The following is a 72,089-nucleotide window of genomic DNA, read 5'->3' on the forward strand; positions in this document are numbered from 1 at the left end:
TTTTTGTGATTTCTCATTGCTTTCACACACAATGCAAATGCAACATTTTAGGCAGCACCCCCCTCAAATAAATTTGTGGGACATCCAATACAGGCAAATTTTAAGTTAAAGTTAAACTACTGAATACAAGCTAGACCAACCTTTTTATCCTCCCGAGGCTAAGACAAAGAGAATGGTTTCCCTTATCAGATAAATTGGTAAAATCAAGTTTATTATAGCAGCTCATGAATTTCAGAGATGAAGAGTGGAAATGGTTTAAATATCAGTCTATTTTAAAGAGGACCAAGCAACTCCTCTACTCTCATACCGTCATCACGCATTCTCTCACAGCGCAGAGAAACAGGGGGAAATGTTTTAGCGCAGTCTGACATGAATAAGCGCGAGTCGGCTTTAATAATGGAACAGAATGATTACAGAATGAAATAATTTTCATGGGAGACAGCAGTAAGCATGTTGGGTTTCAGTGGGATTGAGACTGGATAGAAAAGTAGTCTACAGTTGTTATCATTAAGAACGTCCACATTTTCAGCAAGGGCAGCCTTTTCTCGTTCACACAATGTAATAATAATAATAATAATGATGCATTTATCCTGTATAGCATTTTTTGAGGTGTCATTTGAAGGGGGAGAGTGTGCTAGATAAATTGTTTGTTAATAGGAAACGACCAAGAAAAAGATTACCCTCCCCCATCAACCATACAGTATATCCTAAGATTAAATGTTCAACTCCTGGCTGGCTCGAGAACTTGTAGTTTCAACAATAAAACAATTACACAAACGCATCTGCTCCAATCACACTGGATTTTAGGAGTTGGATGTTTTTGGTAACGAATAGGACACTATTGAGAGCCCGTGTTTGTAAAAATGGCAACCATTATTGACAACTAATTGTGGCCAGGTCTCTCTTCAATGTCTTTTTTCCGTATAGCCAACTGGAATGGACATTTTACAATAACAGACATGTATTTCCCTTGGTTTCGCAAATTCCATATTGCCGCAAATGCAAGCAGCCTTTTGGACTTGCAATGACTACTGAATACCTGAGGCTCTCAATACGCAAATTAATACGAATGCGATTTACACAAATCATCAACATAGGCTACAGGGTCCATCCGACTGCAGCCATGTATTTTCTCTGAAATATGCAGAGGGGTAAGGAGACGCGCAGGGACCGTAGCACAATACATAAGGCCTCCCACTGTACAGTACATCAGCCGTTTGACTGAAGTCTGTGAATAGACGCGCCAAAAGTGAGATTTGTTGACAGGTGTTGTTTGCTACAGTTGTCATAGAGAACAACAATCTTGATTTTCGTTCAAACATGGAAGTCATACATCATCCGTAACTTTGAGTGAAGTCTGTGAATAGAGATGCGCCAAAAGTAGAGATGTGCCAAAATGTTTAGCTCAGATCTCTGTTGTAATTACATAGGTCTGTTTGCTACAGTTGCAAGCTGACGTAGACATTCGCAATCGCTTGCTTGATCGTGACTGTGTCACTCTCCCTCCCCCCTCCCCTTGTAACTATACCTCAACTGCTCTGCTTTGATTATTAATCTGAAATGATCAAGCAAGCGACTGCAAATGTCTACGTCAGCTACCTTATTATGATAAGTAGAACCTTAAAAAAAGTATTTTACACACATTACATGTGTCCAACACAATGAATCGGAAAACATGATTTTTCAGCAGTATTTGAAAACATACGGTTTTTATTCATCACCACACAAACCTGTCAGTAATCTTTTTATTGATACAAGTGGCGAGTGCCGGTGTGTTGGGCTGAGTAAATTCGTCAGATATCCAATACAGGCAAAATTGAAGATAAAGTTAAGCTATGCAAGTTAGACCAACCTTTTTTAGCCTACCGAGGCTATGGCTCAAAACGGAGCGCACAGTGCAGACACACACTGTATGGCGCAACAACCATTCTCTTTTCAAACATCCTTCACAACTCTTATCACCACCTTAAAGTTAAGCTACTGTATACAAGCTAGACCAACCTTTTTAGCCTCCTAGGCTAGGCTATGACATACTGCACAAAACGCAGCGCATTTGAAACAACTCATAAAGCAAGCTCCAGTACAGTACTCTTGCAATGTAAACATATCCTGCTCAACGATGCCTCCTGGTGGTTGTTTTGCCGAGGTGAATGACCTGAAATAAAACACGGAACTCCTGCGACTTTAAAACAGTCAAGACTTTCTAAACTTCTGCCTACTGTAAGCACATTTTTGCAAAACAGTAAACACAACTCTCTACAAAAGACGCAAAACTCAATTGAGTAAATCATGTCAAACAAAATTAAAACATTTGGTCACAGCTGATACAAATGACTCCCTTGAATGTGAACTTCGTGTCTTTGCACAATTTTTCGATCAGCAATCAGTAATTATTCATGCATAAAGGAGGTCACCTCTGAGTTGCCATTTACAAGAATGGACAGAGTAAGACGTAGAGGAGCCCATAGATACAAAGAGCTGAAACTCGTGCCACAATTATTGACCATGTTGTCAATCATGGCCTTTCCATGAGAGAGGCTCCAGCCCAATCTCAGTAGATCAACTGGAAAATAAAACCTTTTGTTTATAGATATTTATGCTCTTGAGTGACATTCTTTTTGCATTGGTCATCTTTGGTAAAATAATTTTAGGAAAAAAGAATACAGCCCATGCTGTGATAATATGTTTACTTGGTACATACTATAATTATAGTAGGCTATCAACAAATGGCACAGACATATAAAAGAGGGTTAACCATGTTAGGGTATATTGATAGTTGTAGTTAGTATTTATTGGGCCATTGTGTAATGATTGATTGAAATAACTTTTCATTAGCTAACAAGTTGTATGTTTTGATGCAGGTCGTTGATTTTGTGTCATGTATTTTATGTTTTGAGAGTCTTAGTGCATTTTGCCAACGTGTTTCAATTTTGGCCTGTGTGTTGAATTCTGTTTGGACAAATGCACTCAAGCGATAGAGAAAAACTGTCATATTTTAAACAATCATAGCTGAGTGAGTTAATCTAAAACAACAAATAAATGCTGAAATACTGAAAAAAGGAGAGAAGAGGTATCACACAAGCTGATATATCTATGTCTGCACATACATACATATTGGAAGAGGAGCCTTTTAAGTTCAGTTTAGAAAAATAAAAAAGTGCTTTTCAATATGCCATATCTTTACACTGAACAAAAAGACACAATCCAGAAAAATACAAAAACGGTGCATGTTTCCCTCATCAACAGCAACTCTATATACAGAAGAGGGGAACAGAAGGAAAAGCACAATGCTACATCTGTGTCTACACATATAAACTAACATGATGTTTGTACTGTATTTCGTCTTGCTCTCTGTTTGAATATGTGATTGTTTACTGAAAATTACTGCTACAATGGCACCATTACATAATTTAATGTTAAAATTCATCTTATGAAAAGAGCAACCTTGGCTGAGACAACAACATTTTACCACGTAAAGTCAGAGTGTTTACTACAATGTGAATTTGAGTGTCAACATAAAAATGCAAGTGAACATAGTTGATTGCAGGAAACAGGCTTGCACCAAAAATAACATTAAAAATAGTTTTGATAATGATCATAATAAATAATCACATCTTGGTTGTCCTAAATCAATTTGTATATAAAACAAGTTTAAAACATCTTTAAAATCGGTTCTGAGCACCATCTCTTTACAATAAAAACCAGACTGAAAATCATGTAATCAACACCAAAACAGTTAAAACCCAATAAACGATACTCTTCCCCATTACAGATATGAAGAAAAACAAATAAACAGACATTAGAAAAACACAGTGAAAAACACTATGTATAAAAACAAGATTAGAAGTACAGTCATGAGAAAAAATTAGGACACCCTATGAAAACCTTTGTCTTCTTCAACATATTCAAACATATGGACATTTGATATTCATTTGAACAATATTGAAAAATTGAGGTAATATAACTAAACAAATACAACTGAAACAAATTATTTAAAAAATGATTGGTAAAATGTAATTAATAGAAATGCAATCTTCTTGTGAGGAAAAAGTTAGGACACCCCCACATTTAGTTCCACTTAAAATGCCTAAAATTATAATAAAGAGCACCACATCAGGTGCAAATGATTAGAACAGCGTTACAGAGGATTTTGGAGGAGCCTGTCCTATTTAAACCTCAGATATTTAGTTTGGTTTGCTCTTGATTGTTGAAGTGAGTTGCATCACCATGGCAAGATCAAAAGAGCTCTCTGAGGCCTTCAGAAGAAAAATTGTAGATGCATATGAGTCTGGGAAGGGATATAAAAAGATCTCCAAACTATTCGAAATTGGCCATTCCACTGTCCGGAAAATAATTTACAAGTGGAGAACATTTAAAACCACCACCAACATGGCCAGGTCAGGCCGCCCAAGCAAGTTCAGCCTAAGAGCTGACCGAAAGATGCTTAAAGAAGTCTCCAACAATCCCAGAATGTCATCACGAGACCTACAGGTATCTCTTGCCACAATTGATGTCAAAGTACATGCATCCACCATAAGAAAGAGACTGAACAAGTTTGCATTACATGGGAGGTGTGCAAGGAGGAAACCCCTGCTGTCAAAAAAAAAACATCAGGGCAAGACTAAAGTTTGCCAGAGAACACCTAGAGAAAGACCAGAACTTCTAGAACAATGTGCTTTGGACAGATGAATCCAAAGTTGAACTATTTGGGCACAGTAAGAGTAGACATGTTTGGCGCAAAACCAAGACAGCATTTGAGAACAAGAACCTCATACCAACTGTGAAGCATGGGGGTGGAAATGTCATGGTTTGGGGCTGCTTTTCTGCAGCAGGGCCTGGTCAGCTCACCATCATAGAATCCACTATGAATTTTGTATTGTATCAGAGGGTGCTTGAGGAAAATGTGAGACCATCTGTTCGAAAGTTGAAGCTGAAGCAGATGTGGACCATGCAACATGACAATGACCCAAAACATTCCAGTAAATCTACCAAGGAATGGCTCAAGAAAAATAAATTGAGAGTTCTGGAATGGTCAAGTCAAAGCCCGGATCTTAATCTTATTGAGATGCTGTGGATTGATTTGAAACTGGCTGTGCATGCAAGACACCCCTCGAACATCACACAGCTGAAAGAATTCTGCAAGGAGGAGTGGGAAAAACTTTCTCCCAATTGATGTCAGAGACCTGTAGACAGTTATAAGAAACGTCTAATTGAGGTTATTTCAGCCAAGGGGGGCAATACTAGCTATTAGGGCATAGGGTGTCCTAACTTTTTCCTCAGTAGGAATTGGCATTATTGTTAATTTTTCGTTAAATAAATGATTACTGTGGGGGGACATGCAGCGTTCGGCCTGTAGAGGGAGCTACAGGACCGTGGCCGGGGTTGTGTCGGCGAGACTTTTGTTGCACACCTGCTGCGAATTAAGTCTCGCCGGCAAATGTTTAAGATGTGTGTGCTTCTGCCATTTCAGGAGGCGAGGTGAGCTGGGAACGGCGGAGCGAGAGAGAGAGAGAGAGAAAGAGACGACTGCGAAGTCGCAGTCGCCAAGTAATCATTGAGGAGGCTGGAAAGCCAAAAGAACAATTCTGACGAACTATATGAATAAACGGGAGAGATTCCCTTACCGTAACGCTGCGTCTGCCTCAATGTAACAAAGTCCGTTGTACACAGAGGCAGACGCAGCGTTACGGTAAGGGAATCTCTCCCGTTTATTCATATAGTTCGTCAGAATTGTTCTTTTGGCTTTCCAGCCTCCTCAATGATTACTTGGCGACTGCGACTTCGCAGTCGTCTCTTTCTCTCTCTCTCTCTCTCGCTCCGCCGTTCCCAGCTCACCTCGCCTCCTGAAATGGCAGAAGCACACACATCTTAAACATTTGCCGGCGAGACTTAATTCGCAGCAGGTGTGCAACAAAAGTCTCGCCGACACAACCCCGGCCACGGTCCTGTAGCTCCCTCTACAGGCCGAACGCTGCATGTCCCCCCACAATTACAAAGTTACATTTTCATAGTTTTTTGTTCAATTACATCCCCTTTATCTATAGACATTGTTAGAAAGAAGATAACATATTGATATGTCCATATTTTTAAGAGAATAACTTAATATTTTGGGGGGTGTCCTAACTTTTTCTCATGACTGTATAAAGTTGATTGAGGTAAGGCAGTAGCACAGGGTGGTGTGTGTGTGTGTGTGTTTGTATGCGTGTGAAGGGGAGTGTCAGCTCAGATCCAACGGTTGTAAGGGCCTGTGACTTAGGTGAGAGCATAAGGGGATGCGGTGATGAGCCCATCCCATGGAACGGTCACCGCCTGACGGGTAGGAACCTTCAGCATCTTCCTGTTCTCCTCCTGGATCTCCTCTTCTTCCTTTGGCTCCACAACCCCGGCCCCTTTACCCCTCTTCCCCTTCCCCTTGGCTGGACTACCCTCCAATCCTGCTTCAGCAGGCCCCAGCCCCATTGCCATACTCTCAGCCTCTTCCTCCCTCTCCCGGTCCCGCTTGGCCATCTTAGCCTCCCACATAGCCAGCCCATGGCCAGGCTCGTTCAGTGACTTGTGCTAGTAGAAGACCAGAGAGATGCGGGTGGGGTGGCTGCTCTTGGGTCTGAGGATGGGCGTGGTGGCGTGGAGCTCTCGCCGGGCACACTTGATCGGGATAGAGCCGTGAGATGGTGCCACTGCCACCCCGCCTATGTCATTGTCCAGGAAGTTATGCTCGCTGTCTGACCACACCTCCTTCTACTTGACCTCATCTGAAGTGTGGAGGCATGTTTGTGGGGGATGGGGGGGGCTGGGAGGCAGGACGTTGTGACCCCTGACCCCTACCACCTTCTCCGCTCCCCTGTTGAGTCCGTTGAGTCTGCTGTGGAGGCCCTCGGACGAAGGGTGGGGAGAGAAGGAGGTGGTGGTGGGAGTGCTTTCACTGGGGGAGGGTCTCCGCAGAGGGGAGCAGTGCAACTCGTTAGGCTCAGTTTTAAATGTCCGGGGATCACCACGGCCCGCCTGAGGGGGTATACATTCCAAAGGGTCGAGGGGGGAACCAGTACTCTGGGCCCCTGGTAACCCTCTATATGTGTACTGGGGGGCAGGCTGGCTGGGACGATGGAGGGAGAGGGCCTCCCTCCCTGGGGTGGGTGCTCGGCAGAAGTGCTTTTGAAACCTGTGGGAGAGACACAGAACAATTCTCTCAAGTATTTCCTTACAGAGTGAATGGAGACAGAATGTTATTTTGCCTTTTTGAGCCAGGGAGCTCAGTGAGAACAAATGATCTTTTAGAAATAATGACCTGGTTAAAATCTGTATGATTTTGAAAGGCCATGTACAGGAGCCCCGGACCAACCCTCTATTCAATAGGTATGGACCCCAGCCTGCAGGGTCTTACCCTATAAGCTACTAAAAGGTCCTGTGTAGGTTGGTGTCGATTAGATTCACTCCGCTGTTAACAGTCTAAACATCCCATAGTTCCTCCATTGACTTCCTTCACCCACTTCAGTTGTACTGAAAACTCACCCCTAAAACCGTACACAGAAGTGGGCAATCTCTATGGTTAACGACTGCTCTAATCTTACATGAGTGCAAGTTGGTGTGGTTGCGGATAAAATATTCATCGGTAAGTACAATTTACCCAAAGGAGGTAATAATGGGCTAGATTCTACCATTCAGATCCTATGGTAAAATATGCACAGTAATCTATAACATTTTATGTCACCAGGAGGAGGTAAAAGACTTATAATGGATGGAATAATAAAAATAAAAATAAAACATTAAATTCAGAAATCTGTTGCTTTAAATGCAGGATATGATCTTTAATAATGGTTCAAAGCATTGCAGCATAGCTAAGATATCATAAAAGTGGGTTACAGACAGTATTTCAAAATGTTAACATGATATAATATAAAACGTAGTAAAATCATAAAAATAATAAAAACCATACCTCTGACCCTACTCTGCCTGTTCTACTACCTATCAGTGAAATTTAGAGAAGTCCCAGTTCCGCTCCGTCGAGTGGAGCCGGTTCCTCTTTCCGCCGCAGCTGTGGTAGAGAGCTAGAGATCCCCCTACCCAGCTAAGGGACTCTGATTCTCTGAGAGGCTTTGCCCCTGACCTGTAGAACCTGTAAAATCTACTAAAATGTCTTCTTTGATGAAACCTGTGAAAACCTGTGAAATCAACAAAGATGTCCTCTTTGATGAAGCCTGTGAAATCCTGTAAAAATAGACCCCAGTCTTACTCACAACCACAGCCTCAAACAACTAAGGACGATGCCTAGTGCTGAGAGAGGAACAGCTGTGTTTTCAGAGTGTAGTCAAGCAAAAACCTGTATACATATGTCCAAGTGTCGTCTGAGAAACCTGTAAAAACCTATAATAATATGTCCAAGTGTCTTCTGAGAAACCTGTAAAAACCTATAATAATATGTCCAAGTGTAGTCAAGGGTGCTCCGTCCCCAACAGCAGTTCAGCGGCTGCAACCGTGAGTCAGGATTTGATCAGAGTATGAGCTCCGGACACGGTATCCAACACACTCCCTCCTGCTCCGATGCTTCAGGTTTTAACGCTCCTCAGCGGGGAATGACCAGCGAATTCCTCCGGGGAGCTCGTTGTGGGGGGACATGCAGCGTTCGGCCTGTAGAGGGAGCTACAGGACCGTGGCCAGGGTTGTGTCGGCGAGGCTTCGTTGCACACCTGTTGCAAATGAAGCCTCGTTGGCTAGTGCTTAAGATGTGTGTGCCTTTGTCATTTCAGTAGGTGAGCTGGGAACGGCGACACGGGAGAGAGAGAGTGGAGAGTGACTTTTGAGGAGGCTGAAAAGCCCACGAACATTATTACCAAGATAAACGGGAGGAATCCCTTACCGATATACTGCGTCTGCCCCTGTGTACGAACGGACATTGTTACATTGGCGCCCAACGTGGGGCACAGAATGGAGACGTTAGCAGCGGCAATCTCGAGGATATCGCTGATCCTCGAACAACAGACCATCCTGCAACAGACCCAGCAGGCTGCCGTGGGAGAGATGACAGCGGCGAGGGCTGAGGACCGTGCCCTCCTCCAGGACCTCACCAGGGCCGTCAGGCCGGCGCCGGGGACCGGGTCGGCACAAGGTCCCCCCAAGGTCCAGCTACAGAAGATGGGGGACCTGGACGACCCGGAGGCGTTCCTCGCGGTGTTCGAGGGGACGGCGAGGATCTCGGGGTGGCCGGACGGAGAGTGGGCCTACCATCTGCTGCCCCTCCTGTCAGGGGAGGCGCAGCTCGCGGCCCACAGTTTACCAGCGGCCGCCCAACGGGATTACCCGTCCCTGGCCCGGGCAATTCGGGACCGCCTGGGCCTCACACCGGAGGAGCACCGTCGCCGGTTTCGGGCCCTGACAATGGAGGAGGGGAGCCGGCCCTTCGCCTACGCCCAGCGGCTGCGGGACAGCGCGTGGCGGTGGCTGGACCCAGAGAACAACTCGGCGGAGGAGGTCGGGTACCGGGTAGTCCTGGAACAGTTCCTCACGGGGCTCCCGGCCCGAACCGCCGCCTGGGTCCAGTACCACCGCCCCCAGGACCTCAAGACCGCCGTGGGATTAGCGGAGGACCATCTCTCCCTCCCACCGCGGGGGCCGCAACGACCAACCCCGGCCAGGGGGCGGGGGGCCGGCGCCCAGGAGGAGCCGAGGGACCGGAAGGGGAAAGGCCGGCGCCCGCCCCGAGGACGAGATGGCAGGGGCGCACCCATCCAGAGCCAACCCTGGCCCCACAGGTAGCACCCCGAGCGACAGGGGGGGTGTGTTGGCGGTGCGGACGGCCGGGCCATGTGCAGGCCGAGTGCCCGGCGATGGAGGTGGGGCAGGTCGTCCGCATCGGCGACATACCGGGCCCTCCCCCCGGACCAGGAGCGGCGTATCGTGTTCCGGTAAGGATACAGCATGATACGCACCAGGCGTTCTTGGATTCGGGCTGCATGCAGTCCATGATCCAGGAGCGCCTGGTTCGGCCGGGGGCATTGTTGAAGGCGTCGAGGGTGTGGGTGAGGTGTGTGCATGGGGACGTTCACGAATATCCGGTGGTCGCTATCGAAATTCATTATGAGGGAAAAAAACATAGTGTACAGGCGGCGGTTAGCCCACGCCTCACGCATCCCCTGATTCTAGGTGTAGATTGGGAGGGGTTTCCTCAAGCGGTAAAGAGGGCTACCGGGATGCGTGCACGACAGCTAGGGAGGTGTGAGGCGTGTAATGTGCTCTGTGCTGTGGCGGCGCCTCGCGACACTGCCGGGGAGCCGGAGCCGGCGGGGGCGCCTCACCCCGAGATTTCCCCGCCGAACTATCCGCTGCTAGGCGACTTCCCCGTCGAGCAGTCTCGTGACGAGACCCTAAGATCAGCCTTTGACCAAGTGATAGCAATTGATGGTACTTTGATACGGCCAGACACAGTGCGCGCCCACCCCTATTTTGCGATTATCAGCGACAGGTTATATAGAGTAAGTTGTGACTCACATAGTCAGGAGGAAGTAACCCAGTTGTTGGTTCCCCGCAGCCGCCGCGAAATGGTCTTCCAGGCGGCTCATTTCAACCCCATGGTGGGCCATTTAGGGTATGATAAAACACTGAACCGTATAATGGCTCGATTTTATTGGCCGGGGATTCGGGCAGAGGTGCGTAGGTGGTGCGCTTCTTGTCGTGAATGTCAGTTGGTAAATCCCCCGGCCATTCCACGGGCCCCCTTGCGGCCCTTACCATTGGTCGAGAACCCATTCGACCGCATTGCGATGGATATTATCTGGCCATTTGACCGGAATACACAGGAATATCGATTTGTGTTGGTCTTGATAGATTACACCACCCGATACCCCGAGGCAATACCGCTGCGCAATATCTCTGCCAAGAGTGTAGCGCAGGCATTGTTTCAAGTAATCTCCCGCGTGGGAATCCCGAAAGAGATTCTCACCGATCAGGGCACTAATTTTATGTCACGCACCCTCAAGGAACTGTATGGCTTGTTGAACATCAAGGCGATTCGAACCAGTGTTTACCACCCGGCCACTGATGGCCTTTGTGAGCGGTTCAATCGGACCTTGAAGTCAATGATCCGGAAGTTTGTACACGAGGATAGTCGGAATTGGCATAAATGGCTAGATCCCCTGTTGTTTGCGGTACGGGAAGTCCCCCAAGCTTCCACCGGGTTTTCCCAGTTTGAATTACTCTACGGGCGTAAGCCCCGGGGTGTCCTAGACCTTCTTAAAGAAAATTGGGAGGAAGGGTCTAGCGACAGTAAAAGTGAGATTCAATACGTCCTGGACTTGCGCACAAAGCTCCACGCCCTAGGGGTTATCTCACGCGAGCATTTGCTGCAAGCCCAGGAGCGTCAGAAACGCCTATACGACAGGGGAACTACCCTACGAGAATTTACACCGGGAGTCAAGGTGCTGGTACTGTTACCCACCTCCAGCACGAAATTACTCGCGAAGTGGCAAGGGCCGTTTGTGGTCACACGTCGCATGGGGGACGTGGATTATGAGGTAGTACGCTCGGACCGGGGGGATAGCTTGCAGGTGTATCACGTCAATCTCCTTAAAAAATGGAACGACGTGGTCACTGTTGCTCTGGCTACAGTAATTCCAGAGAGAGAGGAGTTCGGTCCGGAAGTCCCAAAATCGAAAGTTAGCACTCCGGTCGGTATTGATAACCATCTCTCTGCTAGCCAGGCCACGGACGTTGCAGATTTGCAGGCTAAGTTCGCCGACGTGTTCTCTCCCCTGCCCGGCCGGACTACGCTCATCGACCACCATATAGAAACGTAGCCGGGTTTAACGGTGCGCACGCGTCCCTATAGGTTGCCGGTGCACAAACGAGACATTGTGTGCAGGGAGTTGGAAGCCATGCTGGAGCTGGGTGTGGTCGAGGAGTCCCGCAGTGATTGGTGTAGCCCCATCGTGCTTGTCAACAAGCCAGATGGGGCTATACGGTTCTGTGTGGATTATAGACGGGTTAATGCGGTCTCCAAGTTCGATGCTTATCCGATGCCCCGGGTTGACGAGCTCTTGGACCGGCTTGGTACGGCCAAGTACTTCACGACATTGGATTGCACGAAGGGATACTGGCAGATTCCACTCTCGCCGGTGTCCCGGGAGAAAACGGCATTCTCCACTCCGCTCGGGCTGTTCCAGTTCACAGTGCTCCCTTTCGGGTTGTTCGGAGCCCCAGCCACTTTTCAGCGCCTCATGGACCGTATTCTGCGGCCGCACTCTGCCTATGCTGCGGCCTACCTAGATGACATTGTCATTCACAGTGACACCTGGGCGCAGCATGTGCGGAGTGTGGCTGCTGTTCTGCGGTCCCTGAGGCAGGCGGGGCTGACGGCCAACCCGAAAAAGTGCGTGATCGGGCGGAGGGAGATCCGGTATCTGGGGTACCACTTGGGTCGGGGGGAGGTGCGGCCGCAGATTGAAAAGACTGCGGCCATCGCCGCCTCTCCTCGACCCAAGACGAAGAAGGAGGTGAGGGCCTTCCTGGGGCTGGCTGGCTATTACCGGCAGTTCGTGCCAGGGTTTTCAGAGCTGGCCAGTCCCTTGACGGACCTCACCCGGAAGGGTGCCCCGGATCCGGTCCAATGGTCGGGCCAGTGCCAGGGGTCGTTCGAGGCCCTTAAGGGAGCTCTTTGTGGAGAAACGGTCCTGTATGCGCCTGATTTTAACCTCCCTTTCTCCCTACAGATGGACGCGTCGGATAGAGGGCTGGGAGCAGTGCTGACCCAGTGCGTGGAGGGGGCTGACCGGCCGGTGCTGTACCTGAGCCGCAAGCTGTCGGAGAGGGAGGGCCGGTACAGCACCGTGGAGAAGGAGTGCCTGGCCATCAAGTGGGCGGTCGGCACCCTCCGCTACTACCTGCTGGGTCGCGCTTTCACCCTCTACTCTGACCATGCCCCCCTCCAGTGGCTCCACCGCATGAAGGATGTGAACGCGAGGATCACCCGGTGATATCTCGCGTTGCAGCCCTTCAACTTTTCGGTCGTGCACAGACCGGGGGCGCAGATGGTCGTGGCAGACTTCCTCTCCCGTGCAGGGGGGGGGGAGTAGGTCGTCGGCCGTCGTGTCGTCGGCCTGTGTCGGGCGGTGGGGGTATGTGGGGGGACATGCAGCGTTCGGCCTGTAGAGGGAGCTACAGGACCGTGGCCAGGGTTGTGTCGGCGATCTGTTGCAAATGAAGCCTCGTTGGCTAGTGCTTAAGATGTGTGTGCCTTTGTCATTTCAGTAGGTGAGCTGGGAACGGCGACACGGGAGAGAGAGAGTGGAGAGTGACTTTTGAGGAGGCTGAAAAGCCCACGAACATTATTACCAAGACCCTTTATGAATAAACGGGAGGAATCCCTTACCGATATACTGCGTCTGCCTCTGTGTACGAACGGACATTGTTACACTCGTTTTATACTCTTGCGAAAAGTCCTCTAAGGTAACTTGCTCTCTAGCTTGTGTGTGTTTGTGTTGGAGTGTTGGTAGAGAGAGAGAGTGTTAGACTGCAAAGTGTTTGCAGAGAGTGAGAAAAAGAGAGAGAGAAGTTGGTAACACAAAAAAATAGGTGCTTTTAGGGAAGTTTCTCTGTCCCTCAACAAGTATGGCTACCAGGCCTTATCACATCAATACATTCAAATCGTATAACAATATAGTAATCAAGCATCTTAAAGGATCCAGAACCACGTATTCTTCACACCGTTAGTCTTAAACATTCTTAGCATGTTCATACTTGATTATGGACACCGTGGTACTTCTCTGTTGGGGATTTCCACCACCTGACCTGCCTCACCCGGCAGGCCTTACACAATATCCCCTTTCTTGCAGTGATTAAACTTTGTACCTTCAACAACAACTTCAGTAATATAGTATCCTACTTCAGTGATCATCCCTGAGTAAGATTACACAATCAAACATGGGTATTCTCATATTCTTAGTACTTTCTTTTGATAGCGGGCCGTCATCACAATGTGGCCTAAGCAGATATGTTGACCCGGGGTCATACACTCACATTCTAGTTACTCTTATGCAGTTATGCAGTTACACATATTTGAATCAACTTATCATCTATAAGCAGTTATGCAGTTACACATGTTTGAATCAACTTATCATCTATAAATCCTGGAGTGTAGAGCTGACGAACGGCTCCATCCCCTCTTCCTCCGCAGGGGTTGGCATCTCCAGCTGTGGCAGGAACAACTCGTAGAGTAGATCAGAGAAGTCGATCTCGTAGGACATCTCTGGTGGAGAACTCGGCTGTAAGGTCTCCGTCTCTAGAGTGGGAGTTGGCAGTTGGTCATCCTCTGGTAGTATAATAACTATTTCGGGAATATCCTCAGTCGTGGCGTCCCACATCCGGTTGGGCAGGATCGGATCAGCCACTGGCTCCAGAATGATGTCTGTTGTTGTGAGAGGCGAATATGGGGAGATAGGCGAGTAGAGAGGGGTGGGCGCCTCGTCCAATATCACCCTGTCGGGAGGCAGCTGTATGTCCTCTCTATCAGTTGGCTCGTCCTCTTCTTCCCGGGGTATGGAGTTGTTGGTTGAAACCTCCTCCGATAGCTCCGAGGAGGAGATATCCTCCAGCTCCAACAGGACCTGTGATGTTGGCGGGGGCGGCGGTGTAACCACCTTCTTCTCATACGCCCCCTGGCCTCCTGTGGGTCTCCCTGTAGCATTGCACTTTGCCTTGTTCTCAGGGGCTCGTTCCGTGCTCTTAGGGGTCACCACACCCCTACGCCTGTTGAGCATAGGCTTTGGTTGATAGTAGGTAGTCTCAGACTCAGACTCGGACTCGGCCGACTCGGTTCCAGAACCAGTAGTATAGATTAGTCCACTGTGTCGTCGTGGCCTTAACTCACGCTTGATGGCTATCGTAGCGGTGTCCGTAGCCTTTGGCGCCATCTTCTGGGTACCAGAGGTCCTTTTCACCCTCTTTGTTGATGCCTTCCTTTTCTTAAACCTTTGTACCGGATTAATAGGCCCGGTCCGAGTGACCTCCATCTCCATCAGTGGCGGTATAGTTCCCATACTACTGCGGCGTCTCTTAGGGAGTGGTGATTCCCCAGGGGTGCCTTCTCTAGCAATGGAGTCCCCTGTAGTCTCAACTCCCTGCTCCTCCCCCGTATCAGGACCCAACCTAGACTTTGGGCCCAACCTGTTGTAACCTGGGTAACTCTGGGAGTGGTGCTCAGGCCGGGGAAAGGCCATACTAGACTCGCCCTCGGCGACACATGCTCCAACTACTTTGAACCACAGGAACCCCACTCAGAACGCATCTCAGACAGGACCTGTAGGGCTCCAGTCTGGATCTTATCCCACTGGCCCTCGGGCTGGCCAAACTCATCCCTCTGAGAAACCTTGTAGAGGGGAAGAACGTGGAGCTGCTCGTCCTCTGGCATGTTACGCACCAGCCGGTTGTCCTCCTTGGTTAAAGTGCGGAGAAGCAGGCATTTCATATGACATTTAATTAATGCCCTCTTTGTTTTAAGTGTAAACGCCCAAAAATGTCACTTTACAGACATTGCAAAAATAAAATGGCAATATTCAATCTGAGTTTCCGGGAGACTACAGAAGTTGGTCTTTAGAGGAAGTGGGTGGGCTGTTGAATGGTGTTGTCCATTCATGGTCATGCAAACTGATGCTTCTTACCACAGGTCTGTAGTTATTCATGTTGTGCGTGTCTTTGTGAGCGTGGGCACAGAAGTCCACACACGCCGTGACCACGGAGAACGGACGCCCCTCCCTGCAACCCAGCCTGCAGTCACTGCCCGCCTGCTCCTGGTCCACCTGGGGAGCAGGGTGGAGGGTGAGGATGTAATGAGAGGGAGAAGGACCATGATAAGCGGCTTAGTAAAAATATGCTTTACATAGATTAAACAGAGGACACAAGTAAGGGTACTAAATACAATAGTACAGCCTATCCAATCCATTTAGATCTATAAGTGTCCTGATGTAAAGAGCACCTGAGATGTCCCATCTGGTTTTGGAAAGCCTCAGGAGCCAGCTGTTTGTACACGAGTGCCAGATCTGTAGCCAGGTTCTGCAGGTTGCTATCCAGCTTCTCCTCTTGACCAATTACACACAGATCATAGGATCAAAGAGTGAGGAACAGCCCAAACACACAGATTAGGGGAACAAGGGATGAACAGCCTACAAAGGAGGAGAAGACAGAGAAAATGCCCACACACTGTTCAGATGCTGTTTACAGAATGTTATGATACAGCAACATTTCAACCACTGTGGTCCTTTGTCAGGCTGTGACTGTCATAACCCTCTGTGGCCACAGGGAGGCTATAAGCCATTTAAACATGCCAAGTATTGTGTCTCTAAACAATTGTCTGTGTACTGTATATTATAATAGCCCTAGAGTCTAGACCAGGGAATCAATCGCCCGTCTGGCGAGCACACCGCAATAGCTAGTGACCACTCGTGGTACCAGTGTAGTTCTCACTTGTAGTTCTGCCCAAGATGGAAGAGTCTGAGCCAACACACAGGGATTGTATTGTAGCACGAGTGAGGCACTGAGAGCGAGCATGGAAACCCATGCTAGACGTCGGCACATTGCATCCAGAAGTGCCGCAACAATGAAACACTAACACTACAGTACATAAAATCATATTCTGTGTGCAGTATAGGACAGTACATACATTATTCTTTCATATACTGTATTCTCAATAACAGTACCTAACCCAAACGAACCCTAACATGTAGCTATAGTGCACGATCATGAATGCAAGATGACAAAGGAGCCCAATAAAAATGTAATGATGATTAATTGATTTTAATGATGACTAAGATGCATAATAAATAAATCACAGACACTGACATTGAAATTTATGAGACTGTTATGATATGTGATATAAATTATGAATTTTCAAAGGGCATCATTTGATGGCAATCCATTACTTGAAGTTAAAGGACAATGAATATAATCGTGCCGAAATATCATTATTATTACTTTACTGCAATTGTTGTACCATTTGTTATTGGTCTACCACATGGTTTCACCCCCCAAAGAATTTGTACAAAGCTTTGAGATTCTTCAATCGTTTGAACTGATCAGTTGTGTGTCAAACTGCTGTCTTGTTGTGCTTATAATTAGTACTAATCGTACTGGTGAAGGGGGCCCAAAGTTACGTTTTTTCCATGTACAGTGCATTCGGAAAGTATTCAGACCTTCACTTTTTCCACATTTTGTTATGTTACAGCCTTATTCTAAAATGGATTCAATTCATTTTTCCCCTCATCCCTCGACACACAATACCCCATAATGACAAAGCCAAAACAAGTTTTTAGAAATGTTTGCTAATTTATTAAAAATAAAAAACGGAAATATCACATTTACATAAGTATTCAGACCTTTTGCTATGACACTCGAAATTGAGCTCAGGTGCATCCTGTTTCTATTGATTATCCTTGAGATGTCTCTACGACTTGATTGGAGTCCACCTGTGGTAAATTCAATTGATTGGACATGATTTGGAACGGCACACACCTGTCTATATAAGGTCCCACAGTTGACAGTGCATATCAGAGCAAAAAACATCTTTAAACCTCCATCATTCTTAAATGGAAGTTTGGAACCACCAAGACTCTTCCGAGAGCTGGCCGCCCGGCCAAACTGAGCAATACGGGGAGAAGGGCCATCGCCAGGGAGGTGACCAAGAACCCAATGGTCACTCTGACAGAGCTCCAGAGTTCCTCTGTGGAAATGGGACAAGCTTCCAGAAGGACAACCATCTCTGCAGCACTCCACCAATCAGGCCTTTATGGTAGAGTGGCCAGACAGACGCCACTCCTCAGTAAAAACCACATGACAGCCTGCTTGGAGTCTGCCCGAAAGGATTCTCAGACCATGAGAAACAAGATTCTCTGGTCTGATGAAACCAAGATTGAACTCTTTGGCCTGAATGCCAAGTGTCACGTCTGGAGGAAACAAGGCACCGTTCATCACCTGGCCAATACCATCCCTGCGGTGAAGCATGGTGGTGGCAGCATCATGCTGTGGGGATGTTTTTCAGCGGCAGGGACTGGGAGACTAGTCAGGATCGAGGGAAAGATGAACTGAGCAAAGTACATAGAGATCCTGAATGAAGTCCTGAGCACTCTGGAGCAGGTTCTCAGACTGGGGCGAAGGTTCACCTTCCAACAGGACAACCACCCTAAGCACACAGCCAAGATAACGCAGGAGTGGCTTCGGGACAAGTCTCTGAATGTCCTTGAGTGGCCCAGCCAGAGCCCGGACTTGAATCCGATGAAACATCTCTGGAGAGACCTGAAAATAGCTGTGCACCGACACTCCCCTTCCAACCTGACAGAGCTTGAGACGATCTGCAGAGAAGAATGGGAGAAACTCCCCAAATACAGGTGTGCCAAGCTTGTCGCGTCATACCCAAGAAGACTTGAGGCTGTAATCGCTGCCAAAGGTGCTTCAACAAAGTACTGAGTAAAGGGTCTGAACACTTATGTAAATGTCATCAGTTTTTTATTTTTAATAAATTATCAAACATTTGGCTTTGTCATTATGGGGTATTGTGTGTAGATTGATGAGGGGAAAAATGAATTGAATCCATTTTAGAATAAGGCTGTAACATAAGAAAATGTGGAAAAAGTGAACAGGTCTGAATATTTTCCAAATGCAAATTTAATCCAAAGTGTGACATTGGAATGCGTTTTTATGGGACAAACTAAGCCTCAGCGTTATTGGCAACGTGTGTCTTTGTTGTCTTGCATCTCAAATTGTAGGCATAGACATATTTACTGTACATTAGCCTTTACATCATTGAGTACATCGAAGTTAGCAGCATCGTTTCTCTCTAATGACTTGTGAGTTTGCCGGTCTCCAGGTTTGTTTTAGCCTATATTCTACGACAGGCTAATTCATATTTATTCGACATCCATTTGGTGTAAATACCTTTTTTAATTATGCAGTATGTCATGTCTTCAAATGAATCCATAGCATTTACATACAGTGCCCTCCATAAGTATTGGAAAGAGGAAGCATTTAGTCTTCTTTAGCTCTATACAGTGCCTATAGAAAGTCATCATACCCCTTTGAAATAGTTACGATATTTGTCGTACAGCCTGAAATCAAAACTTTTTCCAGCTTTATGTACAAATTTAGCCATACAACATCAAACTAATGAAAAAAAAGGCGGTTCTGAAAATGTATAAAAAATGAAAAACAAAAATAACAGGGTTGGAAAAGTCATCAGTCCCCTGATTTAATATTTTGTAGAGCCACCTTTTGCTGCAATTACAGCCATCAATCTGTTTGGATATGTCTCTACTAGCTTTGCACACCTAGATTGGAGAATATTTGCCCATTCTTCCTTGCAGAATTGTTCGAGTTCAGTCAAATTCCGTGGTGAGCGGCAATGGACTGCTCTCTTCAAGTCCATCTACAGATTTTCTATCGAATCAAGGACATTCACCTTTCTATCCTTAAGCCACTGCGTTGTTCTTTTGGCGGTATGTTTAGGATCGTTGTCGTGTTGGAAGGTGAATGACCTGCCCATCTTCAGCTGTCTAGCAGAGGGACGCAGGTTGTCCTCAAGAATTTGGGTGTACTTGGCAGCATCCATTTTCCCTTCAATCCTGACCAATTGCCCAGTCCTCGCTGAAGAGAAACATCCCCACAACATAATGTTGCCACCACCATGCTTCACAGTAGGTATGGTGTGTTTTGGGTGGTGTGCTGTGTTTGGTTTTCGCCAAACATAGCGCTTGGAGTTCAGTCCAAAAAGTTCAATCTTAGTCTCGTCTGACCATAAAACCTTTTTCCACATGGCAACAGAATCTTCCAGGTGTGTTTTTGCATAGCACAAACGAGACTGAGTGTGGCACTTTTTCAGAAAAGGCTTCTTTCTTGCTACCCTGCCATACAGGCCAGCTTTGTGTAAAGCTTGTGAGATTGTTGTCACATGCACAGACAGACAGCCATAAGTCCTTCAAAGTTGCCTTTGGCCTCTTGGTAACTTCTCTGATCAATGTCCTCCTGGCTCGGTCATCCAGTTTGGACGGACGGCCTGATCTAGGCAAGGTGTTGGTGGTGCCATATGCCTTCCACTTCTTCATGATGCTCTGAACGGTACTCAGAGGGATAGCTAAAGCCTTTGAAATCTTTTTGTAGCCTTCACCTAACTTGTGCCTTCCTACAACTTTATCCCGGAGGCCTTTTGAAAGTACTTTTCCAACCATGGTGAATTGTTTGCAACACCATGCACTTCTAGTAGTGGAATCCTCAAGAAACAGCTGGTTTTATTCTGAAGTAATCAAAACCACTACAATTGATGTCAGGTGGGGGGCAATTAGCCTGGTGTTTGATCTGGAAGTTGATTGGTTGCACCTGAGCAAGTTTATAATGGTATGCTCTAAGGGGCTGATCACTTAACCAAACCAGGTATTTCACTCATTAATTTTTAATAATTGTCCAGAATTTTTAAAAATTTTATTTTCACTTTGATGATGAGGGTTACAATGTGTACATACAGCTCAAAAATTATTTTAATTTCCAGGGTGTAATGTGACAAAAGGTAAAGATTTCACAGGGGTATGATGACTTTCTATAGGCACTGTACTTCACCAGTTTGGATTTGAAATCAAACAATACTATGGGGTCAAAGTAGAGATTCTCAGCTTTAATTCAATGTTGTTATTAAACTTCTAATGTAGTACTCAAAATTCTCACATTACCTAACTCCTATACTTTTATGATTAGGCTTTGTCGAGAATAAATCTTTGCACAGAATCTGAATAAATTACGACGGGTATTCTTCTTTTACAGTCATTGATCCTAATAGGGCAGAAATGATTAAACGTCAAAACAAAATAAATATGATCAATAATTTTACATTTAGCAGACGCCTTTATCCAAAGCGACTTACAACAAGTACATTTGTCTAAAGTAAGTGAATCATCTATACATCAGTCATCATAAGAAAAAAGAAATCTATACTCGGACCAGGGGCCATTGGCAGTCACAATGCTAAAAGAAGGAAGGATTACTTTTTTATTATTATTTACAGTAGAGGAACTGTACAGGGGGGTAGTGGGGGTGAAGAGGTCTTTTGGAGGAACAGTCAAGATGTAGCCTGATGAGATATTTAGTCTACGGCGGAAGATAGTAGTAGTGACTCTGCAGTCCTCACAGCAGTGGGAAGCTCGTTCCACCACCGGGGCGCCAAGACAGTGAAAAGCTGTGACCGAATAGGGCGACCGCTGCATCCTCGTAGGGGCGGCCAGCCGAGGTGGAAGAACCAAGTGATCGGGCAGGAGTTTGGGGGCTGACCATTGCTTGCAAGTAGGGAGGGGCTGTTCCCTTTGCTGCCCGGTAGGCGAGCACCAGGGTCTTGATTCTGATGCGAGCTGCTACCGGGAGCCAGTGAAGGGTGCGAAGGAGGGGGGTGACATGGGAGAATTTGGGGAGATTGAACACCAGACGGGCAGCAGCATTCTGGATGAGCTGCAGAGGTCTGATGGTGGAGGCGGGGAGCCCGGCCAAGAGTGCGTTGCAGTAGTCAAGGCAGGAGATCACAAATGCCTGGACCAACAGTTGTCCTGCTTCTCTTGTGAGGAATGGACGTATCTGTTACCGGTCCAACGACTGACCGACCCTCTGGCACCACCTCGAAGCTTCGGCGGTCATCACCAGAGCACACGCTTCCTGGTTCCAGCCGACAGCGCACCTGGATGAGATCCTCTATCAGCACACCTGCAGACCATCTCCCAATCACCGCACTATATGAGTCCTGCCAGAACTTCACTCCGGGGCCAGAACGTACTGTGACTTCCACATCTTGACTCCTGGATTCAGCCCCAACCCTTCCACGGACCAAGCCCCTCGTCTCCACGGACCTAGCCCCTCGTCTCCACAGCTCCTCTACCTCCCCGTATCCTGGACCTCCCTCCTATCGACCCTGGACCGGCCCTCGACCATTCTCTTACGGATTACCCTACCTTGGTTATTATTATTCATTACTATTCCTTTTGTTAAATACGCCCACTGTGCTAAACGTTCCTACGCCTCTTGTGCCGTCTTTGGTTCCACCAGTTGTTCATTGCATAACAGTATCCTTCTGATATTGTAGAGCAGCGGTTCCCAAACTTTTTCAGTCAGACCCCCCTTGTAATTGAAAATAATTCAGCCCCCCCCCCCACACGACATCCCCATCTTTCTTGGTAAAATGAATTGTATTTGTTGCATAATTGTACAAACCAGCATTTTCTCTCATAAATAACAATACAAAGATGCAATTATCGTTCAAACTTTTTTATAGTTAAAAAATTAGTTTGAAAATTAACATAAGTAATATAACAAATAACACCATATTCCTATCTGACACATTCCTATCCTTCTTGTTGAAATCATGGATTGAAAAAATAAATTTTCCGATGTTACACATTCCTATTCTCCTTGTGGAAATCAAAAATGGAAAAAAGCCTACACAGAACTTATTGATCTTCCCTGCACCATATTACTATTCTCCACATTCAGTGGCTTAGGTGTGTTTGTTTTCCTTTGCAAATCTTCTCAAAGTGGGCTTGTTGTTTTGAGATTGCCACTCACAGTGCATCCACTCAGCTCTCGGTGCGACGCGCTTGATCAGAGTGCGCAGCCCTCTTCTTCTCCCTGACATGACCTGAGCCCCGTCCATGCAAATCCCCACACAGTCCTCCCAATTTAAACCCGCTTCTCTTACGTAGCTGTCAATGATTTTGAACATCAGCTGTTGACCGTGTTGGAACATAGTTACAAAACAGCAAATCCTCTGTGAAATCATTTGCATCAATGTATCTCACGTAGGCTATTAAAAGGCAGTCCTTATTGCTAACAGTGGCCTCATCCACTTGAAGACCGAAACGTTTATCCTTGACCTTATCGATAAGCTGCTCTTTCATATCCTCGGATATATCGGTGATGCGTCTCGCTTTTGTGTTGTTGGACAGGGGGATAGATCTCAGCTTTTGGGCACTTGCCTCGTCTATCATGGCAGAAACCATATCGATAGCAGCAGGGAGTAGTAATTCCTCTGCTATAGTGTGCAGCTTCTTGCATTGGGAAACTCTGTAGGCCACTTTATAGGAGGCTAGCTGGGCATTGCTAGGTACAGATGCCGTTTTAAGAAAGTGACTCTGCTGACCTCGGTATTCATTGAGCTTTCTCTTGAAGAAGTCAAGGGGCTTGTCAGCATCATTTGGGTGTGGTGTCTCAAGGTGACGCCTCAGTTTACAGGGCTTCATGCTGTCAGCCGCAAGAGTTTTGAGAGACAGTACACACACTGGTCGCTCCTCCGCACCGACCTCAGTAGAAGTGAACCCGAAGGAGAGATATGCCTTGTCATATTTTCTGATCTTCGACTTTGTGGCTTTACCTGGAACACTTGGGGGGGCGTCTGCCTTTCTTTTAGACACTGACAAGAACTTGTCCATTAATACAAAATGGCATGAGAGGCGGCGGGTCATTTAAATTGTAACCTAGCAACAGTGACAGTGTTTGTTTACAGCTCTCATGTGCAACATATTTCAACATATTTCCGCCTGGGTGTTTTTGTACAATCAGCGTTTTGGGACTTTTTTCCCCACTACAGCACACTTAATTTCTCTCTCCCATCCCATCTCCCTGCGCACCCCCTTCAGTACTCCACACTTTGGAAAACACTGTTGTAGAGGAAGAATCTACAAGAGAGTGCTGTCGCTGTGATGTTCACCGCACAGGATAAGTGGTTGTCAAGGATCACCCCAAGGTTCTTGGCTGTCTGGGAGGAGTTCACAGTGGAGTTCTCGACTGTGATGGAGAAGTCTTGGAGAGGGCAAGCTTTCCCACGGAGGAAAAGCAGCTCAGTCTTGTTAAGGTTCTGTTTGAGGTGGTGGGCTGACATCCAAGCAGAAATGTCTGCAAGACACACAGAGACACGTGTCGCCACCTGAGAGTCAGAGGGGGGTAAAGAGAGAAAGAGTTGAGTGTCATCTGCATAGCAGTGGAAGGACAAACCAAATTACTGAGCCAAAATATTTGGTATAAAGGGAGAACAGTAAGGGCCCTAGGACGGAGCCCTGGGGGACCCCAGTGGTGAGGGCGCGTGAAGAGGACAGCGAGCTTCTCTATGTCACCTGGTAAGAGCAATCGGCCAGGTAGGATGCAAACCAGGAGAGTACAGAGCCAGAGATGCCCAGTTCTGAGAGGGTGGAGAGAAGGATCTGGTGGGTTTACTGTGTCGAATGCAGCGGACAGGTCCAGAAGAATGAGAACAGAGGAGAGGGAGGAAGCTTGAGCAGAGTGGAGGGCCTCCGTGACAGCAAGGAGAGCAGTCTCAGTAGAGTGCCCAGCCTTAAAGCCAGATTGGTGAGGGTCAAGGAGGTTGTTCTGAAGGAGGTAGTGAGACAGTTGGTTAGAGACAGCATGCTCAAGGGTTTTAGATAAGGAGAGAAGAGGACAGCAGACGGTCAAGAGTTGGTTTCTTGAGAAGAGGCTTGACTCTGGCTGTCTTAAAAGCAGCTGGGACAGATCCTGTGGATAGAGGAATTGATTATGGTGGAACAGAAGGAGGTCTTTGGAAATGGATTGGAGAAAGAGGTTTGGGAGGAATGGTAGCAGTGTCGGCGAGAGGTTGAGAGAAGGAGCTGCTAATGTCATCAACCTTCTTTTCAAAGTAGGTGACAAAGTCATCTGCAGACAGGGTGGAGGGGGAGGAGGTGGGTTGAGGAGTGAGGAAAATGTGGAGAACAGTTTCCTTGGGTCAGAGGTACAGGTTTGAATTTTGGAATGGTAGTAAGAAACTTTAGCAGCTGATGCAGAGGATGTGTAGTTGAGGAGGAGAGAGAGATACGGTTTTAGGTCATCAGGGAGGCCGGTTTTACTCTATTTCCTCTCAGCTGCCCGGAGCCCTATTCTACAAGCTTGCAGGGTTTCAGACAGCCAAGGAGCGCGTGGAGAGGATCGTGCTGGCCTTGAGGTCAGTGGACAGAGAAAGTCGAAGGATGAGGAAAGAGTGGACAGGAGGGTGGAGGAGGTTGCATCAGTGGATAGAAGGGAGAAGGATTCAACAGAGGGTAGGGAGGATAAGACAGAGGAAGAGAGGGCGGTGAGGGAGAGGGTACACAGGTTGCGACGAGTGGATACAGTGTGGGCAAAGTCTAACCGGGAGGGGGAGGTTTTGAGGGGAAGGGAGAAGGATACAACATTATGGTCAGAAACTGGAAAAGGGGTAACAGTAAGTTTGGAGGTATGGGAGGATCTGGTGAAGACAAGGTCGAGCTGATTGCCCGCCTTATGAGTCGGAGGAGAGTGGGACAGGGTAAGGTCGAAGGAGGAGAAAAGGTCAAGTACTCCAGACGAGTGAAACTTCTCTGACTGAATGTTGAAGTCACCCAGTAGTGTGAGCAGTGTGCCGTCCTCAGGGAAGAACTTGAGAAGACATCCATCTCTTGTAAGAAGTCGCCAAGCTGACCTGGGGGACGATAGATAACAACAATGTGAAGTTTGACAGGGGAGGTGACAGAAACAGCATGGAATTCGAAGGTGGATATGGACAGGTGTGACAGGGGAAGGACATTATGTGACCACTTAGGTGAGACGAGGAGCCCTGTGCCACCCCCTCGACCAGAGAGTCTTGGGGAATGAGAAAAGGAGTAGGCATCAGAGAGGGCTGCCGGAGTAGCTGTGTTTTCCGGTGTAATTAATGTCTCTGTGAGAGCCAGGAAGTGGAGGGACATGAAGCAGGCGTAAGCTGAGATAGCCTGTGCTTTTCGGACCGCTGACTGGCAGTTCCAAAGTCCTACGAGCGGGGCGACGCTGCCAGAGACTTTAAAAAAAAAAAAACGGAGATGCAACATCGAGAATAGAGCATGTTGCATGCTCTCTGCCATCTTATGTCGGGGGGCAGTGAAACGAATGAAGGCTCTCATTCGCTCTTGTTCACTACAATATCTTTGATGAAAGTTGCTCTGTTTTCACGGACGTGGCGTCATATCCCAGAGTCTACCTTTAAAGGGCTGTATTGGTATCATATAGAAGACTACATGAGAGGTGTGGGGTCTTAAAAAAAAGGAAGGAGAAGGAGGCCCAACCCCTGGCACGCACACGTACGACTGGAGAGAGGGGAAGGGGAAAGTAAGAGGAGGATGGAGAGGAAGAGGGAGAGGCAGACTGTGAAAAAGCAGGTCAAAACATTTGACTTGGGCCTGTATAAATGAAGTAAAAAACTAAGACTAGTGTTGACTCACTTCTTGTTATATGAAATGTATGCCTACTCTAAGCCTAGCAAGTCTGCATGAACAAGGTATTATACTCCTACCTCCTCAAGTCCCTGTTTCTAGATGTTGAGAATGAGATAGAGATGAGAGGCTGTTGTTCAGTCAGTGGAGATGTCTTTGCCGGTTACAGGAACTCACTCCTCGTTGAGGGCACAGCGGCGACTGGTGGGGGAGCCGTATTTGCAGAGGGTCTGTGTGAGCTCCTGATACAGGCCATCTGCCACGCTCTGGGGATGTCATCCCATGCCAGGATCAGAATCACCACCACTGCACTCTCACAGCGGTGCCCAGGTCGCTGCTGCACCAGACACAGCAACTTCTCCTCCTTACTGCCACGACGGATCACCTGAGAGAGAAAGAGGTGGAAAGAGAGAGAGAGAGAAAGAGGGGGGATAGAGAGAGAGATGGGTGAATACACACAATGAATATGTACACACAACGGAGGCACCACTTTGGCGATTGGACAGCCCTTGGAACTCTTCCCTTCTTTCCCAGTGTACACCACCACCTCCACTCTCACAGCCTTCCCTTTCTGCCCATACCTGACAACAGAAACAGCACACACAGCAATAACAAAGCTTACAATGTTTATCACACACTACTCACAAACATCACATCTCCCCATACCTTGGATCAATAGACACTAACACACACAGCAATAGCACATACACATAACATATTGTGGCGCCCGGCCCGTGCCTAAGCCCATGCGCGAGTGTGGGACGGTGGTAAATGGAGTATATATCTCGCCTCGCTTTGTCTCTGCTGTTTCTGCTGTCCCTCTCTTGCCCCGTGTTGTCTTTGGCAGGACCATGTATGGAGTTCCTGCGCCCCAAGGGGCCACAGCTGCAACCCGTGGAGATAATCACCGTATGCCCATACATGGAGTTCCTGCCCATCAAGGCACAGGTGAAGGGCATCAGCAGGAGCAGCAGAGACGGTACAAAAGTAGCACCCAGTGGGGAGGAGTTGCTACGGCGAACCAAGGAGCAGTTGATGAGAGAGAGAATAAAGCCAAGTCACCATTGTTCAGTGTATGACCCCTGACCATAGGAGAGCCCGCTACGTTGCCAACCTTCGCCTGTCTGACTACCCCGCTGCCGCCCCGACCAGGAACGTAAGAGGACCACCCACCGTGTACCGAACCCCCCTGCTATCTTCACGACACGACGCCTTCTCACCCCCACCCTCTCTCTATCATTTCCCTCTCCCCGCTAACCGAATAAATATCTTTGATTATAATTCTGGTGTGGACCTCTCTGCTTACACTGTGTTTGGGTCCGTGACGTGCCCGCACACCCCGGCGGCCGTCACATTTGGTGGAGAATGCGGGCATAGCGACCCGGGACCCAAAAGCAGTGAACCGCAGAGACACCAGGGGGCCAAGCACCGGGAAACCAGTCCAGACCCCGCCATGGCCACTGGTACGGATTTCCAGGCGCTGATAGCGCAGCTCGTGGACCTCAATGTCAAGCAGCAAGCCCGCCATGAGGAGCTCGTCGCCGGCCTGCTGGCCAAGGGCCAGCACAAGTCCGCCACTCCGGCCCAATTCCTGGTCAAACAAACGGGGGACGACGACGTGGAGGCGTACCTCCAGATGTTCGAGAGGGAAGGCTGGGCCCCCGATCAATGGACAGGCCTGGTGGCTCCATTTCTGTCAGGCATGGCCCAAAGTTGCTATCAGGACCTCTGCGCGGACGGGCTTGTGCCATACCCAACCTTGAAGACGGAGATCGTCAAGCGGCTCGGCCACACCCTTTTGACCCGGGCCCAACAGCTCCACGAGTGGACCTTCGACCCGGCCGCTTTCCCCCGGGCCCAGATGCACGAACTGACTCGGGTGGCCAACAAGTGGTTGGTATCTGACCCCCCTTCCCTGGGGCCGGTGGAGAGGGTGGTCATGGACCGATACATGAGGGCACTGCCCCACGAGGCACGGAGGTATGCGTGCCAGAACAACCCCCAGAGCGCCGAGCAGCTGGTATCCCTGGTGGAAGGCTACCAGGCCGCCCAGGGCGTGATGAGGGTGGCCCGGACACCGAAAAGAATCCCGCCCCTGTTACCGACGAGTCGCGACGGACGACCGGAGACGCTGTTTCTCCTGTGGTGAGGTGGGTCATCTGTCCTGGGCCCCCACGCCCAGGAGGCGTCCATGCCCTCGGCGAGCGACCCCGGACGTCCCTGCGGGCTCCTGACGGCCTGTTGGGCTCAGCCGACGGGAACACCCCCGATCACCCCGGTGCTAACCCTAACCCTAACCCTAACCCATCTCCGAGGGCGCCGGCAGCGCCGCCGCAGAACGGGCCTTCGCGGAGACCCAAGCCGTCGTCACGGACAGCGACTCACCCTCCCCTGACGATGGCGCCGACTTAATGGGGATGTTCCTGGAGGATTCCGACACTGCCCGCCCGCCTGAAGGGGAGGTTCGGGACAGCTCAGATGGAGGACCGCAACCTAGCCAGCGTGCTGCAGCAGGTGAGCGTGGTTGATGGGCAGCGGATGGACGGGGTAAGGGACTTGCCAAACCCACATTTTGCCATTAAGAACAGTCTAATGTATCGTATGAACATGACTAACGGGGCCAGACAGGAACAGCTAGTGGTGCCCAAAGCCTATATTCCCTCAGTTCTCCAGATGGCCCACACCCACCTCCTGGGAGCGCACCTGGGGGTAGCGAAAACCCTGGATCGGATTCAGGCACGGTTCTACTGGCCCGGAGTGAAGAAAGCGGTGGAGACTCACTGTCGGCAGTGCCCCGAGTGCCAAATGGTGGCGCCCCGTCCCCATGTACGAAGCCCCTTAATCCCCCTCCCTATTATCTCTGTTCCTTTCAGCCGCATTGCGATGGACCTGGTCGGGCCCCTCCCCAAGAGCAGCAGTGGGTACCAGTACATCTTGGTGATAGTGGACTACGCAACCCGGTACCCCGAGGCCATTCCCCTCCGCACCATGGCCACCAAGGGTATCGCCAAGGAGCTGGTGGTAATGTTCACGCGGGTCGGCATCCCCGACGAGATCTTAACTGACCAGGGCACCCCATTTATGTCCAAGATTATGAAGGATGTGTGTCGACTCCTGCGCATAACGCAAATTCGCACGTCAGTATACCACCCCCAAACAGACGGCTTAGTGGAAAGGTTTAATCAGACACTAAAACAGATGTTAAAAAAGGTGATGGAGTTGGATGGGAGGAATTGGGACCAGCTCCTCCCATTCCTGATGTTTTCCATACGGGAGGTGCCCCAGCCTTCCACGGGGTTCTCACCCTTCGAGCTGCTGTACGGGAGACGGCCCCGAGGAATGCTAGACCTGGCTAAGGAGGCCTGGGAGCGCCAGCCATCCCCCCACCGCACGATGGTCGAGCACGTGGAGGAGCTCCGGGAACGGATGGCCACCCTGTGGCCCCTGGTGAGGGAACACATGGAGGCGGCCCAGACCGCACAGGCCCGAACCTACAACAGGGGGACGCAGCCGAGGGAGTTTGTGACGGGAGACAAGGTCCTTGTCCTGGTACCTACCTCCGAGTGCAAGTTCCTGGCAAAGTGGAACGGGCCATACGAGATGATGGAGAAGGTAGGACCAGTCAACTACCGGGTAAGACAGCCGGGAAGGCGGCAGCCCACCAAGATTTATCATGTGAATTTATTAAAGAAATGGGTGGCCCCCGCCGCCATGCTGTCTGTGTCAAACCCCCTCTCCACACAGAAACCCAAGTCGGAGGACGTGCCATTCGGGGAGCAGCTGACCGAACGACAACGACACGACCTGACCGAGGTGGTCGCCAGGCACCGCGACGTCTTCTCCTCCACCGCCGGGCGCACCACCCTGATCACCCACCCCATCATAACAACCCCAGGGAAAACGGTAAAACTCAGGCCCTACCGTATCCCCGAGGCCCGAAGGACGGCCATAAACCAGGAGGTGCAGGCGATGCTGGAGGCTGGCATCATAGAGCGGTCGCGGAGCGCCTGGAGCAGCCCCATCATGCTGGTGCCCAAGCCCGACGGGAGCATTCGCTTCTGTAATGACTTTCGCCAGCTCAACGCGATCTCGCAATTTGATGCCTACCCAATGCCACGGGTCGACGAGCTGATCGAGAGGCTGGGCAGGGCCCGGTACATCACCACCCTGGACCTCACTAAAGGGTATTGGCAGGTGCCCCTCGCACCTGAGGCCAGAGAGAAAACTGCGTTCTCCACCCCGGACGGACTTTCAGTTCGTACAGCTCCCGTTCGGGCTTCACGGGGCGCCGGCCACGTTCCAGAGGCTTATGGATCACGTGCTCCGTCCCCACCGCGAATATGCGGCCGCCTACATTGACGACATCATCATCCACGGAGAGGAGTGGGGGGCCCACCTGAAACAGATGGAGGCTGTGCTGCAAGCCCTACGAGAGGCGGGGCTCACCGCAAACCCAGCCAAGTGTCGGCTCTGCCTCCAAGAAGCAAACTACCTGGGGTTCACGATCGGGAGAGGGTGTGTCAAGCCCCAGGTAGGGAAAGTCGAGGCGATCCGCGGGTGGCCCCGCCCCCAGACAAAGAAACAGGTACGGGTTTTCGTAGGGCTTGCCAGCTATTATCGGCGCTTTGTTCCCCACTTCTCTTCCCTGGCAGGACCCCTCACCGACCTCACCCGCGCGCGCATGCCGGATCGGGTCGAATGGACGCCGGAGGCGGAACAGGCGTTCGCAGGGCTGAAGGAGGCCCTCTGCACGGACCCAGTGTTGGTGACCCCGGACTTCCAACAGCCGCTAGTGGTACAGACGGACGCATCGGAGACCGGGGTGGGTGCCGTCCTTTCCCAGCTAAGAGAAGGCGAGGAACATCCCATCATGTATATCAGCCGTAAATTGTTCCCAAGAGAGAAAAATTACTCAACGATAGAGAAAGAATGCCTGGCCATTAAATGGGCACTGGAGTCCCTCCGGTATTACCTACTGGGGCGGCAGTTCACCCTGGTCACCGATCACGCACCACTGGTATGGATGGCGAGGAACAAAGACAGCAACGCCCGGGTCACCCGCTGGTTCCTCTCCCTTCAGCCCTACTCCTTCGACGTGGTCCACCGAGCCGGGGCCGCGCATGGGAACGCCGACGCTCTCTCACGGCGGGACGCACTAGGAGGCTGGGCCGCCCCTCCCGCGAGGTCGGAGCTCAGGAGGGGGATATGTGGCGCCCGGCCCGTGCCTAAGCCCATGCGCGAGTGTGGGACGGTGGTAAATGGAGTATATATCTCGCCTCGCTTTGTCTCTGCTGTTTCTGCTGTCCCTCTCTTGCCCCGTGTTGTCTTTGGCAGGACCATGTATGGAGTTCCTGCGCCCCAAGGGGCCACAGCTGCAACCCGTGGAGATAATCACCGTATGCCCATACATGGAGTTCCTGCCCATCAAGGCACAGGTGAAGGGCATCAGCAGGAACAGCAGAGACGGTACAAAAGTAGCCCACGGAGCACCCAGTGGGGGGGAGTTGCTACGGCGAACCAAGGAGCAGTTGATGGGAGAGAGAATAAGCCAAGTCACCATTGTCCAGTGTATGACCCCTGACCATAGGAGAGCCCGCTACGTTGCCAACCTTCGCCTGTCTGACTACCCCGCTGCCGCCCCGACCTGGAACGTAAGAGGACCACCCACCGTGTACCGAACCCCCCTGCTATCTTCACGACACGACGCCTTCTCACCCCCACCCTCTCTCTATCATTTCCCTCTCCCCGCTAACCGAATAAATATCTTTGATTATAATTCTGGTGTGGACCTCTCTGCTTACACTGTGTTTGGGTCCGTGACGCGCCCGCACACCCCGGCGGCCGTCACACCTTATAATTTCTCTTATTCTGTTTTGCCTTTGCACATATTTGAACTCATTTATCATTAACAAATTATATATATTTGACTCAACTTATCATTAATCAGTTACACTCTTTTGAATCAACTTATCAGTTACACACATTTGAATCAACTTATCATTAATCAGTTACACACATTCGAATCAACTTATCATTAATCAGTTATGCAGTTGCACCTTTTTGAAGGATAGATCAAAGATAAAATGTGTTTCAGGAACACCCGCAGCCGCGGTGTCCCTCGTCAGGTTGGGCCCCCAGCTGCTAAGCTTTTTCTCTTTCTAGCAGTGTCGTGGTGATTCACCAAGGTTGCTCTCAAACCTCGGGCCAATCCTGCTGTGCTTAACTGGGTAACGTTGGGAATGGTGTTTAGGCCGGGAAAAGGCCATACTAATCTCGCCCTCGGCGACACTTTCCAGCCCTCCTTTTCCAAAGCAGAGGCACACACATCTTAAACCCTTTCGTCAACGTGGCTTCATTCGCAACAGGTGCGCAACGAAGCCTCGTTTTCGTAAACCCCGGCCCTGTAGCTCCCTCTACAGGCCGAAGGCTGCATGTCCCCCCACAGTATACAAAAACCGACTGGCAGACAGGGTATTCACACACGGACAGGGAGAATCTTTGACAAAGACATGGGGAACACACAGGTTAGATATAGCAAACAGGGGACAGAACACACAGGTGAAACAAATCTGGGTAGATTGGGAGGCCACTGGCCCCGTACCGCCAGAGGAGGGCGCCAGAGTCACCAGACAGCAACCTCAGGCGTGACAAGACAGTACGTTCTGGCACTGGAGCGAAGACTGGGCAGGGTTCTTATAGGAGGGTGATTGGGAATGGGTCGCAGGTGTGCTGATTGGAGATAGGGAACAGGTGCGCTGTCGACTTGGAGGTGGACGCTTCAGCGATGATCGCCGGGGCCTCAAGCTGGTGCCAGAGGACTATACATTGTTATGGAAAATACATTCATAGAACTATTTTCAGGTTATACACTTTCATATGACTGATACAACTTGTTTTAGATTAGATTAGATTCAACTTTATTGTCATTGTGCAGAGTACAAGTACAGAGACAACGAAATGCAGTTAGCGTCTAACCAGAAGTGCAAAATAGCAGATGGCAATGAACAGTATTTACAGGTAGTGCAATATATGATCAGTAGTAGTGCAGTATAATATAAGCAGTGCAGTATAGCAGTGTATGAGTAGCATTATAGCAGAATAAATAGTTACAATATGAGCAGTGTAGCAGCATATGAGCTGTATGGGTAATGCAGTCTAGCAGTATATATGTATTAACAGTACATGAGGTAGATGCAGAATAAATATAAATATGGAATGCCGTATAAACAGGTATGTACAGTATGTGCAGTAGTATTAAAGAAAATATAGGATATGTGCATTATGTGCATTATGAAACAGTATGAACAGTATGGACAGGTATGTACAGAAGAGCAGTGGTATTGAGTAAGAGCAGGGGAGGGGAGTAATAGTGCAATATTGCAATTGTCCGGGTGGGGGGGGGGGGGGGGGGGTGGGGGTTGCAGGGGTAGTAGGTTGTCAGGTCGGTGCAGTGTTCAAGTTCAGTAGGGTGACAGCCGCAGGGAAGAAGCTGCCTCTGAACCTACTGGTTCGGGTGCGGAGAGACCTGTAGCGCCTCCCGGAGGGGAGTGGGGTGAAAAGTCTATGGTTGGGGTGAGAAATGTCCTTGACGATGCTGCGTGCCTTACGCAAGCATCGTTTGCCCTGGACAGCCTCGATGGAGGGGAGTGAGGAACCGGTGATGCGTTGGGCAGTTTTCACCACCCTCTGCAGTGCTTTCCGGTCCGATGCCGAGCAGTTGCCATACCATACTGTGACACAGTTGGTAAGGATACTCTCGATGGTGCAGCGGTAGAAGTTCACCAGGATCTGAGGAGACAGATGGACCTTCTTTAGTCTCCTCAGGAAGAAGAGACGCTGGTGAGCCTTCTTTATCAGGGTGGAGGTGTTGAGGGTCCAGGAGAGGTCCTCAGAGATGTGGACACCCAGAAACTTGAAGCTGGTGACTCGCTCCACCTCAGTCCCGTTGATGAGGATGGGGGTGTGTGCGCCAGCTTTAGACTTCCTGAAGTCCACAATGAGTTCTTTGGTCTTATTAATTTGTAACTACTGTGATTACATTTTCTCTTGCCACACCTCTAAAATTCTATAGCCATTGTTCTGAGAAGCACTGCATGATTTACCATATGAACAGCGGTGATTTCTGAGGGAGTGGAGAGAGAGAGCAATAATGGGGGGACAGGCGCATCCTGTCGATAGGTGTGAAATGTTGAATGGCGATTAATCAGTAAGAAAGCGCTGATTGATCAGTAAGACAGTCTCCCCATTGTTCATTCTCTCCCGCCCTTTCTCACGTAAGCACAAGCCCATCAGCCGATAGCCTTGGCGGCGCCTACTATTATGTTCAAAACTGTATGAAAGACAAACCTGATCATTGTCTCTTCAGACTTGCGCTGAACGGAACCCCGGATCTACGCTGGGCTGTTGTTACACTCTTGTCTCTTGTTTGCAAGCAATAAATACCGGACTCAGATATTGTGGCTACTCAGGACTTGTTTCTTGATTCTTACCTCCGAAGAGCTGAAGTACAGAGTGGTAAATCCTAGACTTCCACCACAGCATTCACCACTATGCATTCAAATAAACAAGAAATACTATCACATTGACTTTCTCAGAAGAAAAACAACAACACTGGTATGCTTTTGCTCTTTTGAATGATGCACACTTTGATATGCAAACTAAATATAACAACACGTTTATTACTTGCTCAAAAAGAAAGTTGCATTCAATCACTACTTAAAAACATAGCAATCATCACTTTTTGAAAATAACTGTAAAACTGTTCTCTGTGAGCAAACCAAGGCAAGTGAGCAGTGCAAATTTTACAGAAGCGTGAACAGGTTGTTGTAGAGAGGGAGTCATCTCTCCTGTTGGCCCCCTCGTCTCAGGTTTCGTGTCATAATTATTGATCGTATTAATTTTGTTCTGACGTTTAATCATTTACCCTATTAGGATTAATGGCTGTAACAAAAGGATACCCGTGTAATTTATTCAGATTCTGTGCAAATCCTTTTTTTTTTAAATAATATTTATGAGAAGCTCCTAATCTGCCTAGGTGTTCAAAATACACCAAGCGATTAGTTTCAATATGGCCACGACATTTCATGTTATTTCATCATCAAACTATTTATTGTCAATCCCATCTAGCCCACTAAATCTCTATTTTTGTCTCGATGTAGCCTAATCATTAGCGGGAGGTCCAGTGGGAACAGATGCGCTGCCGACTGGGAGCTGGATGCTCCAGCGATGATCGAGAATATACTGTACAAAGGTATAATGCATGTACTGGCCTACACTGCACACAGAATGTAATTTTATGTACTTTAGTGTTAGTGTTCAATTGTTGCGGCACTTCTGGATGCAACGCGCCGAAGTCTAGCATGGTTCATAAGGTTTCCATGCTCGTTCGCAGTGCATCGCTCGTGTGAATACAATCCCTGCCCCTTGGCTGGCCAGACTCTTCCATATGACGTTAGCACTTTATAGAGGTAAGAAAAATGCTTCTATCGTCCGATCTGGGCTACACCAATTTTTATGATGGCCAAGCATGAATTTGTATATTTTAAGTAATTGTAGAACATCAAAGTCATGCTGGAATCGACCTCATTTGGCCAGGAACAATACCGACTCTGCCATTGCAATTACATTGGGAATTGTCTTTTTGGGCAGAACTACAAGTGAGAACTACGGTACCACGAGTGACCACCAGCTTTTGCGGCGTGCCCGCCAGACGGCCGATTGATCCCCTGGTGTGCATGTGTTTGTAGCCAGCTCAGTACTAGTTGCTTTTAATGCAGGGCTCCAGAATGGATCCATTTCTAAGCAATTTTGATTTCGAGCTGCAAGTTCATTTCAAGATAATAAGCCTACTCACTCTTTTCAATTGTGTGAATACAATTTAGTGCGACCAAATCATGTGCTGGTGCCACCAAATGAAAAAGTTAGTCTGGAGCCCTGTGCTGACAAGCCTCTAGGATCATAACCCCACCACATTCCAGTAGGCCAGGAGCCTTGTGGGTGACCGCACGCACGCACACACACATAATAACAGAGTAGTGCTAGACTACAGTAGTTGTACCTGTTCTCCATCATCTCTCTCACAGCTGCCACACTGGGTCCAGCCCCGAGGTGAGTGTAGTCAGGACCCTCCTCCTTCTCACTGATTTGCTCTGTGGAGAGAGAAATCAACAGTTGCAGTAATCAGCAAGAAACAGTGATGCAGCTTCAGCATGATCCAGATCACCCTCAGCTGACATAGACAGAACCGTGACCGGCCCTGACCTATCCACCTTGTAGTAACCCTGCTGACCTAAAGGAGGTGACATCCTAGCCCCAGAGAAGCCATTGGCTAGACTGTGGAGCCCAGTCCTGTGGTTGGAACCCATACAGGGGACACTGGGGTTGATGGAGCTGTTCTTGTGATTAGCACCATGCTGCAGCCCATCATAAGACTGTGTTACCTGAGAAAACAAATGTCTTTCACATTCCTGGTTGTGTTCATGTCCCTGTGAGAGCTCCAAGAAACCGTTTTCGTGAGCGTGCTGGTGTCCACTTGAATGTGACCACAGGTGGTTCTCATGAGCAAGACCACACGTGATATTACCAAAAAACCCCTGGGGCTATCTCTTCAGGTCCATCTGGGCCTGGGGTAGGAACAGGCTCCTCTTGTGGTGAAGAGCTGCCTTCTGCTGGGGGAGAACTCTCTGGACCCACGCTCTGTGGGGGGTCCTGTTGTTCTTTTGGGCCAGACCCCAGCCCTCCCCCTCCTTCTTCTTCTTCCTGGGTTTGGAGAGTGTTTTGGTCTTCTTCAGGGGAGACTGTTTGTGATTGGGCGGCACCAGAGAGTTGTATTCAATGGCGGACACTGGGGTTCCTCTGCGGGGGTTGTTCTCTGAATGCTGCCGAGGGGGGTTACCCTGCTGCTTGTGACGTGATTGGATGATGAAAGCCAACTCCACCAGCTGAGCCGCCGCCACCACCTCCTCATCATCCCAATTCCTCCCACCTTCACCTACAAGCCACTCTGTCCCTCCCAAATGGCCTCTCTGGGTCGTTACTAACATTATGCTAACATTAACATTATGATCCTTATGCTCTTTGCACGTGCCTTCAGTTCGGCTGGAGTGAGAGCCCAGGCCTGGCTCTGCTCTTCTGTAGGGCCCTCTCCCAGTGCTATCACAGGGGAGTCTCTCAAAGTCTGAGCTGGCCTCTAGGAGGTCCTGAAGGGAGAGCTCGTCTGTGGAGGCAGGGCTGCGAGAGCACTGGATGACATGACCCTGTCTAGCCACGGGGGGGACGTATGACTGAGGTCTGGTGCAGTGGTGAACTGATGACCGGGAGTTTATTGGTGAGAATACCTGGCATGGGTTTGGCCTCTTGTAATGATGTGTCTCTACTTGAGGTTATTACACGTGAGGGGTTCACAGAGTTTTGATCCTGGCTTTTCGGTGTAAAGGTTTCTGAGGTGTTTTGGGGTATAGCTGCCAGTTGAGTCTTGATAGCGATAGCCTGATCAGCACCAATATTCCTATGCTCCACCAAGGACTGTACACTTGGCAGAGAGAGACACAGGGAAGTTTCACGTTTAAGAGGTTTCACTACTTTCTGGTACAGATTGCTTTTAAAGTCCTCTGGCTCCGTTTTGAATAATTGCAAGTCATCTGTCTCTGTTTTAAAAGAGCGCAGGACTGGAGAATGTGAGCTGCAGAGCTTCTCCTCCAGCACCTTCCTGTCTGTGATAGAGAAACACACCACAGCTGCCACCGTGGAAAGAGCGTCCTCATAGATGTCATTGTTGGCCCCTAGCTGTGTGGCGGTCTGGTCAGTGGCCCACATCCACGGCTCCTCCACTTTGATTTTCTTCAGAGGAACCGCCATGTTGTCTGGAAGTGCTTCAGGTCCTGACTCAGAGCTGCCTTTGGGGTATGTGGTTATTGTAGTCCTTTGGGACTGTGACGGCAGATCAGAATGTGAACCAGTGGTCAGTTTAGCACCACTTGTTTGTTTCAGGCTTTCATCAGCACCATTTAGAAAAGTCCCAGAAGTGCAGTGGTGTTGTAGAAGTGCATTGTCCGTGTTCTCCAGCTCCAGCTCGCTCTTGATAAGTGCTGGTCGGCCATCTTGAGTTGGAGCAACAGTATGGCCGTGGAGAGGGATGTGTGTCTGAGGTATGTGGCCCTTTCCCTCCTCTTCCTCCTCCACTGCTGTATGGTGGTCCTCCATCCGGACTGCTCCTCTGCAATTTACTGAACCTCCCTCAGGAACCACCTGAAAGAGAGAGAGAGAAGTTTCTCACGTTTTGGCAATAAAGTGATATAGCACACTGTAAACAATCATGACACACAGCACAACAGACTGTCTCCCAGCACGGTGTGTGTGTTTGTATGTGGTTGTGTGTATGCCTGCGTGCGTGTTCCAGCACTGCAACACACACTGTGGGAAATCTAAGAGAGTAAAGAATCCTAAAATCTGCTTTCTGAGCATAAGCAGAGATCAAGAATAAACAAAAATAATACAATGTTGTACTACATTTGTCCACATGAAGGTCCTCAGCACAACATTCCTGCCTTAACTGTAGGTAAAACAAACACCATATCCGACTGCCGGGTGAATGTTCAGAGTCAAACAGAATTCACGGTTGCGTCACTCTTCGGGGTCACTGAGGGTTTGCTTGTGTGCATGTGAGCGTGCGTGCGTGCGTGCACAGTTCCATAATATCTGTGCATATACTGTATGTGTGTGCGTGCAGCCTTGTCAAACGTTGTGCTTTGTCGTGTGTGAGTGATAAACACTCCGGTCTTTTACGTTGACCCATCAGGTACAACAGCAAATGAGTGCCAGCAGGACTACAAGCCAACCAAAGGTTCACAGTATTGATGTATTGATTCCTCTTCACTACACAAGAGAGATGGAGTCAGAAGTGGAAGGGAAGGAGAGAGAGAGAGAGAGGGGGGGGAAGGCAGTGGAAGGTCCTTCATCAGTAAAAACAAAAAAGAAAGGAAAAAAATAATGTTTCAGCGCGGCGAAGATAAAAACACCACACAGCGTACCAAGGATGAGCCACTCTCATCCTACTGTACTCCTGACTTGGAATATCTGATGCTAAAATGCAGAACTTTCTACCTCCCTCGGGAATTCTCACAAGCGAACACTACGACTGCACTCAAAGAACTGTACGTGACAGTGAACAGGCAGGAATCGGCTCATCCCGAGGCCGCCTTCATCATTGCAGGGGACTTTAATCACAACCAACACATTTCCTGCCCTACGCGAGGGGACAACACACTAGACCATCTCTACTCCACTTTCAAAGACGGCTACAAATCCCTCCGTCGAGCACCATTCGGTAAATGTGACCATGCCTCCATTCTGTTGTGACCAGCTTACAAACAGAGACTGAAGCAAACGTCACCTGTCAAGGACAACAATAATATCAGTGTTTACGCCACATTAGCAAATGCGTCTGTGACTGCGTTCCCACTGTCACTGTTCGGACATGCCCTAACCAGAAGCATTGGGTTAATGGTGAGATCCGTGCTCTGTTAAAAGCACAGACCAGCGTATTCAACTCTGGCGATTTCGATGAGTACAAGGAATCTAGATGCGAAGGCCATCAAGACCGCAAAAAGGAATTACAGAGACAAGGTCGAAATGCAATACCATGGCACTGATGTGAGAGGTATGTGGCACGGACTACAGACGACTACAGACAGAAAGCTGACAGCTTGGGTAACGATGCTGCGCTACCTGACGAGCTTAATAAGTTCTATGCTCGGCTCGATGGCAACAACACTGAGCCCCCCCATCAAGGCTCTCGCTGCTCGCGAGGACAATGTAGTAATCAACGCGTCCGACGTGAGGAAGGCTTTTATGCGCGTCAACACCCAAAAAGCTGCCAGACCAGACGGCATCCCTGTCCTCAGAGTATGCGCCGACCTCACACCTTGTCCTTTGTTGGGAATGATACTTAAGGAGAAGGATAGCAAGATGTCCTTTGAGTTACCCAGGTTAGGCCCATGGCCACCAGTCTCCCGTGTTGTCCTTGACACACGTTAACATATGGTTAAAACGTAGTCATATGTTGCTTTGAAACTGTTAAATTGGTTATTTTGTTGATACTCTATTCTCATTCTTCCTATGTGATAGATAAAGGTTCTGTTAATACAGCATGACATAATCGTGACCATGTTCTCCCATTTAATGTCTAATGTTCACATGCATCGTTAAAGAGATGTAGAGTGAGTCATCAGCTTCAGATATTGGCCTGAGCATAAACTCCTCGCAAGCCGATTTATCGAAACTTGAGGGCATGGTAAAATAGCATTTTGGGTATTCTTTATGAATCTAGGATCCAAAATGATTGATTGTCTGTCACACAGGGATGAGCGAAGCATGGTCAATCATTATTAACCATGAAATATCTTTTGGAGTCAGATATAATGTAATGTTAACTGTTACTGGTCATGTGACCATTTGTGTTGAGTTCGATTCATTATGTCAAGTTTTTCAAGCCCTGGTTAACGACGTTCTCTGTGACCTGCTCAAACGGTTAGTTTTCGTTTATTTAGACGACATTTTGATTTTTTTCCCAGTCCCTCGCTGAGCACAAGGAACATGTGTGCCAAGTCCTCCAGCGCCTGTTGGAGAATAAATTATTTGTGAAGGCAGAGAAATGCGAGTTTCACGTTTCCAAGGTGTCGTTCCTGGGTTACATCATCACCCCGGGGCAAGTTCAAATGGACCCGGCTAAAGTGTCCGCCGTGGCGGAGTGGCCAGCCCCTAGGAATCTAAAAGAGCTGCAACGTTTTCTGGGTTTCTCTCATTTTTATCGTAGATTCATTAGAAATTACAGCTGCATCATGGCTCCTCTCACAGCCCTCACCTCCACCTCTTCTCCTTTTCGGTGGACATCCGAGGCTGAGGCCGCCCTCACGGAGTTAAAGCGCCGTTTTGTCTCCGCCCCAGTCCTCATCCAACCTGATCCGGCCCTGCAGTTCATGGTGGAGACGGATGCTTCAGACACTGGGGTAAGTGCGGTCCTTTCTCAGTGGTCCCCGAAGGATAATAAACTTCACCCATGTGCGTTCTCTTATCACAAACTGTCCACCCCTGAGAGAAACTACGATGTTGGCAACCGAGAGCTGCTCGCCGTTAAGATGGCATTAGAGGAGTGGCGACATTGGCTGGAGGGAGCTGACCAGCCCTTCATTGTTTGGACTGACCCCCAGAACCTCGTCTATCTCCAGTCAGCTAAGTGACTGAAGGCACAGCAAGCGAGGTGGGCGTTGTTTTTTGGGCGGTACAATTTTACTCTTTACTTTACTACTGACTTATCGCCCTGGCTCCCACAACGGCAAACCTGATGCCCTGTCCTGGCTATATTCCGTGGAGGAGAGGACTACGGAACCTGGTCCCATCTTACCACCCACCTGTTTTGTTGCCACCTTCACCTGGGAGATTGAGTCACGGGTCAGACATGCCCAGAACCAGCAACCTGACCCAGGTAACGGCCCCCCCAATTGCTTGTTTGTTCCTGACGCTGTTCGTTCCCAGGTTCTCCAGTGGGCTCACTCCATCCGCCTCACGTGCCATCCGGGGATTAATCGGACGATGGCATTCCTCCAGCTGCCGAACAAGACGTCCTCCAGGCCCCATTCCGGCCTCCTCCGACCCCTACCTGTCCCCAGTTGACCTTGGTCCCATATCGCCTTGGATTTTGTCACCGGTCAACGGTAAAACCACCATTCTCACCATTGTAGATAGATTCTCTAAGGCTGCCCACTTTCTCGCTCTCCCTAAACTTCCCTCTGCCCGAGAGACCGCGGACAGCATGGTGAACAACGTCTTTCGGCTTCATGCATTCCGGTTGATATCGTGTCCGATAGAGGTCCCCAGTTCATCTCCCAGGTCTGGAGGGCGTTTTGCAAGTCGTTGGGCGCTAAGGTCAGCCTGTCATCCGGTTATCACCCCCAAACGAATGGTCAGTCTGAGCGGGCCAACCAGCAGTATGGACGCGGTGCTCCGGTGTGTGACCTCTGCCAACCCGTCTACCTGGAGTTCCGAGCTGTCCTGAGTGGAGTATGCCTCCAATTCGTTGGTCAACTCATCCTCGGGTCTGTCCCCCTTCCTCTGGTCCCTTGGCTACTAGCCTCCCCTATTCCCAGCGCAGGACGAGGAGATTGCGGTCCTGTCCATCCAGGCCCATATGCAGCGCTGCAAGAGGACCTGGAGACGGGCTCGCACCGCCCTGCTCTGCGCATCCACTCGCTCCCAGACGAAGGCCAACCGTCATCGCACCCCAACTCCTAAATACACGCCAGGCCAGCAGGTATGGCTGTTGGCCAAGGATCTGCCTCTCAGAATGGAGGCCAGGAAGTTGGCTCCCCGTTTGTTGGTCCATATGTTATTGAGTCTATTGTCAACCCCTGTGCTGTCTGTTTAAAACTCCCTCCCTCCCTTCGTGTTCACCCCACCTTCCATGTGTCACAGATTAAGCCTGTCTCGTCACGCGCTCGGTCTTTTACATTTACATTGATGGCATTTAGCAGACGCCTTTATCCAAAGCGACGTACAACAATACATTTGTTTAAGTAAGTGAATCATCTATCCAACAGTCATCATAAGACAAAGTAATCAATGCTCACCCCAGGGGCCATTGGCAGTCGTAATGCCAGAAGGCTAATTTTTATTTTATTTTTTTAAAATATATTTTATTAGCCGGAGAGAACTTGTACAGGGGGGAAGCAGGGGAGAAGAGGTCTCGGGGTTAGGGTTAGTATAGGGGGGGGTAGTGAGGGTGAAGCGGTCTTTAGGAAGGACTGTTAAGATGTAGCTTGAAGAGATGGGTTTTCAATCTACGGCGGGAGATCGGAAGTGACTCTGCAGTCTTGAACGTTGTGGGAAGCTCATTCCACCAGCGGGGCGCCAGGACAGTGAAAAGCTGTGACCGAGTAGCGCGGCCACTGCATCCACGTAGAGGCGGCGATGCCAGGCGGGCAGCCGAGGTGGAGGAGCGGAGTGATCTTGCAGGGGTTTGGGGGCTAACCATTGCTTGCAAGTAGGGAGGGGCTGTTCCCTTTGCCGCCCGGTAGGCAAGCACCAGGGTCTTGAATTTGATGCGAGCTGCTACCGGGAGCCAGTGGAGGGTGCGGAGGAGGGGCGTGACATGGGAGAATTTGGGGAGATTGAACACCAGACGAGCGGCAGCGTTCTGGATGAGCTGCAGAGGCCTGATGGAGGAGGCGGGGAGTCCGGCCAAGAGTGCATTGCAGTAGTCAAGGCGAGAGATTACAAGTGCTTGGACCAAAAGTTGTGCTGCTTCTCTGGTGAGGAATGGACGTATCCTTCTGATGTTGTAAAGGAAGAATCTACAGGAGCGTGCTGTTGCTGTGGTGTTTGCCACACAGGATAAGCGGTTGTCAAGGATCACCCCAAGGTTCTTGGCTGTATGGGAGGAGGTCAGAGTAGAGTTTTCTACTGTGATGGAGAAGTCTTGAAGAGGGCAGGCTTTCCCTGGGAGGAAGAGCAGCTCAGTCTTGTCAAGGTTGAGCTTTAGGTGGTGGGCTGACATCCAAGCAGAAATGTCTGCAAGACATGCCGAGACACGTGTTGCCACCTGTGAGTCAGAAGGGGGGAAGGAGAGAAAAAGTTGAATGTCATTTGCGTAGGTGTGGTAGGAGAAACCATGTGAAGAAATTACAGAGCCGAGAGATTTGGTATAGAGAGAGAACAGTAAAGGCCCAAGGACAGAGCCCTGGGGGACACCAGTGGTGAGGGGTCGTGGAGAGGACAGCGATCCTCTCCACGTCACCTGGTAGGAGTGATCGGCCAGGTAGGATGCAAACCAGGAGAGTGCAGAGCCAGAGATGCCCAATTCTGAGAGCCTCCGTGACAGCGAGGAGAGCAGTTTCAGTAGAGTGCCCAGCTTTAAAGCCGGATTGGTGAGGGTCAAGGAAGTTGTTTTGAAGGAGGTAGTTAGACAGTTGGTTAGAGACAGCACGTTCAAGGGTTTTAGATAAGAAGGAGAGAAGGGATACCGGTCTGTAGTTATGGACAGCAGACGGGTCAAGAGTTGGTTTCTTGAGAAGAGGCTTGACTCTGGCTGTCTTGAAGGCAGCTGGGACAGATCCTGTGGATAGAGAGGAATTGATTAAGGTGGTAAGGAACGGAAGGAGGTCTTTGGAGATGGATTGGAGAAAGGGGGAGGGGATAGGATCGAGAGGGCAGGTGGTTGCCTGCTTGGATGTGACCAGCTTTAGAACATCCTCAGGGGAGAGGGGGGAGAAATCTGATAAACCAGGGACTGGGAGTTGCGCAGTGGGTTTGGGAGGAGAGGTAGCATTGTTGGTGAGAGGTAGAGAGAAAGAGCTGCTAATGTCATCAACCTTCTTTTCAAAGTAGGTGACAAAGTCATCGGCAGACAAAGAGGAGGGAGGAGGGGGAGGAGGAGGGTTGAGGAGTGAGGAAAACTTGGAAAAAGGTTTCCTTGGGTCAGAGACAGAGGATTGAATTTTGGAATGGTAGTATAAGGCTTTAGCAGCTGATGCAGATGAGGTGTAGTTGAGGAGGAGAGAGAGATAAGGGTCTAGATCATCAGGAATGCCAGATTATCTCCATTTCCTCTCAGCTGCCCGGAGCTGTATTCTACAGGCTTGCAGGGTTTCAGACAGCCATGGAGCACGTGGAGTGGATGGTGCCGGCCTTGAGATCTGTGGACAGAGAGAGTCGAAGGATGAGGAAACAGAGGACAGGAGGGTGGAGGAAGCTGCGTCAGTGGATAGAAGAGAGAAGGATTCAACAGAAGGTGGGGCAGATAAGACAGAGGAAGAAAGAGTGGTGAGTGAGAGGGTGCGCAGGCCGCGACGAGAGAACACAGTGTGGGTAGACTGGTTGGGAGGGTGAGCATTTGAGAGGGAGGGAGAAGGATACAAAATGATGGTCCGAAACCGGAAGAGGGGTAACAGTGAGGTTTGACTTATGGGAGGATCTAGTGAAGACAAGGTCAAGGTGATTGCCCGCCTTATGAGTGGGAGGAGAGTGGGACAGGGTAAGGCCGAAGGAGGATTGAAGGTCAAGCGTTCCAGACAAATGAAGCTTCTCCGATTGGATGTTGAAGTCTCCCAGTAGTGTGAGCGATGTACCGTCCTCAGGGAAGAAGCTGAGAAGGACATTCATCTCATCTAAGAAGTGTCCAAGCTGACCTGGAGGACGATAGATAACAACAATGTGAAGTTTGACAGGGGAGGTGACAGAAACAGCATGGAATTCAAAGGTGGATATGTACAGGTGTGACAGGGGAAGGACATTATGTGACCACTTAGGCGAGATGAGGAGTCCTGTTCCTCCTCCTCGACCAGAGAGTCTAGGGGAATGAGAAAAGGAGTAGGCATCAGAGAGGGCTGCCGGGGTAGCTGTGTTATCCATGTCTCTGTCAGAGCAAGGAAGTGGAGAGACATGAAGCAGGCATAGGCTGAGATAGCCTCTGCTTTCCGGACCGCCGATTGGCAGTTCCAAAGTCCTCCCGTGACAGTGAGGTCATGGTCAGTTGAGCATGGTGGGTAGATTAGGTTGGAAGGGTTGCGAGTGGAGGTGTAGCATCGATGTGTCCTCCTAATGGAGGAAATAACAGGAATGGGGAGAAAGCACATTGTGATTTTTTGCCGGTGTAGAGGGAGAGGGTAGTGGGAAAAGTATACACAATACACTCGGGGTAATAAAGAAATTATCAAGAAAGAATAAAAATACTTTGTAGTATGGCCTTCCTCTCAGGCTTTCCACGATGGACTCCACAGATAGACTCCTATGTCTTTGTGTCTTGAGTCTTCGTGTCAGGAAGCTGTCGCAGAGGCTGTCGCTCTGCGCTCGTTACAAAATAAATGCAGATTCTGTGATTGCTGATGGCTAGCAGGGTGGCATCCCCTCCCACCCAAGAGGGGTCACCATACTGTCCATTGTCTCCACCTGCACCTGCCCCCTCTCCCTCCCGGATGAGTGGCCCGGTGGACCACTGTTATACTCAGTTTAAGAATGGGTACAAAGCTGTTTCCTGCCCTCCCTTTGGGAAATGAGACCACTCCACCATTTTGTTGATGCCTGTTTACAAACAGAGAATCTTACAGGAAGCGGTCGTGAAGAGGGAGGGAAAGCGGTGGTCCAACCAATCAGAGGCCGCGTTCCAAGACGCGCTGAGTGACGTCGACTGGGATATGTTCCAATCAAGTTCCAGCGATGTCAGCGAGTTTGCAGAGACTGTCTTGGACTTCATATCAACATTAGCCGACAGCATTGTACCAACGAGAACGGTCAAGATCTACCCCAACCAAAAACCCTGGGTCGACAGTTCCATCCGCACCGCTCTGAAAGCCTGCACCGCTGCTTACAACTCCGGCCTGGCATCCGGCAGTATGGAGGAGAATAAAGCGGAGTCCTACAAACTGCGGAGGGCGGTGAAAGACGCCAAGAGGAGCTATGCAGACAGGATGCAGGCGCAGATGGAGAATAACGACACCAGGAGCCTATGGCGAGGACTACGGTCTATTACGGACTACCGGAACACAGCCTCCCGAGCCGAAGACCTGAACTCTTTTTATGCACGGTTTGAGGCTGGCAACACCACCGCTAGCGCGCCGGCTAACAACAACAACAACAACGTCAGAGTGCTGGCTAGCGCGGCTGATGGGAGTTCATACACTGGGGCAGAGCAAGCACTCTCCATGACGGAACACGACGTGAGGAGGGCTCTGCTGAGGGTGAATATAAGGAAAGCTGCTGGCCCGGATGGCATACCTGGGCGAGTACTGAAGACCTGTGCTAACCAGCTAGCTCCTGTGTTCACCACTATATTCAACCTCTCACTGGCTAATTCTGTAGTACCCACCTGTTTTAAAAGATCCTCGATCGTCCCTGTGCCCAAGATCACCTCCCCAGCCTGCTTGAATGACTATAGACCCGTGGCTCTAACCTCAGTGGTCATAAAGTGCTTTGAGAGGCTGATTAAGGACTACATCTGCTCCTCCCTCCCTCCGACCTTAGACCCGCTGCAGTTCGCATACAGACCAAATAGATCCACAGATGATGCAGTCTCCCAGGTCCTCCACACCACTCTCTCTCACCTTGACAGTCAGAAGGGGGGCTATGTGAGAATGCTGTTTATAGATTACAGCTCAGCATTCAATACTATAGTCCCCACCAGACTGGCTGAAAAGTTGATTGGATTGGGACTGAACACTCCCCTGTGTGCCTGGATCCTGGACTTCCTGACGGCCAGGCCACAGGTGGTCAGGGTGGGTAGACACACCTCCAGCTCACTCATCCTGAACACAGGGTCCCCCCAGGGCTGCGTCCTTCGTCGCCTCCTCTACTCCCTGTACACCCACGACTGTGCGGCTAGGTCCAGCGACAACTCCATCATTAAGTTTGCAGACGATACAGTCGTGGTGGGGCTGATCTCAGACAACAATGAGAAAGCCTACCTGGACGAGGTGGCGGACCTGTCACTCTGGTGTCAGGAGAATAGCCTCTTCCTGAATGTCTCTGTAACAATGTCCGATGTACACAGAGGCAGACGCCGTATTTTAGTGAGGGATTTGGTCCCGTTTATTTGCACACTCATACACAGGTTTAGCTTTTCAGCCCGTCTTAAAGTTCTAGCGACTTTCCAGCCGTCAGTATCGGAAACCTCCGTCGTTCCCAGCCCACCTCTCCTCCTGAAATGGCAGAAGCACACCCATCTTAAACATTCGCCGGCGAGACTTAATTCGCAGCAGGTGTGCAACAAAAGTCTCGCCGACACAACCCCGGCCACGGTCCTGTAGCTCCCTCTACAGGCCGAACGCTGCATGTCCCCCCACATACCCCCACCGCCCGACACAGGCCGGGGACCCGACGGCCGACGACCTACTCCCCCCCCCCCCTGCACGGGAGAGGAAGTCTGCCACGACCATCTGCGCCCCCGGTCTGTGCACGACGGAAAAGTTGAAGGGCTGCAACGCGAGGTACCACCGGGTGATCCTCGCGTTTACATCCTTCATGCGGTGGAGCCACTGGAGGGGGGCATGGTCGGAGTAGAGGGTGAAGGCGCGACCCAGCAGGTAGTAGCGGAGGGTGCCGACCGCCCACTTGATGGCCAGGCACTCCTTCTCCACGGTGCTGTACCGGCCCTCCCTCTCCGACAGCTTGCGGCTCAGGTACAGCACCGGCCGGTCGGCCCCCTCCACGCACTGGGTCAGCACTGCTCCCAGCCCTCTATCCGACGCGTCCGTCTGTAGGGAGAAAGGGAGGTTAAAATCAGGCGCATACAGGACCGTTTCTCCACAAAGAGCCCCCTTAAGGGCCTCGAACGACCCCTGGCACTGGCCCGACCATTGGACCGGATCCGGGGCACCCTTCCGGGTGAGGTCCGTCAAGGGACTGGCAAGCTCTGAAAACCCAGGTACGAACTGGCGGTAATATCCCGCCAGCCCCAGGAAGGCCCTCACCTCCTTCTTTGTCTTGGGCCGGGGAGAGGCGGCGATGGCCGCAGTCTTTTCAATCTGCGGTCGCACCTCCCCCCGTCCCAAGTGGTACCCCAGATACCGAATCTCCCTCCGCCCGATCACGCACTTTTTCGGGTTGGCCGTTAGCCCCGCCTGCCTCAGGGACCGCAGAACAGCAGCCACCCTCCGCACATGCTGCGGCCAGGTGTCACTGTGGATGACAATGTCATCTAGGTAGGCCGCAGCATAGGCGGCGTGCGGCCGCAGAATACGGTCCATGAGGCGCTGAAAAGTGGCTGGGGCTCCGAACAACCCGAAAGGGAGCACGGTAAACTGGAATAACCCGAGCGGAGTGGAGAATGCGGTTTTCTCCCGGGACACCGGCGAGAGTGGAATCTGCCAGTATCCCTTCGTGCAATCCAATGTCGTGAAGTACCTGGCCGTACCAAGCCGGTCCAAGAGCTCGTCGACCCGGGGCATCGGATATGCATCGAACTTGGAGACCGCATTAACCCGTCTATAATCCACACAGAACCGTATAGTCCCATCTGGCTTGTTGACAAGCACGATGGGGCTACACCAATCACTGCGGGACTCCTCGACCACACCCAGCTCCAGCATGGCTTCCAACTCCCGGCACACAACGTCTCGTTTGTGCACCGGCAACCTATAGGGACGCGTGCGCACCGTTAAACCCGGCTGCGTTTCTATATGGTGGTCGATGAGCGTAGTCCGACCGGGCAGGGGAGAGAACACGTCGGCGAACTTAAGCTGCAAATCTGCAACGTCCGCGGCCTGGCTAGCAGAGAGATGGTTATCAATATCGACCGGAGTGCTACCTTTCGATTTTGGGACTTCCGGACCGAACTCCTCTCTCTCTGGAACTATCGTAGCCAGAGCAACAGTGACCACGTCGTTCCATTTTTTTAGGAGATTGACGTGATACACCTGCAAGCTATCCCCCCGGTCCGAGCGTATAACCTCATAATCCACGTCCCCCATGCGACGTGTGACCACAAACGGCCCTTGCCACTTCGCGAGTAATTTCGTGCTGGAGGTGGGTAACAGTACGAGCACCTTGTCTCCCGGTGTAAACTCTCGTAGGGTAGCCCCCCTGTCATACAGGCGTTTCTGACGCTCCTGGGCTTGCAGCAAATGCTCACGTGAGATAGCCCCTAGGGCGTGGAGCTTTGTGCGCAAGTCGAGGACGTACTGGATCTCACTCTTACTGTCGCTAGACCCTTCCTCCCAATTTTCTTTAAACAGGTCTAGGACACCCCGGGGCTTACGCCCGTAGAGTAATTCAAACGGGGAAAACCCGGTGGAAGCTTGGGGAACTTCCCGCACCGCAAACAACAGGGGATCTAGCCATTTATGCCAATTCCGACTATCCTCGTGGACAAACTTCCGGATCATTGACTTCAAGGTCCGATTGAACCGCTCACAAAGGCCGTCAGTGGCCGGGTGGTAAACACTGGTTCGAATCGCCTTGATGTTCAACAAGCCATACAGTTCCTTGAGGGTGCGTGACATAAAATTAGTGCCCTGATCGGTGAGAATCTCTTTCGGGATTCCCACGCGGGAGATGACTTGAAACAATGCTTGCGCTACACTCCTGGCAGAGATATTGCGCAGAGGTATTGCCTCGGGGTATCGGGTGTCGTAATCTATCAAGACCAACACAAATCGATAACCCTGTGTGCTCCGCTCAAATGGCCCGATAATATCCATCGCAATGCGGTCGAATGGGTTCTCGACCAATGGTAAGGGCCGCAAGGGGACCCGTGGGATGGGGGGATTTACTAACTGACATTCCCGACAGGACGCGCACCACCTACGCACCTCTGCCCGAATCCCCGGCCAATAAAATCGAGCCATTATACGGTGCAGTGTTTTGTCATACCCTAGATGGCCCGCCATGGGGTTGAAATGAGCCGCCTGGAAGACCATTTCGCGGCGGCTGCGGGGAACCAGCAACTGGGTTACTTCCTCCTGACTATGTGAGTCACGACTTACTCGATATAACCTGTCGCTGATAATCGCAAAATAGGGGTGGGCGCGCACTGTGTCTGGCCGTATCAAAGTACCATCAATTGCTATCACTTGGTCAAAGGCTGATCTGAGGGTCTCATCACGAGACTGCTCGAGGGGGAAGTCGCCTAGCAGCGGATAGTTCGGCGAGGAAGTCTCGGGGTGAGGCGCCCCCGCCGGCTCCGGCTCCCCGGCAGTGTCGCGAGGCGCCGCCTCGGCACAGAGCACATTACACGCCACACACCTCCCTAGCTGTCGTGCACGCATCCCGGTAGCCCTCTTTACCGCTTGAGGAAACCCCTCCCAATCCACACCTAGAATCAGGGGATGCGTGAGGCGTGGGCTAACCGCCGCCTGTACACTATGGTTTTTCCCCTCAAAATGAATTTCGATAGCGACCAGCGGATATTCGTGAATGTCCCCATGCACACACCTCACCCGCACCCTCGATGCCTTCAACAGTGCCCCCGGCCGAACCAGGCGCTCCTGGATCATGGACTGCATACAGCCCGAATCCAAGAACGCCTGGTGCGTATCACGTTGTATCCTTACCGGAATACGATACGCCGCTCCTGGTCCGGGGGGAGGGCCCGGTATGTCGCCGATGCGGACGACCTGCCCCACGTCCATCGCCCGACACTCGGCCTGCACGTGGCCCGGCCGTCCGCACCGCCAACACACCCCCCCTGTCGCTCGAGGTGCTCTCTGCGGGGCCGGGGTTGGTTCCGGATCGGCGCGCTCCTGCCATCTCGTTCTCGGGGCGGGCGCCGGCCTCCCTCCTTCTGCTCCCCCGGCTCCTCCTGGGCGTTGGCCCCCCCCCCCTTGCCGCGGGGCCGGGGTTGATCGTTGTGGCCCCCGCGGTGGGAGGGAGAGATGGTCCTCGGCCAGACCCACGGCGGTCTTTAGGTCCTGGGGGCGGTGGTACTGGACCCAGGCGGCGGTGCGGGCCGGGAGCCCCGCGAGGAACTGCTCCATTACCACCCGGTTCCCGACCTCCACCGCCGAGTTGTTCTCGGGGTCCAGCCACCGCCATGCGCTGTCCCCCAGCCGCTGTGCGAAGGCGAAGGGCCGGCACCCCTCCTCCATGGCCATGGCCCGGAACCGGCGCCGGTGTTCCTCCGGTGTCAGGCCCAGGCGGTCCCGAATCGCCCGGGCCAGGGACTGGTAATCCCGTTGGGCGGCCGCCGGCAAACTGTGGGCCGCGAGCTGCGCCTCCCCTGACAGGAGGGGCAGCAGATGGTAGGCCCACTCTCGGTCCGGCCACCCCGAGATCCTCGCCGTCCCCTCGAACACCGCGAGGAACGCCTCTGGGTCGTCCAGGTCCCCCATCTTCTGCAGCTGGACCTTGGGGGGACCTGGTGCCGCTCCGGTCCCCGGCGCCGGCCCGCCGGCCCTGGGGAAGTCCTGGCGGAGGGCCCTGTCCGCGACCCTCGCCGCCGTCAGCTCCTCCAGTGTCGCCTGCTGGGTCTGCTGCAGGGCCATCTGTTGCTCAAGGACGAGCGTTATCCTTGATATTGCTGCTGTTAGCGCGTCCATCTTGCCTTCTTCTGTGCCCCACGTTGGGCGCCAATGTAACAATGTCCGATGTACACAGAGGCAGACGCCGTATTTTAGTGAGGGATTTGGTCCCGTTTATTTGCACACTCATACACAGGTTTAGCTTTTCAGCCCGTCTTAAAGTTCTAGCGACTTTCCAGCCGTCAGTATCGGAAACCTCCGTCGTTCCCAGCCCACCTCTCCTCCTGAAATGGCAGAAGCACACCCATCTTAAACATTCGCCGGCGAGACTTAATTCGCAGCAGGTGTGCAACAAAAGTCTCGCCGACACAACCCCGGCCACGGTCCTGTAGCTCCCTCTACAGGCCGAACGCTGCATGTCCCCCCACAGTCTCCAAGACAAAAGAGCTGATTGTGGACTTCAGGAGAGCACAACAACCAAGGACCTCCACACCGCTGGACATCGGTGGGACTGCTGTGGACAGGGTGAGCAGTTTTAAATACCTGGGAGTCCACATCACAGAAGACCTGACCTGGACTACCCACATCAGCACACTGGTGGGAAAGGCAAGGCAACGCCTGTTCCATCTCAGGCAGCTGAGGAAATTTACAGTCTCACGGAGGATCCTTCAGTCCTTCTACTCTGGAGCTGTGGAGAGCATCCTGGCTGGTAACATCACCGTCTGGTTCGGTAACAGCACAGCCCAGGACAGGCGAGCTCTGCAGAGGGTGGTACGCCTTGCAGAAAGGACCATGGGAGCTCCAACCCCCCTCTCCATGTCCTGTACACCAGGAGGTGTAGGACCAGAGCCTGCAGGATAATGAAGGACCCTCACCACCCGAAAAATGGACTGTTCCAGCTGCTGCGGTCAGGCAAATGCCTTCGCTGTCATGCAGCAAGAACAGAGCAGCTAAGACTGAGTTTCTTCCCCCATGCAATCAGGATCATCAACGATCATCAGCTCCATACACTGCTACAGCTTACAGATCTGGTTGCCTCTCCTGAGGTTGAGACAACAGCTGCACTGTCCATTGTTGATTTTCCTCAGGCAGGGCTCGCATGCACCACACCTGCTCCTCTTCTTTCCTCTGAGACTGCCGGAGAGGCAAGGGGAGCGCTGGGACCCCCTCTGGGGCTCCAGGGCCCAGGCCAGGGGGGGGGCTAAAATCCCCACACCCAGGCTCCGACTCAGTGTCAAAGGAGAACGAGGACTGGGTGCTCTCTGAGCTACAGGAGAAAGAGAACTTGCAATCCATGTAACGAATGGAGGTCTTTGGCACCGAGCCCAGGTCTGGTACAAATGCAGTTGTGTAGATGTTGGTGTTCGATTTAGATATAGTGATGAGGACAGGACTGTTTGTGTAGAGGAGTGATGATGATGATGATGGTACTCTAGAGTAGCTGTGTTGTCTTTGGTCATCTCCTCCACTGGCCTGACAGGTTGTCTATCGTCCTGAAGGACAGTGCTCTCTAAACTCTGGGGGTGGGCTGGTTCCTCTGGTCTTAAACAAGGGATAGAAGAATTCACTGGAGGAGCCAACCAAGACATTTGGCTTCACGGGGGTTCTCTTTGACACCTCATGGAAGCAGGTCACCACTGCATTGTAAAGGTCTACACCAAGGATGGGTTGTGTTCGTTTCTCACCCTGGCTCAGAACATCTGGGTCATGTGACACTGAGGGGGGCAGGGGATGGGTTGGGTCTGAGGTAGCTGGGTCAGAGACAGATGAGGCCTTGACTGGTGACCCTGATTGTATCATCAACATTGTATCCTCTGGGAGATAATCATCCTGGGGCTCAGGGGCAGGCATTCTAGGGTCAGAGTCGGGAGGACTGGTGAGAACTTCTCTCTCCTTTTCCTCAGTTTTCTTCGGATCTTCTACTTTCTCCTCTCCTATCCTTGCCTCCACTCTCTCCTCCCAGTCTTCAACTGTCTCCTCTCCTTCCTCCTCTCTCTCCTCTACTGTCTCTGCATCCACTCTCTCCTCCTCCACTTGCTCCTCTCCTTTCTCCCCTCTCCTTCTTTCTCTACACCCTCCTCTCCAAGCTCCTCCTCAAGAGTAACACACACTCTTTCCTCAGGCCCTGCCTGATCATGTCCCAGGTTAAGGGAGTTGCTCTCACATTCAATGTTCCCTCTAATTTTTCATGTGTCTGGGCATATACACAAGCTCCCTGAGCACACTGAGGACCACTGTGAGCAACATCAGATGTGCACGCTGTGGCCACACACCAGTATCACACCTGTTCAAAACCTTGGATCATAGCAAGTTACATGGCTTATTAAAATAATCAAATTACAGCAGCAATTTTCATTAGTTTACTTTTAATATAAGCGATTTGGCCCACTTAAAATGAAAAAGACAAAAATCTTGTTGTTCATGAGATGTATAGTATGTTATATGTTATATGTGAGAGTCCTGCTTTGGCCATGGGAAGAGTCCTGCTTTGGCCATGGGAAGAGTCCTGCTTTGGCCTGGCTGTGGTCCAGTTGTGGCCTGGCTGAGGGTCCTGTTCTGGAAAAAAATTAGACATATACACCTTTCAGACATAACATTTTGTTCACATTAAAACATTCACATTTTGCTCAATGACATGTGCTGTAGCTTGTGATACAGTGTAAATTCTTGTAACTCTTTGTCTGTAAAATATCTAATTACACAGTTTTTTTATTAGCATTTCTACTACCCATAAATTATCTAGTAGTAACAGCATTTAATGATTAATATCCATAAATAAAAAATTGTGGAAATTGCACGGAATCGCAAGAAACAATTTCTCAATTGAGCACACGAATGCGTGTCTCGTTTATTTGACTAGCAAAAAACCACTGAAACATAAGATGGCGCTGCCCTTTTAACAAACAAGCATCGGGGCACCACGTCATCACACACAGATTATTTAAAGAGACCACGATCCCGGAACAGTCATATTTACATGTATAACAAAGGGTGAATTATGTAAGTTACATTACTACACACGTCCCCCCAGAATTCACCATCAGAAGAAGAAGAAAACAGTCATCGGAGAGGTGGTCGTATTAACCGGCCATAACGGCTGTATCGTACAGGAGGTGGAGGAGACACCACTGCGGCAGGTGTCCCACCATGACACGGGTGTGGGGCATGGAGTGTGGGGGTTTTGGGAGTGAGGGGAGCAGGGGGCGGGGGCAGAGCTGGAGGTCGCCCGCGTCGTGGGGGCTGGGCCAATTCAATAGGTCTAGCCATGTCCAAATGAGCTGGTTTAAGGCGGTCAATGGAGAGTCGCTCCGGTTTGCCGCCCATGTCCACCACAAAGTGTTTGTCCCCTGTTTCCAACACGCGGAATGGGCCCTCGTAGGGCGGGCGTAGCGGTCCCTTGTGGGCGTCGTGGCGAATGAAAACGTAGTCAGCCGTCTGAAGCCCAGCGGGGATGTGCGACTGAGGGAGGCCGTGATGGGAAGTAGGGACAGGTGCGAAAAGCCTCGCATTGTCCAGTAGCGTGGCCCGCTGGAGTGTCGCAGACCAAGGAACGGTGGTGTTAGGGACAAAATCCCCTGGAACCCGCAGCGGCTGGCCGTAGACAAGTTCTGCGGATGAGGACTGTAGGTCCTCCTTAGGTGCAGTCCTGATGCCCAGCATTACCCACGGGAGCTTGTCGACCCAGTTGCTGTCTTTGAGGCTGGCACGAAGAGCAGCCTTCATCGACCTATGAAATCGCTCACAGAGTCCGTTAGCCTGCGGGTGATATGCGGTCGTGCGGTGGAGTTTCACTCCGAGGCTCTGGGCGACAGCGTTCCACAGCTCAGACGTAAACTGTGCACCCCGGTCAGAGGATATGTCCGAAGGAGTGCCGAAACGGGCAACCCAAGTGCCGATAAATGCCCGTGTCACCTCGACAGATGCCAGCGTAGTCAGTGGCACAGCCTCAGGCCAACGGGTGGTCCTGTCAACCATGGTCAACAGGTAGGTGAAACCCTGAGAGGAGGGCAGAGGGCCGACCAGATCCACGTTAACATGGTCAAACCGTCTCTCTGGCACCGGGAACAACTCTAACGGGGCTTTAGTGTGGCGGTGTACTTTGGCCCGTTGGCACTCAAGACAGGTGTTAGCCCAGTCCCGAACGTCCTTCTTGAGGCCGTGCCAAACAAATTTAGCTGCAACCAGTCTCTGTGACGCTTTTGAACCTGGGTGGGAGAGACCATGGACGGCATCAAAAACTTGTCGTCTCCATCCCGTAGGAATGATTGGCCGAGGACTGCCTGTGGAGACGTCACACAGGAGCGTGGTGCCGGCATCGCCAAAAACCACATCTTCTATTTTCAGCCCAGTCGTCGAGATCCTAAGGAGCTGCACGTCTGGGTCTGTGGTCTGGTCCGCTGCCATGCGGCTATAATCCAAACCAAGATGGACTGCTCCTGCCACGGCCCGTGACAGGCAGTCCGCCACCTGGTTGTCCTTACCGGCAACGTGCTGTAAATCCGTGGTGAACTCGGAAATGTAGGACAGATGACGTTGCTGGCGGGCGGACCACGGCTCAGCCACCTTGGCCATGGCGAAAGTCAGCGGCTTGTGGTCGACAAAAGCAGTGAAGTGTCGACCTTCCAGCAGGGAACGAAAGTGTCTGATGGCGAGGTAGAGACCAAGCAGCTCCCGGTCGAAAGTGCTGTACTTCCGCTCGCTGGGGCGCAACTGACGGCTGAAGAAGGCAAGCGGCTGCCAGGCCCCGCCTACCCACTGCTCGTAGACGGCACCGACAGCGTAGTCCGAGGCGTCTGAGGTGATGGCGATGGAGGCTGTGGCAGAAGGATGTGCCAGCATAGTGGCGTTCGCCAGGGCTGCCTTAGTGTCAGCAAAGGCCTTGTCCCTGCTCTCAGTCCAGTCCACAGCGTGCTTGGGCTTACCTTTCAAGGCCTCGTGCAAGGGCTGCATGAGCTGGGCGGCTCGAGGGATGAAACGGTGGTAAAAATTCACCATGCCGAGGAACTCCTGCAGGGCTTTGACAGTGAGCGGGCGTGGAAACTGTGCGACCGCCTCCACCTTTGATGGGAGAGGGACTGCACCGTCCCTAGTGACTCTGTGTCCCAGGAAATCGATGGTGGAGAGACCAAACTGGCACTTGGAGGGGTTGACAATTAGCCCGTGTTGGCTGAGCCGCTCAAAAAGTGTTCGGAGGTGCGCCAGGTGCTGAGATTTGGACGTGCTCGCTATCAGGATGTCGTCCAAATACACAAAAAGAAAAGGCAGGTCCCGTAAAACAGAGTCCATGAGGCGTTGAAAAGATTGGGCAGCATTTTTAAGGCCGAAAGGCATCCTCAAGAACTCGAAAAGACCAAACGGCGTGATCACTGCTGTTTTGGGAATGTCCAGTGAGCGTACAGGCACCTGATGATATCCCCGGACGAGGTCTACCTTAGAAAAAATCACCATACCAGCCAGGTGTGCTGAAAAGTCCTGTATGTTCGGGACTGGGTATCGGTCAGGTGTCGTTGCCTCATTAAGCCGCCGGTAGTCGCCACACGGGCGCCAGCCGCCGCCAGGTTTGGGGACGATGTGGAGGGGTGATGCCCACGGGCTGTCGGATCGGCGGACTATACCCAGGCGTTCCATGTTAGCAAACTCAGCCTTAGCCACGGCAAGCTTGGTCGGGTCGAGGCGCCGAGCACGGGCGTAGACGGGTGGACCAGTAGTGGCGAGATGGTGCTCCACACCATGCTTCACGGCAGACGCAGAGAAAGTGGGCTGAGTGAGGGCTGGGAAACCAGCAAGTAGACGGTGGAAGTCATCTGAGGCAGAGAGCATGCTCGACAGTCGTATGGAGTCAGCCCCGCTAAGTGTGCACGTATAAGAACAAAACGTGACGGCGTCAATCAAACGGCGGTTCTTAACATCCACCAACAGTCCATGTGCACACAAAAAATCGGCGCCGAGGAGGGGAACGTCAACTTTAGCTGTAACAAAATCCCAGCCAAACCGATGCCCTCCGAAACACAACTCGATGTACCTCGTTCCATATGTGCGGATGGAGCTCCCGTTAGCCGCTTCCATAGAGGGGCCGTGGCTGTCGGTCACCATGTCCAAACGGGATGCAGGCAGGACGCTCCTCTGTGCTCCCGTGTCACACAGGAAACGTCGTCCGGAGATGCTGTCCCGGATGAAAAGTAGCCTGCCTACACGGCCGACGCTCATGGCAACTACTGAGCGCCGGCCCTGGCGTTTCCCAACCCGCTGAAACTGCATGGTGAACGGCATTTAAGAGCCTTCGGTCCAAACTTGGCATGATAAAAACACAAGCCTGAAGACTGCTGGGGGCCTGAAGACTGCTGCCGACGAGAAGAGGTTGCAGCGATGAGCGTGGAGTCGTCCAGTGTCGCAGGAGCGACGTGCGCGGGAAAAAGCGCGGCCATGACACAGTGCCCTTGACTCGCCAGGAAAACGTTATCAGCCTCTTCAGCCAGTCTCCGACAGTCCGTGATTGTGGTGTTGGCCAATGCAGCTCTAACATGGGAAGGCAGCTGACGCAGAAAAAGCTGAACGAAAAGGAAATCGGGTTTATGCTCGCCCAGGAGATCCAGCATACGGTCCATGAGCTCAGACGGTTTGCTGTCGCCTAGCCCTTGAAGGGAGAAAAGCCTGCTGGCCCTCTCAACGTCCGACAGTACAAAAGTTTTCAACAGGTGGGCTTTGAGCGTTGCATACTTCTCAGTTGCCGGAGGATTGGTAAGGAGGCTCACCACTCTGGATGCTGTCGAACTTCCGAGAGCCGACACAACGTAGTAGTACCGTGTTGTATCCGCGGTGATCTCCTGCAACGCGAACTGCGCTTCGGTCTGGGCAAACCACGCCGACGCTGCCGATTCCCAGAATTCGGGGAGTTTGAGGGAAACAGCGTTAGCGGTCATGGTCGCGTCGTGTCTCTGGATACGTCCAGCCAACAAACGTCGGGGTCACCAGTGTGGAAATTGCACGGAATCGCAAGAAACAATTTCTCAATTGAGCACACGAATGCGTGTCTCGTTTATTTGACTAGCAAAAAACCACTGAAACATAAGATGGCGCTGCCCTTTTAACAAACAAGCATCGGGGCACCACGTCATCACACACAGATTATTTAAAGAGACCACGATCCCGGAACAGTCATATTTACATGTATAACAAAGGGTGAATTATGTAAGTTACATTACTACAAAATCTTAATAAATGTCACTAGAATATGCACACATTTTGACTTTAATTTTACCTTATTTTTCACGTCTGTCCTTCTCACTTCAATGGTTGTACACTTTGTCCAGGTTGATGGCTTCGTCTGCTTCTTGCTTTGACTTTATGCGCATCAGCTGGTCCAAATGTGCCACTTCAAGACGATTTCTGGATGCTGTTTTGATATGATTCATTAAACTAAATCCTCTTTCACAATCTGCACTGGAAGCTTGAAATGTAGCACAAATATGCTGCGCTACGCAGCAACTGGCGGCAAATTCAAATGTGCGTAACGCAGCAACCGGCGGTAGATGCAATGCTGCGTAGCGCAGCATCCGGCACAAATGGGTTAACTCCGCCGCATTGTTGTTAGCTAGCTAACCTGCATGGTGCGTATGGGCAGGGCACATGCAAGCACTATCAATGCTATGATTGGCTGCGTAGCGTCAGTAAACCGTATCGTATCATTGGCTGGACACCTGTCACTCACTGTGTTACATTGAAAAATGGTACAAAAAACACATTATTGGTCTAATTAATTAGATTAGGTCTAATATTAGATATTAATTAATACGTTTATGGTGAATTTTATTTTATGCGCTGCATAGATTTTCTTGTGCGCTGAGAATGTGCGAGCAGTGCGCGATTGCACAGGCGCGCAGCTTAGAGGGAACATTGCTCACATTCATGAATGACCAACTCCCTCTGCCTGTCATCACTAGCAGGGTCACCAAGCTCAGACCTCAACTTACAGAAGTTGCCCTCACAACTATTGCCGTCTACCTTCTCCTTTTGGTAAGCACTAACAGTGTCAACACTAAGGGGGACTGATTCTTCCTTTCTGTCAACAGGGTCATCAACTTCATATTTCAGATTGACAGGACTGTCCTCACCATAATAGTAGTCCCCTGGCTCCTGCTGGTCAACACAACTAGGGTCACTAAGCTCAGACCTCAATGTAACAGGACTTTCCTCACCATCATGGCCGACGAACTCCTGCTGTTGCTCAACCCTATGAGGGTCACCACTATTAGGGTTCCCAGGCTCTTGTTTTCACACACACCATGCTGGGCTGACGGATTATAGGCATCTAAGCCTCACTAATCCTGTTACACCCAGGGCATGGTTAACCCTACTGGGGGACCCCCCTGGTCCCTGACTGGCAGCCCTCTTGACCCATCTCCCTTGTGGGCTTCTGGCTGGCTGGGAGTGGGCCCTTGCAGTAGACCTCCTGGGTTGATCTGGTGTCTTCTGGAGGCTCTCCCTCTGGCTTTATTGGAGTTTGCCTCTTTGCAGCGGTGGTGATCACCTTGTTGTATTTCTTTCTCTGTGGAGGTGGCTGTCTCTTCAGGGGCTTGGGAGTAGGAGGCATTGCTGAGGATGTGGGAGGGAGGTGATGGGACAGCAGGCACAGGAAAACCATAAAAATTATAGACCGCTCATTTCTTTGTAATCGGGCAAACTAACAAAATCAGCAGGGGATCAAATAATTATTTCCCCCACTGTGTATATATATATATATATATATATATATATATATATATATTCCAGAATTTTGTGACTTCCATGGGAGCGAGTACATGGCAATGCTGCTGCACATTTCAGTGCGATGGTTAAGCCTGGAGAGGTGCATTACACGAATTCTGCGGCAGTATGGGCCACTTACCAGCTATTTCAAGTCTTTAAGTATGTTGCTTATTTCATTGACAGTAGTACAGGTGCATTACACCAGACTAAATATGTACTTTTAAGCGTAACCTGTTTTTATTTACAGATGAGAAACAACCAAGGTTTAGAAGGCTGGTGGATGCATTTTCCAACCCCCTGACTGAAGTCTACCTCCTCTTCTTTCAAGCAACGCTGCCAATGTTCACCACACTGAACCTCCTCCTCCAGAGAGAAAGGTCTTCCATCTTCCAGCTCCATGGAGAGGTAAAATGCAAGGGTTGGGCTATCCTGCTGCCAAGTATGTCTGCTTATTTTTCATTGGCTGATAAGTCCTTTTTCAAGTAATACATGGACATTTTTTATGAACTACAAATTTGCAGATGACGAAGTTCATCATGAAACTGTGTGCGAGGTTCATGAAGCCGTTAGCACTACAGGGCCGACAAGTCCATGACATCCTCTACAAGGACCCACTAAACCAACTGCCAGGTAATACTTTCAAGTCTCACATAGGAGATAAACCTGTATGCTCATTGACCTCAAATATACTTTTTGGGAAGATTGTTGTTATGAGTTGGGTGATATCTCTGATGTGATGGAAAAGGCATAAAATGTATGTAGGCATACAATGTATATGTAGTCTATGGGTAAAATAGCATGCTTACATAGAGGAATACCTTCAACCACTTGCACTTATTGTGCATATCTTGCTGAATCTATGTGCACTTACTGTTTGTCTGTCTAGTTTTGAGTTAAAGTGCTGACTGCCATGTCAAATTCCTGTGTGTCTACCTGATGCATTTGGCGAATAAAAAGTGATTTTGATTCTGAGATATTGTTTAAACTACCTGTACTTAATTTGCTTTATCTCTTTCTGTTCTCTGTCTGGTAGGAGAAAAGCTAAATGTTGGCTTCACCACCAGAGCTACCCTCAACAGGCTCCTTGAGGCTGGAGACATCACACCTCAGGAGGTGCAGCTATTCCAGCAGGCAGCAGTGGCGTTTCTGTTTAATTTTGACCATGGTCACAAAACAAATCCTTAATCAGTTCTTTACACATGGTGCTCTTTTTAGATTTCAGGAACTACTTCCTTTCCATGGGCCACAGGAACAGGACATGGTGAGTGAGGAGTTCCTGGAGTATCAGCTCATGGATATCCCCATGCCCCAAGATCCCACCACCTTTAATGTTGAGGAGTTTTGGGGGAGTATGTCCTCAACAAAGAGCAAGGTAAGAAATATTTGGCACCACATGACATACACATAATTAATTGAAATAATAAAAGCAAAGCATTTGAGTAATAGATGCCCTTGGTTCCTTTTTTCAAAGGTGACCGGTTTGAGCCAGTTTGGGAGGCTTTCTAAGATAGCTGCATCAGTGTTAGTGCTCCCTCATTCGAATGCAGACGCTGAGAGGGTTTTCTCCATGGTCGGACTGAACAAGACCAAAACCAGGAACAGCTTGGCACTCGATGGTACTCTGTCATCCATCATGACAGTTAAAATGGCTGGCCTGGAACCACAGTGTTTCAAATGGGAGCCACCAACCCCCGTGCTGAAGGCCTCAAAACATGCCACCAACACCTACAATGAACAACACCTGCACTAAGAAATGCTGAATTAAATAAATATTTTTATTTGTATGAATTTATGTGTCATTTATCAGATCAGACCCCCGTCCCCACCCCAACCAAACCCCTTCCGCCGCCGCTGACAAAATCTCACTCTGAAAACTTGAGAGCCCTGTAATAATCATATTGCAATATACACTGAAACAACATAATTTTGCTTCCGTAAAGGTCGCTATTTTGACTAAATCAGCATGCATAATCACAATGTAACAAAGCGTGAAAATTGTCGCTCATAACTAGATTTTCTGTACTTGACCGAATGGCCATTTCCGACCGAAAATATTGAACATTTGACACTTGTGGCATTGGATGGCTTGCGACATTAAACACGGAAATGTTACAAAGTTCATATGTTTTGTTGGCTATAGGCTGTATTTAGGCTTCACGTTTACTTTAAAAGGCAGCTCAAATACTTTACATACCAGAGAGGTCATTGTACAGTCTGAATTGCCAATAATACTCCACTCCTGTGAGACACGGGTGATCCTATTGGCTTCCCTCGGCAAAAAAAATTAGCTTGTTAGCTCCTCTTTACAACGTTGAAACATTTATACGAACCAGCCATACATATTTTGATACTGTAACGTGCACATGTAGCTGTGTAGAGTAATACATCCATTAAAAAGCTAATCCCTTTTATGTCAATCCATTCAGGACAGCCTTCTAACCATCTGTGTCCTCTGAGCTCCAATAGTGGAACTGCGCCCATCTACTTCCGGTCAAAGTAAATCTATGTACAGTCATGAGAAAAAATTAGGACACCCTATGAAAACCTTTGTCTTCTTCAACATATTCAAACATATGGACATTTGATATTCATTTGAACAATATTGAAAAATTGAGGTAATATAACTAAACAAATACAACTGAAACAAATTATTTAAAAAATGATTGGTAAAATGTAATTAATAGAAATGCAATCTTCTTGTGAGGAAAAAGTTAGGACACCCCCACATTTAGTTCCACTTAAAATGCCTAAAATTATAATAAAGAGCACCACATCAGGTGCAAATGATTAGAACAGCGTTACAGAGGATTTTGGAGGAGCCTGTCCTATTTAAACCTCAGATATTTAGTTTGGTTTGCTCTTGATTGTTGAAGTGAGTTGCATCACCATGGCGAGATCAAAAGAGCTCTCTGAGGCCTTCAGAAGAAAAATTGTAGATGCATATGAGTCTGGGAAGGGATATAAAAAGATCTCCAAACTATTCGAAATTGGCCATTCCACTGTCCGGAAAATAATTTACAAGTGGAGAACATTTAAAACCACCACCAACATGGCCAGGTCAGGCCGCCCAAGCAAGTTCAGCATAAGAGCTGACCGAAAGATGCTTAAAGAAGTCTCCAACAATCCCAGAATGTCATCACGAGACCTACAGGTATCTCTTGCCACAATTGATGTCAAAGTACATGCATCCACCATAAGAAAGAGACTGAACAAGTTTGCATTACATGGGAGGTGTGCAAGGAGGAAACCCCTGCTGTCAAAAAAAAACATCAGGGCAAGACTAAAGTTTGCCAGAGAACACCTAGAGAAAGACCAGAACTTCTGGAACAATGTGCTTTGGACAGATGAATCCAAAGTTGAACTATTTGGGCACAGTAAGAGTAGACATGTTTGGCGCAAAACCAAGACAGCATTTGAGAACAAGAACCTCATACCAACTGTGAAGCATGGGGGTGGAAATGTCATGGTTTGGGGCTGCTTTTCTGCAGCAGGGCCTGGTCAGCTCACCATCATAGAATCCACTATGAATTTTGTATTGTATCAGAGGGTGCTTGAGGAAAATGTGAGACCATCTGTTCGAAAGTTGAAGCTGAAGCAGATGTGGACCATGCAACATGACAATGACCCAAAACATTTCAGTAAATCTACCAAGGAATGGCTCAAGAAAAAGAAATTGAGAGTTCTGGAATGGTCAAGTCAAAGCCCGGATCTTAATCTTATTGAGATGCTGTGGATTGATTTGAAACTGGCTGTGCATGCAAGACACCCCTCGAACATCACACAGCTGAAAGAATTCTGCAAGGAGGAGTGGGAAAAACTTTCTCCCAATTGATGTCAGAGACCTGTAGACAGTTATAAGAAACGTCTAATTGAGGTTATTTCAGCCAAGGGGGGCAATACTAGCTATTAGGGCATAGGGTGTCCTAACTTTTTCCTCAGTAGGAATTGGCATTATTGTTAATTTTTCGTTAAATAAATGATTACAAAGTTACATTTTCATAGTTTTTTGTTCAATTACATCCCCTTTATCTATAGACATTGTTAGAAAGAAGATAACATATTGATATGTCCATATTTTTAAGAGAATAACTTAATATTTTTTCTCATGACTGTAAATGAGGATTTCTTCAAAGTAAGAGCACCCAAATTCACCTTTATTTTGCATTTAAACATAGGGGTCAAGGAACCATGAATCTTCATCTTAACAAATATATATCAATCATAACCATATAATATTTGGTATAGTGTTGCCCCAGAAGGGTTTGTAATTGTTCTTATACCTCAGAGTACCCAATCTAGACTGTGTAGGACACATATAATGGACTGTACAGAGCTATTTTTCAAAGACATCTCTGGTACCACTCTTCTCCTCAACACTTCCAGAATGCATATCAGGTGAGTTTGAATCTAGAGCGATGTCATTGCAAATGTTGCTGGCTATTTACTGTGGCCATACACCTCAGAATACTGTAGAGTCCAGTTCATACAAATATAATAGGTAAAATGACATCGCAATTCCACCAACATGTACATTTTAAAGCTCAAAATTACTTTTTCAAAATTGTATATACTTCTTGTTGCGTAATTTGTGCTTATTTCAGCAAAAATAAGAGCAAATATTGTGATACCATCACTTTCCATTCATGTTTTAACTCGCGCTTTTATTTTGAAGCCGCGAAACGGCGATAAGCGAAACCGGAAGTCTTAATGGAGCTAGATGGAGCTTATTTGAGCTCAGAGAACACAGATCTCAGCTGTGTTCTGTGTGAACGACAGTAGTGGAACTCTGCCCACTTAGCTCGGGTGTGTGTAAATAAGGATTTCTTCAAAATAAAAGCGCCCACGTTAAACTTGTTTAAGCATTTGGAAAAAGTAAATGTGAATAAAGGAACCACCAATTATACAGAACTATATCTGGAAATAAAAATGTATTCCTCTCAATGCATTATTTGTGTTTTTAAGTGTTTATAATTCTTCTAATACTGAACAACACTCTGTATGACACCCCTCATGGTTGAAACGCACTTGATTCATATTCTAGAAGTGCTGCTGAATAGAGTGGTAGTAAAAATCTAACTAGAAAAAGTAAAAGTAGAAACTTTGTGGGTTTGCAAAGTCTTATTTTGATAGTAGAAAAAGGTTACAGATGGTTTGGATGACAGATAGATTTGCTGATTAGTTGAAAGTAAGTGAGAGTACATCTGCTCCTCCCTCCCTCCGACCTTGGACCCACTGCAGTTCGCATACAGACCAAATAGATCCACGGACGATGCAGTCTCCCAGGTCCTCCACACCACTCTCTCTCACCTTGACAGTCAGAAGGGTGGCTATGTGAGAATGCTGTTTATAGACTACAGCTCAGCGTTCAATACCATAGTCCCCACCAGACTGGCTGAAAAGATGATTGGATTAGGACTGAACATTCCCCTGTGTGCCTGGATCCTGGACTTCCTGACGGCCAGGCCACAGGTGGTCAGGGTGGGTAGACACACCTCCAGCATACTCATCCTGAGCACAGGGTCCCCCCAGGGCTGTGTCCTTAGCCCCCTCCTCTACTCCCTGTACACCCACGACTGTGTGGCTAGGTCCAGCGACAACTCCATCATCAAGTTTGCGGACGACACAGTTGTGGTGGGGCTGATCTCAGATAATGTGCACACACATAATTATCCATTGCAGACTCATCCTCCACTGTAATTATCTGTACTGTCAACCTGCCATTGCCATTGTATATTGCCATTCCATTGCGTACATTGCTTCACCGCTGTTTATACTGCTTATACTGTTTATACTGTTCATATTGTTTATATTTTTTTATTACTTCTATTTTATTTTATTCTATTTTAAAACTTATTGTTGCACTCCTCTGTGGCACTGTCACTTTTGCATTTCACTGTATACTTGTATGCACGTGACAAATAAAGAATCTTGAATCTTGAGAGTCTTCTTTTAGTAGCAGATACAGTTTGATTGGTGGGTTGGATGGATGGATGAATTTATAGATGATAGATATTTAGATCGATAGATCTATAGATAGATAGATGAGAGAAGGTTATATATGCATATATATATATATATATATATATATATATAGAGAGAGAGAGAGATGAGCCTGGGGTAGTTCAGTGGAGTGGGTAGAGAGTTGAGTGGTTGAGAGTGGCAGGGTTGGTTGAGAGTGGGGGTAGAACTGGTAGCCAAGAGAGTGCAGTATTGTGTAATCATTCTGAGAATGTGTTCTGCAGGTCTCCTGTTGTTTTTATTAAAGAGTTCTGAATGTTCCATAGCAGTTGCAGTCACAATGGGGCTCTCAGAATGTTGGCCTAAATCAACATTCCACCATGTTAAAAGATAGGTGTCACGACTCCGCCTCCATGATCTCTGTGACTAGCACACCTGCCGGCAATCGAGTGATCGACTCTCCACTATTTATACCCTGCACCTGCTGCTAGTCAACGCTGGATTGTTTGCCATTCATGGTTTTGTCTTTGTGCCACGCTTCCAGCTCCAGTACCCTGCCTGTTTGACTACCTGCCTGCCTGCCCGACCCCTGCCTGTCTGACTACCCGTCTGCCTGCTCGAACCCTGCCTGTCTGATTACCCGCCTGCCTGCTCGACCTCTGCCTGTCTGATTACCCGCCTGCCTGCTCGACCTCTGCCTGTCTGATTACCCGCCTGCCTGCTCGACCTCTGCCTGTCTGATTACCTGCCTGCCTGCTCGACCTCTGCCTGTCTGATTACCCGTTTGCCTGCCTGTTCCTTTCTATTATACCTGTCTTATTTAAAACCATTTGCTTTACACTTACCTGCTTGTCCCTTGTCTGCATTTGGGTTCGGTCTCTGATTCGTGACAGTACGATCCCGCTATGACGAACCCAGCAGACCTAGAATCAGTTCGTCAGGCAGTTTCCACTCAGAGTTCCGTCCTCAGCCAGCACGACACTACCCTGCGGGAGGTTGTGGAGAATCTCTGCAACCTGTCTGTTACTCTGTCCAGCCTCCAGTACCAGATGGTTGCGGCTGCCCCGTCGCCACCATCGGTCAAGGAGCCCTGGGTTCCCACCTCAGAGCGGTATGACAGGAAGCTGGGATCGTGTCGTTCGTTTTTGATGCAGTGTGACCTGGTTTTTGAACAGCAGCCCCTGTCCTATTCCATGGATCGAGCGAGGATATCCTTTCTCATCGGTCTACTCTGAGGAGTCGCTCTGGAGTGGGCGACAGCGTTGGGGGAGAGACAGGGTCCTCTCACTGTGTCATACCCAGCTTTCACAATGGAGATGCGTAAGATCTTCCATCACCCGGTTTGGGGAATGGACGCCTTTTAAGAGACTTCTTTCCCTCCGCCAGTGACTCCAGAGCATAGCGGATTATGCGATTGTTTTTCGTATGCTGTCCGCTGAGAGTGGGTGGAATGAGGAATCACTTCAAGCGACGTTTTCCGGTGGGCTGAATGAGTCCATCAAGGATGAACTGGTGTCGCATCCCGAACCCTCTGACCTTGATGAACATGTTGCTCTGTCCATTCGTGTTGATAACCGTCTCCATGAGTGACGAAGGGAGCAAAGGAATCGCTTCACCAACGACTCTTCCGCCTCCGCCAGACCCGACTAGCCGATCCCGGTCGATGGGGGCCGACGCACCCCGAGAACTACCGAGGTGTGAGATCTCACTGAGGTCTGAGCTGATGCAGCTAGGCCGCTTCCGCCTCGGTCAGGAGGAACGCAGACGTCACCTCACCAGTAACAGCTGTCTGTACTGTGGCCAGCCCGGCCATTTCTTTGCCACCTGTCCTCTTTGGCTGTTAAACCAGCAGGCTCGTTAGGATCCTCCCATCCGTGCTGTCTTCCCTGTGTCTCCCAGCCCCCGGACCCAGCTGCATGCCACCCTCACCTGGAAACGTCAGTCCCTGGAACTGCTTGCATTTATTGATTCTGGGGCCGACAAAAGTCTTTTGGATGTTGTGGTGGTGGAGCAGCTTGGTCTTTCCACTATACCTCTAGATCAGTCGTTAGAGGCCAACGCCCTGGATGGCAGGCTCCTCGCCAGAGTTACGGCCAAGACGGCACCTGTCCATCTACTGTTGTCTGGTAAACATCAAGAAGAGGTGAGCTTTTTTGTTATTAGTTCTCCGTATGTGCCCATCATTCTGGGACACCCCTGGCTGGTAAAACATAATCCCCTGGTCAACTGGGCCTGAATTGCCAGTTGGAGTCCTGCTTGTCATGTCTCTTGGCTATGATCTGCCCTGTCTCCGTCTGCTCCTAGCCAGACTCCTAGGCCAGAGATCCCCGACCTTTCCCTGGTTCCCCCTGAGTACCACGACCTTCAGATGGTGTAGCAAGTAGCAAGCCCAATCTCTGCCACCTCACCAGCCTTACGACTGTGCCATTGAACTGCTGCCTGGAGCACTTCTCCCCAGCAGCCGCCTCAACAGCCTCTCTGAGCTCAAGAGGCAAGCTATGGAGAGTTACATCAAAGACTCCATGGATGCAGGCATCATCCGTCCTTCCTCTTCACCCGTGGGTGGCGGTTTCTTCTTTGTGGAGAAGAAGGACAAGACACTCCGCCCATGAATAGACTTCAGAGGTCTAAACAACATCATGATAAAGAACAAGTACCCATTGCCCTTAATGAACTCTGCTTTTGATTCACTCCAGGGAGCCGCGGTGTTCACTAAGCTTGACCTCTGCAACGCCTACCACCTGGTCCGTATTCGGGAGGGAGACGAATGGAAGACGAGGTTCAACACCCCCCTGGGTCATTTCGAGTATTTAGTAATGCCATTTGGTCTCACCAACGCCCCAGCAGTCTTCCAGAATCTGGTGAATGACGTCCTCAGGGACATGTTAAATCTTTTTGTCTTTGTGTACTTGGATGATATCTTGATTTTTTCCAAGGATCTCGCCGACCATGTCCAGCACGTCCGTGTGGTCCTCCAACGGCTCCTGGAGAACCGCCTATTTGTCAAGATGGAGAAGTGCGAGTTTCATGCCCCATCAGTTTCCTTCCTTGGGTACATCATTGCCAGCGGGCAGGTGAGGATGGATCCCGCCAAGGTGAAAGCAGTCCTTGAGTGGCCAAGTCCCAACGACCGGAAGCAACTACAGAGGTTCCTGGGGTTTTGCCAATTTTTATCTGAGGTTCATCCGCAACTATAGCCGCATAGCGGTCCCTCTTACAGCTCTCACCTCTACCTCCAGACAGTTTCTGTGGTCTCCCGAGGCAGAGGCTGCCTTCCAGGAGCTTAAGACCCGGTTCACTTCAGCACCAATCCTCATCCAGCCGGACCCGTCCCAGCAGTTTGTGGTGGAGGTGGATGCCTCGGACATCGGAGTGGGGGCAGTCCTCTCTCTGCGATCTTCTGAGGACGGTAAGCTCCATCCTTGTGCTTTCCTGTCTCATCGTCTCTCCCCGGCAGAGAGTAACTAAGACGTGGGAAATCGTGAGCTTCTGGCGGTGAAACTGGTGTTGAAGGCATTGGCTGGAGGGCGCAGAGCAACCCTTCTTAGTCTGGACAGTTTTTTGGACGATTTAACTTTGTGCTCACTTTCAGGCCCGGGACCAGAAATGTCAAGCCCGACGCCCTATCTCGCTTTTATGGGAAAAAAGGTATATCCAGCTTCTTCTCAGATACCATCATTCCTGCCACCTGTGTCGTTGCGGCCGTCACCTGGGAGATCAAGGGGGTAGTTAGAGCCGTGCAGCAGTCCCAATCCGACCCCGGAAACAGCCCTCCGGGTCGCCTGTTTGTCCCAGACACGGTAAGGTCTCGTGTGGTACAATGGGCTCACGCCTCCACTCTTATTTGTCATGCTGGTATAACCCGTACACTGGCCTTCCTCCGTAGACGGTTTTGGTGGCCGTCCCTTATGGAGGACACCAAGTCCTTTGTTTCTGCATGTCCTGTCTGTGCCCAGAATAAGACCTCCACCCGGCCCAGTTCGGGTTTGCTGCATCCCCTGCCCATACCTCGGCATCCTTGGTCTCATCTGGCTCTCGACTTTGTCTCCAGTCTACCACCTTCCGGTCACTCTTACAGTTGTGGACCGATTCAGTAAGTTTGCCCATTTCCTGCCCCTGCCTAAGCTACCGTCCGCCAAGGAAACTGCGGACCTGATGGTGAAGGAGGTGTTCTGGGTCCACGGCCTACCATGTGACATCATTTTGGACCGGGGACCCCGTTTCACCTCGGCTGTCTGGAAAGTCTTCTGCTCTGCCCTTGGAGCCACCATCACCCTGTCCTCCGGTTTCCATCCCCAAACCAACGGCCAGGCGGAGACGGCCAACCAGAAGCTGGAGACTACCCTTCGCTGCGTGGTGTCCGCCAACCCATCAACCTGGGCATCCCAACTTCCATGGGTGGAGTATGCCCATAATACCCTGGCCACCTCTGCTACTGGTATGTTGCCTTTTCAGTGCCTTTATGCCTATCAGCCCCCTCTCTTCCCATCTCAGGAGGAGGAGATCCTGGTTCTGTCGGTCCAAGCCCACCTCCGTCGATGTCACAGGCCCTGGCGTCGTGTCCGTGCTGCCCTGCTGAGAGCCTCCGGCCGGTACCAACAGCAGGCTAACCACCGCCGCACCCCTGCTTCTAACAACGCACCTGGAGACAAGCCGGGATCTACCCTTAAAGACGGATGCTAAGAAACTGTCTCCTAGGTTCATTGGTCATCAACCCCACAGTCATACGCCTTAAACTTCCCCGTACCCTCCATATCCATCCATCATTCCATGTATCTCTTCTCAAGCCTATCTCTTCCAGCGCTCTGTCCCCTCCTGTGCCCGGTCCCCCCCCCCCCCGGATGATAGATGACCACACCACCTACACCGTCAGGAGTCTAGTACCTTGTGGACTGGGAGGGGTATGGTCCTGAAGAGAGGAGTTGGGTTCCCTGTCGTCTGGTCCTGGACCCTGCCCTCATCCGGGATTTCCATCACCTGCACCTGGACAAGCCCGGTGGGTCGCCTGGAGGAGGGGGGGTACTGTCACGACTGTTCTCTGCCGGCAATCGAGTGATCGACTCTCCACTATTTATACCCTGCACCTGCTGCTAGTCAACGCCGGATCGTTTGCCATTCATGGTTTTGTCTTTGTGCCACGCTTCCAGCTCCAGTACCCTGCCTGTTTGATTACCTGCCTGCCTGCTCGACCTCTGCCTGTCTGATTACCCGTCTGCCTGCTCGACCACTGCCTGTC

General features: G+C 49.9%; 1 protein-coding gene and 1 long non-coding RNA gene across 2 annotated transcripts; one reads left to right on the top strand and one right to left on the bottom strand.

Moving 5' to 3' along the window:
• Positions 1-15,235: 15,235 nt before the first annotated feature.
• LOC310824022 (methylcytosine dioxygenase TET3-like) lies at positions 15,236-36,514 on the bottom strand (the record flags this gene model as incomplete). The annotated part of the gene is given in 11 exon segments (XM_083696922.1): positions 15,236-15,436; positions 15,645-15,782; positions 15,973-16,061; positions 21,610-21,708; positions 23,138-23,238; positions 26,064-26,084; positions 26,388-26,475; positions 26,478-26,595; positions 26,698-26,791; positions 36,268-36,358; positions 36,499-36,514. Coding segments are annotated over 11 exon segments (1,056 nt in total).
• Positions 36,515-61,149: 24,635 nt separating this feature from the next.
• On the top strand, positions 61,150-62,016 carry LOC310823827. Its single transcript, XR_014554972.1, has 3 exons — positions 61,150-61,300; positions 61,417-61,525; positions 61,929-62,016. It is a non-coding gene; the product is annotated as an uncharacterized lncRNA (long non-coding RNA).
• The last annotated feature ends 10,073 nt before the right edge of the window (positions 62,017-72,089 follow it).

The sequence above is a fragment of the Argentina silus genome (genome assembly GCF_951799395.1).
Source record: "Argentina silus genome assembly, chromosome: Y".
Lineage (NCBI taxonomy): Eukaryota > Metazoa > Chordata > Actinopteri > Argentiniformes > Argentinidae > Argentina > Argentina silus.